The sequence below is a fragment of the Cricetulus griseus genome, chromosome 2, assembly GCF_003668045.3.
Source record: "Cricetulus griseus strain 17A/GY chromosome 2, alternate assembly CriGri-PICRH-1.0, whole genome shotgun sequence".
Classification (NCBI taxonomy): domain Eukaryota; kingdom Metazoa; phylum Chordata; class Mammalia; order Rodentia; family Cricetidae; genus Cricetulus; species Cricetulus griseus.
This window is the reverse complement of record NC_048595.1, coordinates 105159660-105231748: the sequence shown is the minus strand read 5'-3', so window position 1 is coordinate 105231748 and position 72089 is coordinate 105159660. Positions and strand designations below refer to the sequence as shown.

At 36.6% G+C, this 72089-nt stretch overlaps 2 pseudogenes; both read left to right on the top strand.

Annotated features, from left to right (window-relative positions):
* The first annotated feature begins 12501 nt into the window (after positions 1 to 12501).
* Positions 12502 to 13519, top strand: LOC100761864 (annotated as a pseudogene).
* Positions 13520 to 52139: 38620 nt separating this feature from the next.
* Positions 52140 to 53098, top strand: LOC100761286 (annotated as a pseudogene).
* The last annotated feature ends 18991 nt before the right edge of the window (positions 53099 to 72089 follow it).

Here is a 72089-nt window from a genome sequence, read left to right as displayed (position 1 = left end):
ATAGATGAGGTATCTATTATTTATAATATTTCTGACATCTACTGTCAGTCACTTCCTCCTGTATTAGGACAAAATTGGCTGCTAGCCACTGTCAAATGTTTGCCAAGATAACAAATTGCTCCATTTTATGGGAATTATTTTCAATTTTATCTTCATTCACAATTTCACATTTTCCCTAAGAAATATAGCCAACATTGCAAGCTTTTAAATCCTGGAATCCTAGGATACCAGGAAGTTTGATTATCTACCTGTTAATTAGGTTCAGGTGCTTTGAGAAATGTGTCCCACTGGAATGATTGAGTATGGATTTAAAATATATAATTTCATTGTTTATGGCCAAGATAATGAACTTGACAGTGAATAGTATTGATGATTCTCCTTTCCAGAGGACTCCGAAGCACAGGCAACTTACAGCAGAGTTCATAGTTCATGAGTGAGTGACCTCAGACTCCTGAGAGATTATACAACACCCTCACCCTAAGGAAAATATTGTTAGTTTCATCCTAGGATTGTGGTTCACAAACCATAACCTGTGAGCATTGAAAGAGCAAGCCTTTGCCTTCTCTCTCATGAAGTTTCTGCTTAAAAGAGAAATTGTAAGGCCTTTAAATATTTAAAAAGTTTTCTAGAGAATGAAATAGAGACACAAATCACAACTACAAAGCCCTTAGGCTGATTAAGTCACAACTGAGGAAGCATTTTATTTCCTCTCTGGAGTTCTAATATTTTTTCTATTAATTCTGTTTTCTTAGGCTTTTATGCCTTGGGGTTCAGATTGCATAAGTCCTGATTTACTAATCTTATGTCTCATTTTTCTGAAAGCCTTTCCTTCTCTGTCACCTTTAATAATCTCTGTCCCCTATCTAAGTCTCAGATGGTTGTTTATCTCCTCTCCTATACTAACTAGTTAGTATAGGAGAGGAGATAAGTATTATTACACTAGCAAACAAACTGATAGATGGCCCAAGCATGGCTGAATATTCCACAACCAGACTATGGGAACAAGTTAGTCTATGTTTATAAACCTCATAGGAAAGCCAGGGAATGAAGGCAGAATGCAGAGTCTGGAAGGAAGCCTCTAACTTCTGCACAATTCCATTGTTTTCTATAAGGCACAGTGTCCTTGAACATGACTGCTACTAAGAAAAGAACAATAAATCTTCCTTGTGGAAAAAAAAAAGTATCTCAGAAAAAATGAGTTTGGAGTTGAGAATCAATCACTTGGTAATTGGCACAGAACATATACAGAGAAAGGCTATTGGGATAGCAATCATGGTGTAAGTATCATTCCATCTGCGTGGTGCTTAAGGTAGTGTTCGTGCTACAACCACCACTAACCTTTAATGGCATTGTTTTCTGGTATATTTGTACAATGTGTGAAGGTGTAATGCTGTGATTGGAATAATAAAAAGCTGAACAACTAATTGATGGGGAATGTCCTTCTCTATGCTTCGAATATATGTTTATCTAATTGGTTGATGAATAAAGATGTTTCAGCCAATAGGTGGGCTTAAATTAATTTACATTAATCTAGGTTCTATCACATGATTTATATCTCTCCCATATTGCATCTTCGGTTTCTTCTCCATGTCTCCTAGTGTCTTTAGCCAGGCGGGAAATACAAACAGGGATAAAGAAAGGTAGTAGGTCTGATTTAGGGAGATGCTATGGAAATAAGAAGCCTGGGCATCACCGGTAAGCCAAGACTACATAGAGATACACAGATGAATAGAAATGGATTAATAATTAATAGAGAACTAGCCAATAAGAACCCTTAGCCATCAGACAAACAGTTTAAATTTAATATAAGCCTCTGTGTGTTTATTTTGGAATAAATGGCTGTGAGACCTGGAGGCATAGAAATTTCCATCTACACCCAAGAGCTAGGCAGAAGGTATAGGCAGGACTTCAGGGCAGAGAGAGGAAATAGGTCAAGGAATCTAGGTGAATAAGGAAGACACTAGGAGACATGGAGAAGAAACCAAAGATGCAATATGGGAGAGATATAAACCATGTGATAGAACCTAGATTAATGTAAGTTAATTTAAGTTATAAGACCTATTTTGGGACAAGCCTAAGCTATAGACTAAGCTTTCAAAATTAATAAGAATTCTCCATGTCATTATTTGTGAACTGGTGACCCAAAGAAAAATTTGACTACATCAATGTTTTGTGGATATTTGCATACATTTTATAGTATACAGAGTTCTAACAAGGCATCTAACTTATCTTGTTCTTGAATTTGTCATATTTAAAATGGAGCTAGAAACATCTACAAAATAATAGAAAGCCCTCCTCATGTTTTAATAAAACAGAGACTAAAAGTTAAAAACAGCATGACAGAGAGTTTTAAGGGATATGGGGATTGTGGGTCATTTAAGGAGCTATCAGGTTTCCAAAACACTTGAAGTCCACTTTTCTGAAAAGGAAGACAGCCAGTATTCTCCAGAGTAACAGAACCAATGGTATGCATTTTATTGACTATGTTTCTTTACAGATTTATATTTGAAGCACATGCAGGGGCATTCATAAATCTATAAACTGGAGACATGGGAAAGAGGTTGGTAAAACTCTAGTCCACATCTCAAGCCCTACAACTGGATATGCCAATGACATAGCCCAGCATCAAGGCAGAAGATCTACAGTTGAGCCTAAATAGCACGCAGAGTGAATCTATCCTTGTTTCACATGCTTAATTTATTCAAGCCTTTAGAGGATAGATGGTGTCATTTCCATGTCTGGGAAATGATCTGATTCATGAATTTTATTCAAATATGAGTCTCATCTGCATGCCCCTTGAAGAGACATCACAAGTAACATACAGCTTGAACAATTAAATATCACAAAGCTGAGTGTGATGGCATGTAGCTATAGTCTCAGCATGTAGCAGGCAGAGGCAAGAAGATTAGAATTCCAAGGTTATCCTTAGCTACAGGATAAGTTGTAGGCTACCCTGGTCTACATGAAACACTGCCTCCCAAAACTAAAACCAATGTAAAATAAAACATGAAAAAACAAACAACATCTACTTGTAAAGAAATATACTGTATAAACTGTAAGTGGCATCTAAACTATCACACTGGGGTGATTATATATAAGTCAAGGCAAATTTGAAAGCAAGCTTCAAATGTTTATTATTTTTCTTCCTTTGATAATTCAGAAAAGACTATAAAATTAAATATCCTCTACTGACTGGAAAATACATTTTCAAATTACAAAGGACCTAAAAATATTTGAGTTTAACTTTTGATTTGTAAATAGGAAAATATTGATGCTAGAAATATTAATGTTTCTGCTAATTAATTCCAAAGGCAGAACTGGAAGCTCCTCACCCTGACATAAGTTCATGTTCTTTCTGGAAGCCACCTGGGGATGGTAACAAAGCTGCAAAGACTGTGAGCAGAAGCTGCGGCTCCGCTCTACTTCCTTTCCACTCATTCAGTCCCTTCTGAAGGCCCTGCAGCTGAGACTTATTGCAGACTAGTAGCCGCTGGCAGTGAGAGAGGAAGCTGAACCTACCATATTGTGATGAAAAATGAAAAGTGTGATAAGATGTAATGAACTGAGATAAAATCCTTGTTCACTGTCCAAACAAACTGCCAGTGTTTGGGTTTTGCAGCATGTCGGGTGTGCTTAGATTCTAGCATAAGAAACAGCACAGTACAGAGGAAAGCTGATGGCCAGAATTGCATAAGCCTGAGTTAATGAATGGGTGGCAGCATGGGTGGATCTCAAGATGTTTAGTATTGTTAATAATCCTGTTTAAAGCAAACATTTGAGCTCATTAATGTACTCAGAGATAACACTTAACTAAATTCTTATTGAAAATGGAGTATGGGCCATTTGGAGGAGTTAGGCAGATAAAAGTCTTTCTAACTTAGAATCAGAACCCCTGAGCCTCTCCTAACTTCTGACTTGTACCAGAGCTGAAATCGTTTTGACATCTCCCATTACCTGAGGAATATAAAATCTGGCCCATCTGCAGCTTCATGGCAGTGATAAAGTGCAAACTAATGGTGTTCATTCGCTGCCCTAACCCTGATGTACCTGGCCTTTTCAAAACAGGGAGGCTAATGTCTAACGAGTCATGTAAAAGTCAGAGTGAGTGAACCTTAAACAAATGCAACATAGCATCCTTTTCATTTCAGTATTTCTTGAAATATCACCACTTTAAGTCCAGCATTGATGCCAAAAGGCAAAGATTGTAAGTTTTGAAATGCATGTTAGTGTAATAATAAAACAACTCAGTAAACAGAAAGCTGAATTCTGGGCTGATGTGACAGTCTCAAAACTCTGACTTTCCTCTTGTAACCAAAGCACCAATTTTAGATTCAAGACACTTGCCCTGAAATTAGAGTTAAGTAATGTATGATAAAAGCTAAAATAGCAATCTATTAAAACATATTTTTCTTTAATTATAAAAGCCTCCAGAAATTGGAGATTTATTTAATGATTGCTTACCATGCACTTGCAATTTAACACTCAATAGATGTAAAAACACAAGTGTGCAAGGTTAATTTATTATATTTTTCTCAGCCTATCCTTTCACCAGCGAAAACAAGAGATGTGCAGATGAAGAATGGCCCTACCACAGGAATGAATCCAGTAAATCAGAAAATACAGTCTAATATTTGTTCTTGGCATTCTTCTTGTTACAATTTCACAAGACAACTCTTTGTGGACTGAAAAAGATATTCTATTAATCACCATGCTTATATATCAGGGCAATGAAAATTCACAATGGATATGTTTGGTGTTATACTGTGTCTGTCTGTTTTTTGTTTACTATGTGATAAGGTCTCACCATGTAGTTCAAGATGGCCTCTGACTCACTGTGTGACACACAAAGGCAAATCAACAGGCAAGCCTTCTAGCTCTGCTTTTGGGTTTACAGGTGTACACTGTCACACACAGTAAGTGTTGGCTCTTCTGGACATGAGAGGGCTGTTTCCAGACAGGCTGGCATGCTGGGATCAACTTCAGCTTGGATAATTTCATAGATATGATCTTTCTGGAGATGTACCACACATTTTCTCTAAGGGAACCAGAGCTGTGGTGGGGCTGGCATTGCTTTCTAAGGCACTCTTTCCTTGAGCACTATCCTGAACCCCAAACCCATGCATGCTGAACAACCCTCTATATATGTGTGTAACAACATTCTTTTGTTAGCTCAGGTCTTAATCTTCCAAATCCTAGACCCACCATACAAGACAGGAGGTGTCTCTCATAATTCCATTATGTTTACTTTCAGTTCATTCATAGTCTTGCAATTTATCTCCATATTTTTAAACAATGCTTCATTTCAGCCTTTTTAGAACAATGTATAAATATAGTATCTATATACTTTGTCATGCTGCTTTTATGTCATATAATGTATTATAAATACATTAATGCTTTTATATCTATATTAGATTGATCTATTTATGATGACTTTTAAATACTGATGCTATTGGAGATTTGAGTTGTTTCCAGCATTTGATAAATATGAATGGCTGCATTGTAAACATTCTTGTATCAACAACAAATGTGTTTCCACTGGGGTGAAACAAGGTGCTGTGATTCAACCTCAGGATCTTGGCATATTAGGTAACAACTCCATTACTGGGAACGTTGTCCTCGGCCCTCACAAATGAGGATTTCTATGGACTGTGCTTTGGAGTTAAACCTTCTGAAGAAAATAGAAGGAACACACTGTAATTATTCCCAGAATATGATATAGAGCTTGCTGAACATACTGTCCCAATTACAGCCCCTCCAACTAAACAGGAGATTCTTGTAGCTCTATTTCTTCATTAGCTAACTTTATCGACCAGCATTTTGCTGAGGACTCAAGCTTAGGCTTCCTCTACATTCAATAATACTTTGGTTTCCTCATGTGTGAAATGCTTGTTTTAAGTCACTCATCTGTTTTTATTGGGTTTTCTGTGCTTTTGAGCTGGTTTCTTCATCTAAGGTGTGGATAACAGTTGTTCCCTAGTCATACATATCACACATATTTTGTAGTCTATGAATTGTGACTTTATTAAATAGTGTTTTTGAAGAAGACAAAATTACAGCCATAATTTTAACACCACTGAATTTATTAATCTTTTTCTTTCTCGTTACTGCTCTTTGGGTTGTGTTTAAGAAATCTGTTACCACTAAGGACACTAATATATTCTTACCCATTATCTTCTAAAAGCTTTATGGCTTTGCTTTTCACATTTAGGTTTTTAATCTACCTGGAATTGATTTTTTATATGGCATGAATGCTTTTGCTATTATGCCATAATTTTTTAAAAATCGAACATCCACAAGGTCACTATTATCATTTAGTTTATGCCTCTACAATTGAGAGGGTGGTAGCCTGACACAGAGGCAGAGTGATGCTGGATAAGAAATGAGAACCACCTCCCTATTTTTTAAGAAAATGTAATTAAGTCCCCCCTGTGTGGCAGGGTGTTTTACTTTCCTAACCTCAAAAAGCTCATATGATGCTCAAAGCAACCAAGAATGGATTGCTTAGAAGATTTAGCAAAGGTCCACCGGTAGTATAAATTTGAGCAAACATTTTTTTTTTCTTTTACGTTTTTAACTTTTAAAAGCATCTGCCCCCTTTGTCACTCAAGATTAGGGATTTTATGAACCTGTTCATTCATCATTTTATTGCGTTTAATTTAATATGAAACTTGCATTTGCCTAGAGTTTTCAACTATGACATTTTTCCAATTTTATTTCCTTGAAAATAGACTTTTTGGGGGGAGTTGAGACAGCGTTTCTCTGTGTAGCTTTGGAGCCTATCCTGGCACTTGCTCTGGAAACCAGGCTGGCCTTGAACTCACAGCGAACCTCCTGCCTCTACCTCCCGAGTGCTGGGATTAAAGTGTGCGCCACCAACACCAGGCGAAAATAGATTTTTCATGCAATATATTTATTAAAGGTTCACTTCCCCAACTCCTCTGAGATACTCCCTTCCTCCCCTTCCATCCAAATCCACCCACCTTTTGTTTCTCTTTAGAACAAGCAGACATCTAAATAATAACAATAAAATAAAACTAAAAAAAAGAGGCAAACCAGAATAGGACAAGAAAAATAGTAGAAAAGGAGCCAAAGAAAACAAAAATAAAAGAAAAAGCACAAGAAACTTGATTAGACAGAGAGCCACACATGTTCGTAGCTACTATTATATTTTACTTACTCAATTTCACCCCAGTTTCTTTACATGTGAAGGGCTGAGCCTCCCCTTCTACACAAGCTTAATATTTACATATTATATTACAATGTTTTATTCAGGGTGCATACAGTTGACAGTTTCTTAGAGTATCAAGTCTTACTGAACATGTGCAGGCCCATAACCAGCATCAGAGATGTTGACCACGTCCAGTGGACCTGGTGGGGCTCTTCTGGGTTCTCACTGAATCCACACTATGGCTGGAATAAACAGCTACTATCTTTGCTTCCCCAATTCACAGCAAACAACCTTCTAACACCATCTCCAACCAAAGAGAATCCAATCCATCTGATGTGCTATTGTAGCTGACCAGCTGAAGTTGATGGTGGAAGGAATTTTAACAATTAAACATATCTGATACTGATTCATCAAGAATAAAGAACCAGCAAAAATGAGTAATTTTTGGATGCAATGTGCATTTTTAATTATGCAAAAGTAAGCTACTAAAAATAAACTTCAATGCATCAAAAGAAAACTTTAAAGTTTATAATTCTAGAATGTGTCCAAATAGAAAATCTAATACAAAATATTACTTTTATTTGTATAGTAGGAACAATTGTATGATGAAATATTGAAAGCTGTTTTCATGTTTTTAAGAGGATCATTAGGAATAAGAATACAAATATTTAGTAATGTTGGGATTTGTTTCTTTTTTTATTTTTTATTTTTTATTTTTGAGATAGAGATTCTCTTTATAGCCCTGGCTGGCCTGGAACTTGCTTTTTAGACCAGGCTTTTTTTCAAAACCCTTATACTAAAAAAAAACTACAAATCACTGTTTAATGAGAAAGGAAACACAGGGAAATACAGTACTCTCAAGTGTTCAGTGCTGCTCGCACGTGCATTTCCAGTGAATTTTTTTCAATGCTTTCTGCTAAGTTCCTCCCCTGGAATTCCTCTTGCTAATCAATCTTCCTCTGTTAATTCTTTGCACATTTTTGAGTATACAATCAAGGCAAAGTTTATTTATTTATTTATTTATTTATTTATTTATTTATTTTAGTTTTTCGAGACAGGGCTTCTCTGTGGCTTTGCAGGCTGTCCTGGAACTAGCTCTTGTAGATCAGGCTGGTCTCAAACTCACAGAGATCTGCCTGTCTCTGCCTCCCAAGTGCTGGGATTTATAGGCGTGTGCCACCACCCTCGGCATAGGCAAGGTTTTTATAAAGACAAGTATATACCCATCTTTTAACAGGGCTGAAGTACTTGAGTAAGATTTTTTTCTCATATTGATGCTGGGAGATGGATGATCAATTTGCGTTGGGGGCAGCTATTTGTGCTGCATAAACATTATTCAGATTCACTCCCAACTATTTCCATAGCACTAGTGGCTAAATTGTGTCTAGTGATTGCCAAACTCCCTCAGGAGGCAAAAATTTCCCCAATTCAGAGCCATTAGCCTAATATGTCATTTCCTGAAACAGGCATTGCATTATTCAAGTGGTCATTTTCCCTTAGCCTTTTCATTTACTGATTTCAAACATTGTCTTTTACTGTAATCTTTACCAATGCTTTATAATAGATTGACTCATTTATAATTTATAGGAACTATCATGTCCATTTGAGTTATTCATTTATTTCCTAATGATTATAGAATAAATCTCAAATTTCTCAACATGACACTTAAATATCAACCTTGCTCTCCAGCCATGACTGTTGTCACAGTGATATAATCTTGCTTTACACTGGTATCTATTTGTCTATCTATCTATCTATCTATCTATCTATCTATCTATCTATCTATCTATCTATCTATCTATCTATCTCAGCATCTCAGTCTGCAAATCTTGCTTCAAATACAGGCATTTGACATTTACTTATTATCAGTTCTTTACTTTGCATTCCTTCTGAATTTAATTTTTCCTATATTTCACTTCGGCCTTCAGCTTTTTCCTCTATGGTATCAGTACTTACTTTCTCTATGTACTTGTGTTAATACTGGTAAATTTAAGTTATAGATGCACATTTTTTTTTTGGTTTTTTGAGACAGAGTTTCCCTGTGGCTTTGGAGGCTGTCCTGGAACTAGCTCTTGTAGACCAGGCTGGTCACAGAGATCTGCCTGCCTCTGCCTCTCCAGTGCTTGATTAAAGGCGTGAGCCTCCAATGCCCGGCTTAGATGCACAATTTTTAAAATAAAGTATTTGGGTGTCCCTAATTTGATGGTGCCTAATTATTCTTGTTATCTGTCTTTCTCAAACAAGACCTTCTTTCTGAGAACTGCTGGAGGACATCACCAAGCATCTGTCTGTTATTATGTCTGGTTGTATTTGCTGCAAAAAATTGTTATCTAGTGTGTTTATCTCTAACCCAGTCACACATACTTTTTCTTTGAAATTGTAGTTATTTATTTAGAATACAAATTTGAATTTTTCACATATCTGTTTACAGTGGTCCAGTTGGTCATTAAAAGACAGAAATGATTTCTGAATCATTGAGCATGGTGTTTGAGGCCTTTTGTAGTGCATGTCTACACATTTTGCTATCTGACACATGCACCATATATTCAGTTTTGTTATATTTTTTCATTTTCTTATACAGACAAGGAGGCTGAACAAGAGGTGTATTCTTCACCCTAGATCTTTCAGTTTTCACACATTCTCTCTCACTGTACCCACAAAAGACTATTACTTTTAAAAGTTGATATGCGGGCTGGAGAGATGTCTCAGAGGTTAAGAACACTGACTGCTCTTCCAGAAGTACAGAGTTCAATTCCCACACACACACACACACACACACACACACACACACACACACACATATATGTATATATAAAATCTTTAAAATGCTGACATAGTTACATAAGCAATCACCATTCAATTTAGTCCATATAGTAGCTACCACCTTCTCTCCCCTAGCTATTGTGGTATGTGTGTGTGTGTGTGTGTGTGTGTGTGTGTGTGTGTGTGTGTGTAGTGTGAAGATAAAAACTAATACTCTTAAGCAATTTTCAACACACACATACATACTACTATATTTATCAAGCTATATATCTACATGTTAGATTCCTCAGTTTACCTTACAAGTCTATTTGTGTTCCTTTTGGTTAACATATCTTTTTTTTCCTTCTCTTCATAACTTTTAGTGGCTATTATTTCATTTTTTACTTCTATAATTTGATATTTTTCACATACTCATTTAAATAGAATCATGAAAATTTGTATTTCAATGTCTGGAATATTTCAATTAGCATAATTTTGTTCAAAATGATTCATATTAGTATAAATGGTAGGATTTTCTTCTTTTATGAGGTTGAATAAAATTCCATTGTAAATTATTTTCAATTCATTAATCAAAAAATACTGTGTTATTGTAATGCCCTCGCTATTGTAAATAATGCTGAATAAAACAAACACATGCAGGTGTACTTTTATCATCTGTATTTTTTCACATACATATAGCTTAAAATTAACAAAATAGATAACTGCAAAAGCAATCAAAATCTGATTCTGAGATCTGGCAGCATTCAGAAGTAAACATCAGAAACCTTCATGTAACAGTTTTAGCTGTGACTGTTGGATGGTGGGGAAGTCATTCAGCTCTTCTGTCCTTCCTTAATTCTTTAGCAGGGTAAGATAGAAGGGGAACATAGATTTTTATTGTCAAGTAGTTCTCATTTGAATTTAGTATCCACTTTCAATAGAACTTAATAATAATTAGGCAATCATACTTACGAGTCCACATACATATATGCATATAACCACAATTAATGAAAAAAGGACCACAGATTTGAAAGAGAGCAAGGAGTGGTACATAGGAAGGTGTAGAGGGAAGAACGAAAGGAGAAGTGTTTAATTATATTACAGTTCTAAAAACAAAATAAGTAATCCAAAATCAAAAAATAGTAAAGAGACCCCAAACTTTAACAGACTTCATTATTTCTGAAGTTTTGAGTCTACTTTAACTATTTTTCTTAGACAAGTAACAATTCTGGCTATTACTATGACCTTTAAAGATGAGCAGCCAGTGGTGCCAAGGCTTAAATCACTTGGCCATATCAGCGAGGCCGTTAAGACTTTTTTTCTGAGTTTTTCTTGTGTTATACTAACAGATTCAAATCAGTGGGGTCCTGAGGCTGAGTCTTGGTTTTTGTAAACAATTGTAGAAGCATTCACCTAGAAATAATTTGCTTGTGGGAATGCCTAACATAGACTATTTTAAAACACAATGTTGGGACTTATATTTCTAGAGCCATAAAACCATGTTGGCTCTATCATTGAGATATGATTTATTATTCCATAGCAAGAGACACAAAACAGTTTGATAGAAAGACCAATTGAGCAAGAGCTCAATTCAACATTTATTCTTCTTCCTGCTTTTTGGGGCTACACCAATTCTTCCTACAGAAAACAGAATGCTACGTCTTCTTTACTTTCTTTTTTTAAAAAATCAATTCCTGATGGTGATTGTGACCCAGAAGAGGCACTTTCACTATGTAAGTTAAGTTTTTTAATGGATTCCGAAGGAGACACAATCAGGAGGGAAGTGTAAGACTGGAAACCAGGACAGAGAGCAAAGCAATGAGGATTCTCAGGTAAAACTCAAGACTGTGACACTGACTGCTTGAATAGCCCTTGGAAACCTGGGTCATGAAGACTAGGAAAGTTCTCAACTGTTGTTGAAGCAGAATGTGATTTCTTTGAGGAAGTGTTTATTCGTGGTTCATATTCATGCCCATAGTATTCTCTGTCAGTAAGCAGAACAATTACCTAATAAATATTTTGGGAAAACAGAGATATAGAATCCCAGCTCTGTTCCTTATTTATACAAAATTTGGTAAAATATCATTTTTCTCTAGCATAAATTTGATGAATTTTCACTTTATAGGATTATCTTAACATTCTCATGTACTTGTAGTTTATTGAGACATCAGTAAATGCTAATTTACCATCTGCAAATCTTGAATAAATCAATAAATATATGATCTTTAGACATTAGATTTTGAACCTAGCATGTTCTGGAAATGGCAAAATGTTTGAATTACAGTGCACAATATTTTTCAAAGGTGCTCTAATAGTAGATAAACTGTGGATAATGTTTTAGGGATAGAGTAATGTCATGTTAGAGATTATAAATTACATAGACAATGATTTTGATGTTTTGTTCTAACTGATAATTGTGGGCTCTTGTAGTGGACCATGCTCTATTTGATATTAAAGTTGGAAATATCCATTAAGTAGAAATAAGAAGGTTGACTTTGTTTTTATGAACTAAAAAATTAGCCTTTCTGCCCTGCACTGGGACAGGGGCATTGTTCTAGATCCCCCTTGTAACTTAAAGAGAAACTTACACAATGTCTGGAGCCCCTGATGTCCTGTAGATGAGGGAGGAGAATGTCCTCAATTACCTTGCTACAGGAACCCATTTAGGTGGTACCAACCTTGACTTTCAGATGCAACAGTGCATCAATAAGAAAAAAGTGATGGTATCTACATCGTTAAGTCTGAAGAAGACCTGGGAGAATCGGCTGCTTGCAGCTGGGGCTATTGCTGTCATTGAGAACCCGGCTGATGGCAGCCCCATCTCCTCCAGGAATACTGGGCAGTGACCCTTGCTTAAGTTTGCTACTTGCACTGGAGCCACTCCAATTGCTGGCTGTTTCACTCCTGGGACCTTCAATAACCAGATCCAAGCATCCTTCAGGGAGCCACAGTTTTCATTCTTTTTTTAAAATTAATTTTGATTTAAATTGAAAACAACCTTAGTTTACATATCAATCCCAGTTCCCTCTCCGTCCCTTTCTCCAATTGTCCCTCGTCATCCCCTATCCAATCCCACATCAACTCCTCAGGGAGGATTAGGTGCCAAGTTTTCTAGTGGTGACTGATGCCATGCCCTTCAGAGAGGCGTCTAATGTCAACCTGCCCAGTATCTCTGTAACACAGACTCTCCCTCTGCGCTGTGTGGACACCATCCCATGCAACAACAAGGGAGCACATTTGGTGGGTCTGATATGGTAGATGCTGGCCCTGGAAGTCTTCCACGTGAGCATGCATGACACTATGTCCTGTGCGCCCCTGTGGGAGGGTTTAACTGACCTTTAATTCTACAGAGACCCAGAGCAGATTGAGATGGATAAAAAGGCTGCTATGACCAAGGAGGAATTTCAGGGCGAATGGACTGCACCAGCGCCCGAGTTCACTGCTGCACAGCCAGAGGTGGCTGTCTGGTCTAAGAGTGTGCAGGTACCCTCCACACCCATCCAGCAGTTCCCTGCTGACTGGAATGCTCAGCCAGTCACGGAGGATCGGTCAGCATCTCTCACAGCACAGGCCACCAAGTGGGTTGGAGCCATCACTGAGTGTTCATGAGCTGCTCTGCCGACACCTGAGCAAAGGGGGAAAAGGTGGAAGGAAAATAAAGTTCCTACAAGCTGTCTAAAAAAGAATTAATAAATTAATTTAGGGTGTGTGTGTATCTGTATGGCTGCATTTTTGTATGTCTGTGCTTGTGTGCAACCACGAACACAGGAATATAGGTCCTGTGGAATCCAGAAGAGGGAAAAATTCACCAAAGATGGAGTTCTGGGCAGTTGTAATCTGCCCAATGTGAGTACTGGGCACTGAATTTAGGTTCTCTTCAAGAACATTACATGCTCTTAACCACTAAGCCATCTTTCCATCTCCCAGAAAGTTCCTTTTGAATGTGATGATGCTTCTAGAAGTCTAAACATCAAATTCAGTCTGGATCAGAGCTGCTACTGAAAATAGGATTTAATGTGCCTACAGATGTGTATTAAATACTGTCTTGATGAGACTTTCTGCTTGATTCAGTAGAGGAACGAAGGGCATCAAGTCAGATGAGGCATAAACCCAGAGCAGGTGGAAAATTTTATCCCAGCAAAGGAGGAACTGATGTGACCCCAGGGATGCAGAGTAGAGGCTACATCAATAAAGGGATTTTATATATGTAATAGACAACTTTATTTTTATGGTAGAAGACAAACAAAGGTCAATGTTTTGGGCTTAGACTAAAGTCCAAATACTATGTGTAAATTGTTAAGAAGAACCCACTAAATCAAAGAGTTGGAAACAGAAGAGTTCACATAAGAATTAAAGTGACTATAAATACCTTTTGGGGGAAATGATGCAGACTATTCTATTGAGAAAACATTCTATATGTGGCAATGTAACTTTAAGGAAACATCACTTTGGTAATACTAGGATTCTTCTGTTTTAGAAATTGATTAGTACTACCCATATTTCATTTAAGTAAATGGAAGAATTCGTTGTCTCTCGGCTAGGAAGAGAACATGCTCACCCAGATGAGAAAACAAAAACCGCTTCAGGAAAATCCTGAAGAGGGGACAGAAAGATTTTAAGAGCCAAAGAACCTGAGATTTTTCTGTGAGATTGTTTACTTATTACACATTTTAGGAAAGATTTTCCTTCATCCAATGGGTTAGCTTGTCACCAATTTCAAAAGTAGCTGATAATGTGTTTGAGAATGTGCTTGTGGATCTGCATATATCCCTTTCCTTATGCTAACACCATGATACTGTTATTATTATAGTTTTATAAGTTTTGAGCTCAGTGAACTTGAGAATTAGAATTTTGTTTTACCTATGTGATACTTTCTATTAAATTTCAGCAGTTAATAATTTTTTTTAAAAAATAGCAGAAACTGCATAGTATCCATCTGAAAACAGTTGATTCCACTGAGTGTAATCTATAGTATAATGTTAATAATAACAATAATTAAATTATCCTGTGTTAGATTGATAAATAAGTTACAAAGTGTCTTTCATGAATAATTATAGTTTTCATGAACAAATACCTGTATGTCCACAGCAAAATAAATCTGTTTAAGCTTGGGAGACAGTTGGGAGTTTTTCTTTGGAAAGCCTTTTGCCCTTAAGAACACGAGCCAAGCCTGAGATTATCTGTGACACTTGAGTGAGCTAAGCACGTCTGCTTTGGTGGACCCAAGAAATCAGCTCAGTCACCTGGGTACAACCCTACTTCTCTCAGTATTTTCTCTGTTAGTCAAGGACAAAGAAGATTCTGGGTAAACAGTGTAGAAAGAGTAAATAACAGGGAGACTGCTGTCTTCGGTTCCCACTAATGTGCCTTCTAGCACTTGCTTTTCTGGTCCTGAGAGTCCAATCCTTCCTTGTCCTGATAATGGCATTTTCACAGCTTCCTGTGGTAAATAGATTGTTCTAAAAATGCCATTTTAATAGAGTGGGCTTTCCTGAGAATCCATTCTAAATGTTCCCTCTCTATTTTCCCCTAGTCCATCTTCCTTGTAGGGTGATAATTATTGACCAGTTCTAACCTCTGCAGACTGATGCATTCTTCTGGGCTTTTATAGCTTCACATGTTTGCTTGATAGTACAATTCGTTTGTGTCCTCATAACCTTAGCTTGACACATCTGTATTCACACCACCTCATTCATCTTTATTTGGTTTCTTACAGCATTCAAAGTTCTTATCCTTGGCTAAGATCATTTAAAAATAAACTCCAAAAACATAGCTAGTTAAATTGCTCCTGATCCATGTTCTTAACTTTTCGGACAGATTTCTGTGAAAGATAACAAAAAGATTAACGTAACAAGTGAGATTTTACTTTGTTTGGTAAACAAAACTATGAGTGATTTAATTCCCTGTGGATGATAGGACATTTGTCCTATAGCTCATTTGACCTTCAAAGCTGCTCTTTTTCTAGACAGTGTAATATTCATTCCAAAGCCATGACCCGAGATTCTCCTCACTGGTTTCCATTAAAGGACAAAAAAAGAATGGAGGCTGAGGACCTGTTCTGTATCTTCCCCAGAGAACAAACTCCTCCCATCTAGGAAATACAGCAAAAGGTTCATAGCCTGAGCAGCCTGGATGGAGATAGGGGCATACACACACAGCATATGAGAAGCTTAAGCCTTGCATATCATCTTAGATGATTGTTGTGAAGGTTAAAGAGAACAGTGTTTAAGAGACAGTGTTTGAATACATGCCATGAATGCTTTTCAAATGAATTCATGACATGGTTTTTATTCTTCATATTCTTGTCAAGGGTCCAAATACAACATTTAGACACTAATTCCGATCCTGTAGATAAATGTTCCAACGGTGCTATTTCTTCTTATACCTCCTACTGTTAAAAATATAGCACATTCCAAATAGTATTTCTCAATAGTAAATGGTATTGACTTATTGCAAAATGTGGCTCACATTAATCATGATGATAGCTTCCCTAAAATAATTCTCCCTAGGAAAATTATCAATAATAAACAAAAATGAAGGCATCACACTGGACCTAGTGATCAGACTTCTGTATGGAGAACTTCCCCTTAACCCTCTCCCAGTGTCCTTTGCACAAATTCCAAATTCACCTGTTTGCATCATTGACATCATTAAGAATACCAGAATGATAAAAGTGTGTAACTTGAAATTGACATAATTTTCCAGAATCTTTCCCTTCAACCACATTGCCCCTTTGGTGACACACTCTCCTATTTATGAGTCATATCAATAAAGTTCTTCTAGCTGGTTTTAGCTTCTTCACTCACAAAAGGTTGCAAAAATAATAATCTCTCCTTTAAGTGCTAATTTAAAAGATTAAAAAAATAATGTTAATCAAGCACTTTATACAAAATATCACAGTTTGAAGTCTATTTTAACAATTTTATTATCATTACATGATAAGGTTTAAAAATTTAAAGTGAATATGCCTGTTATAAATGAACTAAGACAAATACTAAATAGGTTTAGAAGTAAACATAAAAAGAGCTTCCTGGACTTAAATGAAGCTGTGTCTAAAATGAAGTTTGAATTATATACAATTTTTGCAGAAACCATTCAGTGGTTTTTGAAATAATAGTTAAATGAGAGACTGACATGGAAGCTAAAGTTTGAATTTTTTTGGATAAACTTTCTGTGATAAACTGCAGGATAAAAATAGCCAAACTATTGTCCATCTTAAGATTTTAAACTTTATGTAGCCAACAGAGAAGAACAAAAATGATGAAAATGGAGACTAAGGGAACCTTGGGACCCAGGTTAGTATAGAGAATTCTAAGGAGATAAGCAGAGCAATGAAAATAAAACATTTTCTTGTTGTTGAAAGATACATAAGAAATTTTCAAACAAAAACTTCACATTTAAGGGGATCAGAAATGTTGGAATTTCTGTGTCATAAACTGAAGTTGTTTCTAGAGGTCTTGAAACTCAAAAAAACAAAACAAAACTGTATTCATATTTCCCTCCCAATCTGCCACAAATTATGTCCTAAAAATGATTACTGGCTAACATCATCACTGACAAATGTTGCAGTTTGGTCTCTGTGGGAAATCAGATGCTGAAAAGAACTTCATTTTCAGAAGGAGCCATTTGGTCATTAGTTGTGGAAGGGAGATGAAGGATGCATGGCTTGGGAGTGGGACAGATAAACATGATGACTCTGCTCATCCAGCAGTCTGAGCTGCCACCAGTTGGGTACCCTACTTAATATGGCCCTCACATGACAAGGCTGTCTCTTTATAATCTGGTTCAGTAACAACACAAGGAGGCAGACCTTGGGTCCCACAGTTCTCATACATAGACAATCCTTGAAACCATGAACAGATGAATGGTGTCTTTAAGGGCACAGGCACAGACAGCTTCGAGGAGATATTTGTTCTTCCATTAAAGTGATTTTGAATGGTGCCTCCCCATGTCCATCCTAGTGACTCATGGAAGTTCCCAAATTCCTGGGGTCTAGACCCACACAAGTGTGCATTCTGTCTCTTTCAGATGCAATGTATGGTAGAGAATGACTTCCACAACTGCATAAATATTATGTACCTAATCTTGTGGAAAAGAGATTTCCCAAAGGAATCCCTTAGTAAAGTCCTAAGTCACAAATCTATACTGAGTATTCTACATGTCTACATACTCAGTAGCAACTTCCAAACACTTTAAAACTTCACACTTCTCTTTCATTATCACCTGATTTGCAATAGTAATCTATAGCCTGTAGGTATTTTCCCTCCTACTTTTATTTTATGTTTTCTCTTTTGAGTTTACAAAATCTTACTACAAATTCAACCTTTTCTAAAAACAAAACAAATATAAAGGGCAAATCTTTCTACCCAAAGTTGTACTTTAAGTATTCTGCCTGACCTGCACCTGCTCCTCTAAGTACATGATCTGATTTTATTCAGAGTTTTTATTAGCTTTCTTAACTCTTTTGTTCATCACAAATACCAATTCTTTCTGTTATGACAATTCAAGAATTTAGTTTTCTTTAAACAAATAAACTGGATTCTGTGCCACAAATGTGAACAATGGGTAGCTCAACACAGTTGCAAAAATTCTTTACCCTGCCCTTCCTTGGGCCCAACTTCTGCCTGCCCACTCTGGGAAATCCCGCCCCGGATTCTGCAGGCAGACTGAATCTGTCCCTTAGGACCGAGGGACCCTGATTCTTCTGAGATCACTGGACCACTCCGCCCCTAGGCAGTACAGAGTGCAGAGAGTGCAGAGGTGAGCTGCTTTGGCCCCTGACTTGGGCACAACTTCTGCTTGTCCACTCTGGGAACTCCTGCCCAAGGGTCTGCATGCAGGTCAACTGGGCCCCTAAGGACCAAGCAACCCAGAGTGGGCTGACATCTCTGTGCTAGTCCTACATTCTCCCACCTGGAGATTGAGTGCCTCACCCACATTATAATCCATTAGAATATTGGAGCCAATTGCACCCACCTGAAGAGAACCCTGGACCCATACACACCAGGAAAGGAAGAGACACCACCTGCACCCACTGGAAGAAGAGATGGGAAGACGACAATATAAGGACACATCCAACAAACAGGAAAAACCAATAGGGACTCTACACCAGCAAGACCTGATCAATCTAACACAGATGAAGCAGAAGAGAGCAACCTTAAAAACAACTTTATGCAGATGATAGAGAACCTAAGAGAGGAAATGAGGAAATCCTTCAGAGAAATGGAAGACAAGACAAACCAAAAGATGCAAGAAATCAAGGAAAGCCAAGAAAATACAATTAAACACCTGAAGCAAACAGTTCAGGACCTGAAAACTGAAATAGAGACAATAAAGAAAACACAAACTGAGGAAATGCTAGAAGTGGAAAAACTGAGTAAACAATCAGGAACCACAGATGCAAGCATAACCAACAGAATACAAGAGATGGAAGAGAGAATCTCAGATGGTGAAGATAAACTAGAGGAAATAAACTCATCAAGCAAATAAAATCTTAAGTCCAACAAATCCTTAACACAAAATATACAAGAAATATGGAACACCGTGAAAAGACCAAACCTAAGGATAATTGGTATAGAAGAAGGTGAAGAAATCAAACTCAAAGGTGCAGAAAACATATTCAACAAAATTATAGAAGAAAACTTTCCCAACCTAAAGAAAGACATGCCAATGAAAGTATAAGAAGTCAACAGAACATATTGGAAAAATCATCCACCATGACCAATAGGCTTCATCCCCGGGATGCAGGGTTGGTCCAACATTCAAAAATCTATCAGTGTAATCCACCATATAAACAAAGTGAAGAAGAAAAACAACATGATCATCTCACTAGATGCTGAAAAAGCCTTTGACAAAATCCAACATACCTTTATGATAAAGGTCCTGAAGAGATCAGGAATAACAGGAACATACCTGAATATAATAAAAACAATATACAGTAAACCAACAGCCAACATCAAAATAAATGGAGAGAAACTCAAATCTATTACTCTAAAATCAGGAACAAGACAAGGCTTTCCACTCTCTCCACATCTCTTCAATATTGTCCTTGAAGTTCTGGCTAGAGCAATAAGAAAAGAAAAGGATACTAGGGTTATACAAATTGGAAAGGAATAAGTCAAGCTTTAATTGTTTGCAGATGATATTATAGTCTACATAAGTGAACCAAAAAACTCTACCAGGGAACTCCTACACTTGATAAATACCTTCAACAAAGTGGCAGGATACAAGATTAACTCAAAAAAAAAAATAGTATCCCTACCATATATGGATGATAAATGTGCTGAGAGAGAAATCAGAGAAACATCACCTTTTACAATTGCCACAAACAACATAAAATACCTAGGGGTAACACTAATCAAAACATGAAAAACCTGTATCACCAGAATTTTGAGTCTTTAAAGGAAGAGATTAAGGAAGATACTAGAAAATGGAAGGATTTCCCATGTTCTTGGATAGTAGGATCAACATAATAAAAATGGCAATCTTGCAAAAAGCAATCTACAGTTTCAATGAAATCCCCATCAAAATGGGGATTTTTGCACAATTCTTCACAATTCTTCATAGAACTTGAAAAGAAAATTCTCAACTTTATATGGAAAAAAAAAGACCCAGGATAGCCAAAACAACACTGTACAATAAAAGAATTTCCAGAGGCATCACCACCCCTGTTTTCAAGATCTATTATAGAGGTATAGTCCTGAAAACAGCTTGGCATTGGAACAAAAATAGACAGGTAGACCAATTGAATCTAGATGAAAACCCTGATATTAACCTGCACACCTATGAACACCTGATCTTTGACAAAGAAGCCAAAGCTATACAATGGAATAAAGAAAACATCTTCAACAAATGGTACTGGCATAACTGGATGCTGGCATGTAGAAGAATGTAGATAGATCCATATCTATTGCCATGCACAAAACTTAAGTCCAAATGGATCAGAGACATCAACATAAACCCAGCCAAACTAAACTTATTAGAAGAGAAAGTAGGAATTACCCTTGAACAACTTGGTACTGGAGACTGCTTCCTGCACATAACACCAGTAGCACAGAGACAGATCCACAATTAATAAATGGGATCTCCTGAAACTGAGAAGCTTCTGTAAGGCAAAGGACACAGTCAATAAGACAAAACGACAGCCAACAGATTGGTAAGATATTCACAATCATCCCCACATCCAACAGAGTGCTGATCTCCAAAATTTACAAAGAACTCAAGAATCTAGTCTCCAAAACATCAAATAATCCATTTAAAAAGTGAGGTACAGGACTAAATAGACAATTATCAATAGAGGAATCTAAAATTACTGAAAGACACATAAGAAAGTATTCAACATCCTTAGCCATCAGGGTATTGCAAATCAAAACAACTCTGAGATAACCATCTTACACCTGTCAGAATGGCTAAAATCAAAAACATCAATGACAGTTTATGCTGGAGAGGTTGTGGAGAAAGGGGAACACTTCTCCACTGCTGGTGGGAGTGCCAACTCATACAGCCACTTTGGAAATCTGTATGGCGATTCCTCAGGAAAATGGGAATCAGTCTATCAAAAGATCCAGCAATTCTACTCTTAGGCATATACCCAAAAGAAGCACATTCCTACAACAAGGACATCTGTTCAACTATGTTTATAGCAGCATTATGTGTAATAGCCAGAACCTGGAAACAACCTAGATGCTGCTCATCCAAAGAATGGATAGAGAAAATGTGATATATTTACACAATGGAGTACTACTCATTGGGAAAAAAAAGTAATGGAATCTTGAAATTTGCATGCAAATGGATGGAACTAGAAGAACCCATTCTAAGCGAGGTAACCCAGTCACAAAAAGACAGCCATTGTATGTACTCACTCATATGTGGATTTTAGACTTAGAGTAAAGAATTGCCAGCCTGCAGCCCATGCTGCAGAGAGGATGGTAAACAAGGAGGACCCTAAGAGAGACAGACATACATAGTCATGGTCACCTGGAGAAGGGGAAAGGGACAAGGTCTCCTGAGAAAATTGGGAGCATGGGGGGAGGGGAGAGTGAACTAGGAGAATGAGATCCGGAAAAGAGGAGAGGTGAGGAGGACATGACTGGACAGTGAGGTTAAGTTGGGGGAAAGAACAGAAGAGAGCAAGATAAGTGATAATATAATAGAGGGAGACATTGTAAGTTTAAAGAGAAATCAGGCACTAGGGAAATGTCTGGAGAGCTACAAAGATGACACCAACTAACAATCTAAGCAACAGAGGAGAGGCTACCTTATATGCCCTCTCCTGATAATGAGATTGATGACTAACTTATATGCCATCCTATAGCCTTCATCCAGCAGCTGGTGTAAGTAGAAGCAGACACCCACTGCTAAACCTTGAACTGAACTGAAATCCAGATGCAGAGGAGGACTGATGAGCAAAGTATGGTCCATACCAGGCTGGTGAAACCCACAGAAACAGCTGGCCTGAACAAGGGAAAACTCTTCGTCCCCAGAGTGACAGCCGAGAAACCAGCATGGGACTGATCCAGACTCTCTGAATGTGGGTGTCAATGAGGAGACCTTAGAAATCTATGGGGCCACTTGTAGTGGATCAGTACTTATTGCTATCATAGGAATGAACTTTAGGAGCCCATCCCACATAGAGGGATACTACCTGAGCCTAGACACAAGGGCATGGCCTAGGTCCTATCCCAAAGAATATGACAGACATTGAAGATCCCCTGTGGAAGACCTCACCCTCTCTGAGCAGCAGAAAGGGTATGGGATGGGTAGTGTTTTAGTTGAGGGGGCATGGGAGGAGGGGACCGGCGATTGACATGTAAAAATAATTGTTTTCTAATAAAATAGGAAAAAATAGTTTCTACAATAAAAATTTCTTTATCCTTTCACTCTGAATAGTCATTGAGAGAATTGTGTATAGACACTGACTTAAACAGAGAATGTGCTAATGCCAATTCTTTTCTTCTGTGCTGCTATATCCTCAGTCAGTTGCACAGGACTCTATCATTGCTTTTGGCCAAACTTCTCTTTTCTCCACAATCTCCACTCTTCTCAAGTCTTCTTTTATTTGCTGGTATTGTAACATATTCTACACTAATTGCAACATAGTGATTTCTTCATTAGCAGAGAAAGCATTTTTTTCCAAAATAAATTCTCCCATGGGTTTCTTTCCACAATTATATTTAACAGATTTGATTGAGGAAAGAAATCCGAGAAATAAGTCAGTGGAGGAAAGAATAAATCCAGCTCAACTCCAGAATGATGCCACAGCTCGGTGTCTGAGGGTCTGGAAGAATGCTTCCTGGAGATTCCTAGAGTCAGATTTATTAGTGGAGAGTAAGAAAGGGAGAATGTGGTTTCATCAGGCCTAGAATTGCTCTGTTTTAATTTATTTTAATTAACTAATTATTCCTTTATATAATACTGGGTGGGAGGTGAGTCATATTTCCTGTTTTTGAGACCTCCTAGTTCCATGCTCTTTGACTGGGATTGATTATTTTCTGCAATTCAGTGGACAACAGTTTTTCCTGAAGTGTTTTCTGGTTGCTTTATGACCATGGTTTGGGAGTGAGGGATTTTCTTTTTAAAAATCAGAATAATTATTAACACATTTTTAAATTCTTTTCCTTCTGTAAATAATTTTTTGCAAAAAAACCAAGTTAAAAAAAACAAAATATTTGATGTGATTCTTTTTTTTTTTTGCTTTTAACTCCACTTGCTTTTTTAAAAAAAATAGATACTATTCAATAATCCCTGATACCATGTGCTTAGAAAAGGTGTCCTAACTTACTTACTGTTGACATGGTTTAAAATGATGACTAGGAGCAAGTAGTGGAGGGAAAGATTTGTTTAGCATATATTTCCAGATCATAGTTTACCACAGAAACTCAAAGCATTGTGAACTTGGAGACAGGAACACAAAGAAAAGTCCCAGTGGAATGTTGCATATTGGCTTTTGCAGATTGACTACTTTTTTAAATTAATTTTTATTTAAATTAAAATTTATGTAAATTAAATTTACATACAAATTCCAGTTTCTTCTTTCTCCCTCCTATCCTCCCATTGCCTCCACTAATCCCCAATCTCACCCCCATCTACTCATCAGGAAGAGTGAAAGCTCCCATGGGGAATCATCTAAGTCCATCACATCATTTGGGGCAGGACCTAGGCCCTCCCCCAAGTATCTAGGTTGAGAGAGTATCCCTCCATGGGAAATGGGCTCCCAAATCCATTTGTGCACGAGGGATAAATACTGCACTAGGGATAAATTCCACTGCCAGAGGCCCCATACACTGTTTGATGCCCCCGCAATTGATTTATTATGTATCCCAGAAAGACCTGTTCAAGGATGGCACTAACCCCAGTTAGTTAGGCTCTCCCACATCAATTAGCAATCAAGAGACAGACATGAGTATAGGCAATCAGCTGGAGGCATTTTCTCAATGGAAATTGAAATTCTTTTTTCCAGATAATGCTAGCTAGTGTCAAATTAACAAAAACCCATTCAACACATAAGGGCATTAGATTCCTGATATTAAGCATATGCATTTGATTTTTTTCACTAGATTCTAAGATTATGTTAGAAATGCTGTTGTCTACTAGAAGTTGGGCTTCAGGTCAGTGGTAGAGCGAGTTCAAGACTCTTGGTTTGATCTCAAATCCAGAAAAGGAAGAAAATGAGAATGCAGAGGAGTATAGAGATGAGATGAAGGAGGTAGAGAAAAGGAAGAGTGAGCTTGGGTGGAAGGGCTTTGAAAAGACTATATACCACTAAAGATTCCTGTGGCCCTCTAAACTATAGCACTGTGTGGACTGTACTTCAATTACAGCATTCTGAGGATATAAAGTTTGGTATGAAAAATACATGGTGGTTTGTTTGTGGTTTGGAGATGGAGCTCATCCTTAATATTTTAGAAAGATGAGACCTGTGGAAACTCTGCTTCCTTGTCTAGTGACTTGAGAAAACTTCCTTTCCTGCCTTAATGTTCCTAATATCAATTTAATGTCAGACTCAACCTCATATTGTCCTCAGGCTTAGCTGCTGCGGATCCTTTGAAATATGCAGCATATATTTGGTTTACAGCATTTGGCATATCGTGTGTGTGTGTGTGTGTGTGTGTGTGTGTGTGTGTGTGTGTGTGTGTGTGTGTGTGTGTGTGTTCATAACCACATAATTCCCAATATATTAAAACTATGTTAAAACAGTCAATTCCAAAAAAACAGAGCTATGGCTCTGTTTAGCCCAGAACATTTAGCCCAGAAGATAATGCACAAACTGAATTATTTAAGACCAGAGAGAAGGCTGTAGCCTGTGTATTGTATAAATTCTTGTTCCAAAGATACTTCTGTGTGACATCTTACATTATAAGTAACTGTGTCAGACAAGGATGTAAGTCTTGTGAATGGCAAACTATTTTAAATCTTAAGTAACAGCAGACAATGTACTGATACTTTTTCCATCTTGGAGTCTTGGCTCTCCAGAGAAATTAACTCCAATGTTTCTCTCTTCTCCTCTTCCTGGCTCTGTCATTATAAGAAATTGGCTCAAGTGATTATGGAAGCTAAATCCTATAATCTTGAACTGGATTAAAGACTTAAATATAAGACTCGACATGATAAAACTCCTTAGAAGAAAACAGGAAAAAAAGCTTAACTCTATTGGACTTGGCAATGATTTTTTTGTGTCAGAAAAGGAACAGAATCAGGAGCAAAAATAAGCAAGTAGGATTATATCAAACTAAAAAGCTTCTGGTGCAGCAAAGGACATAAACAAAGACCAAAGGGAAACACAGGATAGGAAGTATTTGTAAGCCAGATATCTGGAAATGGGTGTCTCCAAAATATAGGCATCACATGTACCTCTATTGAACATGTGAACAAAGGACACCTGAGAAGTGCTAAAGAAAATTGGGTAAAGAAAAAAGAACTACCACAGGATCCACATTCTTGTCTTGCATGTAACTGCAGGAATTAAGATCAGTGTGTTAAAGGGAAAGCTGTACTGTTATGTTCTTTGAAGCATTATTCACAATAGGCAAACAAGCCATCTGTGAATATATGTGGTGTGCATGAATGTATGTATGTATTATTTATACACATATGCAATGGGATGGTTTTTGACCACTACAAAAAAAGAAATTCTGTGCCTCCCCACAGGAATGAGAGTAGGCTAATTCAAGTAATTCATATAGACAAAGGCAGGTGTTATCTTAGTTGCAAGTTGGCCCTAGAAGCATCAGACTCAGAAACAAAGCTGAATAGTGATTGTCAGTGGATAGATGGGCAAGCAGAAATATTAGACAAAATACACAAACTCAGTTCTAAGATTTAATATTATCTTATCCCTGGTAAATACTATTCTATTGATTGTTTGAAAGTTACCACAAGACTAGAGAGTCTTTACCTCCTCTGGCCAACAGAACTACTATGTACCTTGCTGGTAGTTCTGTTCATGTAGTAAGCATGTCATTATTATATAGGCTAATCAGAACACAAGACCCCCTGGCCAACTTATTTAATTTTTGCCAATTAACTATACTTTAATAAAACTGTATTTGATTTTGGAAAAACACAACAAACCCTGGTTAGTTTGCCAGAAAATGCTAATTCAAATATTTTTTTTAATTTAAAAGTGTTTAAAATGCTTTAGTAATGCATTAATTGTATATAATAGCATGTTTTTGTTATGACACTTGTATGCAGTATAGGGTGTGATTTATCATAGCCATATGCCACACTCTTTCACTCTCCAAGTCTTTCTCTTTCCAATGAGCTCCCCTTCAACTTTCATGTAGTTTCCCCCCTTGTTAATTCAATGTGTTTTTATAGAGCTGCTTACTTTTGTATAGATGAGGGACAATTTACAGGAACATGGGCATCTTAATAGTGACTGTATGACTGATGAAAATGCCTCTCACTCACCCAACAGCCATTAACTGCCTATGGATTCTCTAAGAGGTGTGTGATCTCATAAGCCCCTACCCTCTCCATGACTAGCTATAGCAGGACCCTATCATTTGCTGTTAATGACAACTGGTGTGAATTCAACATCACAATTAGGACCAAATCATTCCATAGCACTGTAGTCAATCTCTTAACTCTCACTTCCTTCTGTCTCTGGAATGGTAATCCTTTAGCCTTTGGTGGGAGTGGGGGTGGGGTGATGATTATATTGCATTTGGGGCTGGATACTCATGTCACTTTTCTCAGCATGTTGATCATTTGGGAGTTTAGGTAGTAACCGGCATGCTCTGCATTAAGAAAGGTCTCTGAGAAAAGCTGCCAGCAGCATTGCTTTGTGGGGATACGTGTAATTTGAGGGATATATTATGCCCATTTATCAAAACAACATCCCTACTAGAGACTACAACCTCCCAAGCCATAGGCTTTTGATCATGTAAATCAATCTAAGATATATACCTTTACCAGGGAACCTCAATCCAACTACAAAGTGACTGGTTACTACTAACTAGCAAATTTTAATGGGAAATTTTGCCGATTGCATAAATACATTGACAACTTAAAGATACACTTTGATAACCATAATCAAGCGATTATCTTCTTAAGATTTGCTTCTTTTATAGATGATTATGTTTGATAGCAATAATTAGTATCAAAGTTTCAAATCAAATGAATTAACTGTGTAGTAGCATTCAACTTCGTATTTAACTAAGAATTTCAAAATATAGTGTTAGTTGACTGATATTTGTTGTGGAATTCTTATGTGCTCTCATGTAATTCCTAAACATCAGTGTTGCTATGTGCATACTATTCTCATAATGGAGATATAGTAGTACCAGCATCCTGCTTCCAGGAATGTCTTTGGCCACATACATCCTCCATCTTTTTTTTCTACTTAACTCTTAGAATCAATTTCACTGCAACTACACTAACTTACAGAAACCTTGTTTGATTTCCCTCAGGAATTACTTAGTTTATTTTAAAGTTTATTTTATGTCCTTGAAAAGTCACTGGATGTAATTTTGTGTACACTTCTGTGATCATTCATTTATTTATTCATTCATTCATTCATTCATACATTCATTCATTCATTTTGGTTCTTTGGGACAGGATCTCAAGTATTTCAGACCATTATGAACTCTGAATTTCTGGTCCTCTTGCCTTTACCACCCAGTGGCTGAGATTATAAGATAGTACCTCTGTTCTTGGTTTACGTGGTGCTGGTGATCAAGCCCAAAACTTAGTTTGTGCTAGGTAGTTACTCCTCTAGTTGAATTATGCTCCAATCATTATTTATTTGATATCTACATCCCAGTGCCTACCCCAATGACTGTAAGCATCAAGTAAACTGGTCAATGAATGCCAGTGTCTATCTGCCTCTGGCAATTTACTGTCACTTGATTCATGTGGGAATGAGTGAAGTGTCCTTAAAATTTTCACTGTAAATGAATACCAATTCAATTCCTGAGTTAGGGATCTTAGTATAGATTAATGTTTTGATTCTTAGTGATAGCTCAGCTGAATACAGAAGAAATGTGACTGGTATGCTAAGCTTTCAGCAGTGAGTTATAATGCAGGAAATTAGACCTTCCCATTCCCAATGTTCAGTTGTAAATACTCCCTGTTGAATAAGTTTTAGTTGTGCTGATTTCTTGGCATTTGTTCATTGTCTCCAAGTCAAATTTGTTCAACATCTCCATGCCAGAAACTTGGCTTTTTTGGTTGAAGATTTTGTGAGTTATAAGGTAATATTTTCTCAAAACAAAATTGTACAATATAATAAATATAAAATTGGATGCAAAAGAGTTACTCTGTTAGGTGATAGAATATACTGGGGATAATATTAACATTAATAAGACCAGAAATAATATAAATAATTGCTATTCAAAGAAATAACCAAGCCTGGGATGATGATGGCTCAGTATGTAAAAATGTTTGCTCCCAAGCCCAAGGACTTGAGTTTGATAACTGGGACTCACATAGTAGAAGTAGAGAGATGAGTTGAGCAATTTGTCTTCTGGCACCCATACAGGGACCATGGTTTGTACTCACATACATGCACACACAACAAACAAATACTTTTAAAAGGAATATATGTAAATATGGATGATATTCAATGAATTAAAAAAAAACTATTGCTAGTCAATTTCTGTCTTGCTTTGTCCTAGTAATAACTCAGACTCTTGTAAAATTTCCTGGTTTGACAACAGAGTTCTTACTACCAATAACAAATTTGAATGGAAAAACATATGGTTCTCATGTAGGTCCCATTAAGCAACTATTCACATTTTTATGCGATATGACCAGTCTCCTGAAATTGCTCTCAGGATTGCAGAAGGAAACTGTTGAACTGAGGTACCTTTGCACTCCCATAGTTGTAACAACACTGTGTTAGTGTCCCTTGTGTAAATACTCTTGAAATTTTCCCTTCTTGACAAAATCCATTTGTCACCAATATTTGTTGTTTACCCTCCTTAATGGAATTTATCAAAAATGCCATGTTACTAACTCTTTCTTACTAGGTGGTGGTCTGTTTTCTTCAACCCCCTATTGATTTCTTTTGGTTTCCTCTCCTTTGAAACCCTGTTCATTTGTAGAGAGAAAAGAAAATGCTCTAAATTTTAGCACATAAAGTATTCCTTGGAGAGAGGCTAGAGACTCAGCATGCTGTTCAAGTACTTCTTTAGTATGCATGGGACTTCAAGTTCAAACCTCAGCAACAGAAATTAGCAAGTGCATGTCAAATGTGATCTGTGGGTCTTGGTAAATGGCTGAGATAGAAAAGGTACTTGCTGTCTGAGTTCCATCTCTGGGTCCCACATGGTGGAGAAAGAGAACTGAGGACAACATGATGTCTTCTAATCTTCACATGAGCTCCATGGAGGATGCACTCCTCCAGATTAAATAAGCAATAAATAATTACTGTAAATAGTTTTTAAAATTAGTAGCCTTTATTGGTTAGAGTGAAACAGTAGGTATTACAAATGCTCACATTCTACATATATGAAAATATGTAAATAAAACACATTCCCTACAGTCAAGATAAGTTTGAGAATAAATAACCATGTAAACATGTAAGCATGCTTGTCCTTTGGTTGGCAGCTGTCACTCTCATTTTCTTTTCTTTTTTAAAAATAAATTTGAATTTAAATTAGAAACAAAATTATTTTATATAGAAATCCCAGTTCCCTTGCCCTCCTGTCCTCCCATTTCCTCTACTGAGCCCCCCATCCCATCCCTCATCCAGTCCTCAGGGAGGGTGGGGACTTCGATGGGGGATCATTAAAGTCTGTCACATAATTTGGGCAAAGACCTAGGCCCTCCTACTTATATATAGGATGAGAGAGTAGATCTCCATAGGGAATGGGCTCCCAAAGTCCATTCGTGTACTAGGGATAAATACTGTTCCCCTGCCAGAAGCCTCATAGACTGCCCAGGTCTCCTATCTAATACCCACATTCAAAGAGCCTGATTCAGTCCTATGCTGGTTCCCCAGCTGTCAGTCTGCAGTCTTTGAGCTCTCCATTGCTCAGGTCAGCTGTTCCTTTGGGTTCCTCCAGCATGATCTTGACCCCTTTTCTCATCAATCCTCCCTCTCTGCAACTGAATTCCAGGAGTTTGGCTCAGTGCTTAGCTGTGGGAGTCTGCTTCTGCTTCCATCAGCTACTGGATGAAGGCTCTGAGATGGCATTTAAGGTAGTCATCAATCTCATTATAAAGGAAGGACATTTAAGGTAGACCCTCCACTATTGCTTATATTCTTAGCTGGGATCATCCTGTGGATCTCTGGACATTTCCTTGAGGCCAAATTTCTCTATAAACCTATAATGGCTCACTTAAGCTATCTATTTTCTTGCTCTCCTCTATTCTTCCTTGGACTTAATCTTCCTGTTCTCTCAAGTTCTCCTCCCCCTCCTCTTCTCCCCTTCTCTTTCACATATATGGTTATTAGACATAGAGCAAAGGGTCACCAGCCTATAATGCATACCTCCAGAGACGTTAGGAAACAAGGAGGACCCTAAGAGAGACATGATCCCCCAGAGAAGGGGAAAGGAACAAGAGCTCCTGAGCAAATTGGGAGCATGGGGTAGGGGAGGAAGGTAGGAGAAAAAGAAGGACACTTTCATTTTCTAATCATATTCTGTCTCCTCCCTACATAATTCCCCTTTCAATATTTCTCTAGTTTGATTTCTAGATTGATGGACAAATCTATTCTTGCAGGACTCCAATCACTTTCCACTTGCCTTTAACACCCACCTTTCCATATATTAATGGAATAGACAATGTAAAATTTGGAAAAAATACATTTCAAAGTAAATATTTGACTCACCAGTAATTAGCTATACAATTGAATTATTTTTGTCTGAGCATATACACCTTCATCTACAAATGAAGGAAATAATAAGTCTTGAGGAATTAAATGGTTAATGTACGACACAGTGGTAGAAATTTTGCACTAAGAAAGAACTCAAAGTGATGTGTTAATCTCATTTTATTTAGTTCAACCAGTTCATCATATTCCATTCCCATGTAAAAGGGAGGTATATTTGTGTACTCAGTCTTCTGACTGTGTTCTTAAACTCCATACTCAGAGCATCTGCATTCCTTCATCACTATATTATTTATCACCTCTAGCCCAAGTGTTTGACATATAGAAAACATTGAAAAAAATCTGTGTGAATCTGACATGATCTGGATTGGCTTGATACAAAATAAAACAAACAAAAATACCCCTTGAGCATGACAGTTCTGCAGATTTGCAAAACAAAGAAGAGTGAGGTTGTGGGAGGTGAAAGATAGAGACTTTTAGCAAAGAGAACAGTGTTGTCTCATGTACACAATCATGTGATTTTTCTATTTTCTGTCTTTGTCAGCTTCTTCGGAACTATTTCTAAATAAATAAATTAAATAAATAAATAAATAGAAAATATTCTATAGGATGTTGAAGGTGACTCATGTGCTCTTGAGGACTCACTTTGTTGCATATCATTGTAAAAGCTCTGATTAACCAAAGCAGGTAGATCCTCTGACTTTTCTGAAGCTTCCCTTGTATTTAGGCTGGGAAAGGCAAACCACTATGGCTATGAGGAATAACTTCCAAAGAGTCAACCAAAGCATTAAGGACTGTCTCTGCTACCTTTGTTAGGAGACCTCAAATAGACCAAACTTCACAACAGTCACATATCTTTAAAGAGCTTAGGTCAGTCCCTAGCATGCTTCCTGGTTATTGGTTCAGACTCTGTGATTTCCTATGAGTCAGATTAGTTGATTCTGTGGGTTTTCTTGTGCTGTCCTTGACACATTGGCTTGTATAATCCTTCCTGCCGTTCTTCAACAGTATTCTCCAAGCTCTGACTAATATTTGGTTGTGGGTAACTGTATCTGTTTCCATAAGTTACTGGATGAAGGCTCTCTGCTGACAATTGGAGTAGGCACCAATCTGATCAAAGGAGATGACAAGTACAGGTTACTATCCAGTATTTCTAGGAATCTTAGCTGGCCACATGGCTTCAAGGAAGAATTCTACCAGACTTTCAAAGAAGAGCTAATACCAGTACTCAACTTACTTCACAAAACAAAAACAGAAGGAACATAGTCAATTTTGCTTTATGAGGTCACAATTACCCTAATACAGAAACAGCAAAAAAGTCAACAAAGAAAAATAATTACAGAACAATTTCCCTCATGAACATTGATACAAAAATACTCAATAAAATACTGTCAAAGTGAATCAAAGAACATATCAAATAGATCTTTCATCATGATCAAGTGGTCTTCTTCCAAGAGATGCAGGGATGGTTCAACATATGACAATCTCTCAGTATAATCCACAATATAAGTAATTGCCAGAAAAAACATGATCATCTCATTAGATGCTGAAAAATCCTTTGACAAAACCCAATAGCCCTTCATGATAAAAGTCTTGGAGGGACCAGGGATATAAGAAAATACCTAAAAATAATAAAAGCAATATACAGCAAGCCAACAGCCAACATCAAATTAAATGGAGAGAAACTCAAAACAATTCCACTAAAATTAGGAACAAGACAAGGCTGTCCACTCTTTCCATATTTATTAAATATTGTACTAGAAGTTCTGGTTAAAGATTTAAGAAAAACAAATCAAGAGAATACAACTTTGAAAGGAAGAAGTCAGTGCATCACTATTTGTGGATGACATGATAGTATACATAAGCAATCCCCAAAATTCTACCAGGAATCTCCCACAACCAATACACACCATTAGTCAAGTGGCTGGATAAAAGTTTAGCTCACAATTGGTGGTCTTCTTTTATATTACTTTTCCTTTTACAGGAAGCTGTTGAAGAATCAAGCACTCTCCTGATGAAAATAACTATTCTATTAACTGAAAAATATTTTGGAACTTGTATTTCCTGATTATCATCTCACCATTAAACTTACTTTCTACTTCTGGGACATTAAAGATTTTACTCCAATCCTTCTAATATTAACAAAGTAAAACAATTCTAACTTTAATTTCATTAAGTATAAATGAAAAGCTTTGCTCATTCAAGCTTGCCTTTCAGAGACAGTACATAATTATTATTTTATTTATGAAACAAAACATATTTTCTATATTTACTATAATTCTGATTTTATAAACAGTTCCGTATTAAACATGCTGTTGTAATAAAAAGCCAATAATCTTTAAAAAATCACTGAGTATTAAAAACCTTTAAATGCAATATTCCTGGAAGACATTCAATATTTCTTTTAATTACTTTTTTATCAGCAAGAAAATTGTTTTACATGTCAAAACCAGGTCCTTCCTCCTCCCCTCCTCCCCTGCCACCCCCAACTAACACCCTACCCATCCCATACTCTTTCTACTCCCCAGGAAGGGTGAGGCCTTGCATAGGGTGTCTTTAAAGTCTGTCATATTCTTTGGGAAATGGCCTAGGCCAACCGGCTTGTGTCTATGGTCAGGGAGTATCCCTCCATGTGGGATAGGCTCCTAAAGTCCATTTCTATGGTAGCGTTAAGTAATGATCCACTACAAGAGGCCCCATAGATCTCCAAGGTCTCCTCATTGACACACACATTCAGGGGTCTGGACCCCTTTGCTCATCAGTCCTCCGAATATGGATTTCAGTTCAGTTCAAGGTTTAGCTGTGGGTGTCTCCTTCTACTTCCACCAGCTGCTAGATGAGAGCTATGTGATGACATATGGATTAGTCATCAATCTCATTATTAGGAGAGGGCATATAAGGTAGTCTCTCCTCTGTTGCTTAGATTGTTAGTTGGTGTCATCTTTGTAGTTCTCCAGACATTTCCCTAGTGCCTGATTTCTCTTTAAACTTATAATGTCTCCCTCTATTATATTATATCTTATCTTGCTCTCTTCTGTTCTTTAACCCAACTTAACCTCACTGTCCAGTCATGTCCTCCTCACCTCTCCTCTTTTCCGGTTCTCATTCTCCTAGTTCACTCTCCCCTCCCCCCAATGCTCCCAATTTTCTCAGGAGATCTTGTCCCTTTCCCCTTCTTCAGGGGAACATGTATGTCTCTCTTAGGGTCCTCCTTGTTTACCAGCCTCTCCAGCAGCCTGGGCTGCAGGCTGACAATCCTTTACTCTATGTCTAAAATTCACATATGAGTGAGTACATACAATGCCTGTCTTTTTGAGACTGGGTTACCTTGCTCAGAATGGTAACCTGAGAAATTAGAATTTTTCTAATTCCATCCATTTGGCTGTGAATTTCAAGATTCCATTGCCTTTTTTTCTGCTGAGTAGTATTCCATTTTGTAAATGTACCACATTTTTTTCTAGCCATTCTTTGGTTGAGGGGCATCTAGGTTGTTTCCAGGTTCTGGCTATTACAAATAATGCTGCTATGAATATAGTTGAACAAATGTTGTAGAAATGTGCTTCTTTTGGGTATATGCCTAAGAGTGGAATTGCTGGATCTTGTGATAGACTGATTCCCATTTTCCTGAGGAATCGACATACAGATTTCCAAAGTGACTGTATGAATTGGCACTCCCACCAGCAGTGGAGGAGTGTTCCCCTTTCTCCACAACCTCTCCAGCAGAAACTGTCATTGGTTTATGACTTTAGCCATTCTGACAGGTGTAAGATGGTATCTGAGTTGTTTTCATTTGCATTTCCGTGATAGCTAAGGATGTTTAACACTTTATGTGTCTTTCAGCCATTTTAGATTCCTCTATTGAGAACTGTCTATTTAGTTCTGTATCCCACTTTTAATAATTGGATTATTTGGTGTTTTGGACACTGGCTTCTTGAGTTCTTTGTAAATTTTGGAGATCAGCCCTCTGTTCGATGTGAGGCTGGTGAATATCTTTTCTCAATTAGTGGGCTGTCATTTTGTCTTGTTGACTGTGTCCTTTGACATCTTCAACAAATGGTGCTGTCATAACTGGATGCTGGCATGTAGAAGACTGCAGATAGATCCATGTCTATTGCCATGCATAAAACTTAAGTCCAAAATGCATCAATGATCTCAACATAAACCGAGGAGAAAGTAGGAAATACCCTTCAACGAATTTGTACAGCAGACTGATTTCTGAACATATCACTAGTAGCACAGACACTGAAATCCACAATTAATAATTGGGACCTCCTGAAACTGAGAAGCTTCTGTAAGACATTCAATATTTCCAAGTAGCTAAAAAATCAACAAGCCTCCTTGATTTATAAAGTTTCTGATGACTTAAGTTTTAACATAATTATCTGATTCTTATTTATGAATAATTGATCATATTTAGTTCTTTTATTCAAGAACATATAAATAATGGGCATCTTCTGTCCCTCTCATATTATTTCAACACTGAAATATATTTTTCTGAAAATCTATTTCATCTGTACTAATTGGAAACAATTTTACATTGATGCAAAATCACAGTATGTAATTATCTTCCCCTGTGGGTTTTAGAACCCTTTTTTTGTTGAGTAGATAATTTCAAACTCATTTGCTGTGTTTGTTAAGATTGTATTTTTGGGGGGCATCTGTCTTCTTTGTGATGCTGAGCTACAACAAAGCTTATTAAAACACATCTACCTTTTGTTCATCTACTCTTACAGAAGATAAATGCCATGGATATCTTGCTCATAATTTCACATCTGTGCCTTTTCTTCTTTTACTTTTTTTTTACAGGATTAGTTCTGCTCCATGTGATATTAAATATAGGCTCTTGATTTATGGTTGTTGTGATGAGGAAGTTTTCAGGGTTTTAGACTCTGAGTGCACACTTAAATATTAAAATAATAATATAGTTCTGCATTCTTCAACAAGCTCTATTTTTAGATAATGGAGTCCCATGTGTGGCATTCTGCTCCTACAGAATATGGTTAACCTTTCCTGAAGCAAGGTGCTTGGCTTGAAGGAGGCAGGATAATAGGAGCAGTCATATATTTAGCATTCCTGTTCATTTTGGTCTCCTTCCTCTGTCCATATTTTATTCTCTGCCAATATACAACTGTGCATGGTAGGAGAAAGGCTATTAAGCTTTCTTCTTTAGTAGCTGCATTAAGTGGGTGGCAGAATGATTCCAAAATTCTATCCTTAATTCTACTTATTATCCCATATTTAAACACCTGGTGTCTCTTAAACCAAGAGTACAGCTGGTGACTCTTAAACCAAGGATGTGAATTGTGAACCAGCTCCTGGTACAATTAGTGCAGCACTTTATTTTCTATTCCCAAGCCATTGTTAAAGGAGCGTAAACACTCCCATAATTCCCATTAGAGGGAACTCACAGACAGATCAAGAAGCTGTGGGTTTCTGCTATCTTCTCTCTGGGAAAGCAGACAGCTCTTTTTTTCCCACCTATTTCTGCATATAAACCTCAGAAAAATCACTGAAAATTTTGACTCCATGCAAGAGTACACTTTCTCTCTCTGTCTGTCTCTCTTCTCAAAATGTGGTTTTTATGATTATTTTTTCTCATTTTATGTGCATTGGTGAGTTTTCTGCATGTATTTCTGGGTAAGAGTGGCAGGTCCTCTAGAACTGGAGTTACAGACAGTTGTGATCTGCCATGTGGGTGCCGGGAATTGAACCAGGATAATCTGGAAAAGCAGTCAGTTCTCTTAACCATGGAGTCATCTCTCCAGGTCCTGGCATCCAGATTTTCAATAGCTGCTTCCTGAACTGCAAATTCTTGCCCTTCTCATGTGGATGGTGTAAGAGATTTACAAGGTGTAGTCTCATTTCTTGAGAATGGGAATTTTAAGTCAACTATGAGTGCAGTGAGTGTGATCTGCCATGATAATTTAGCAGTAGGAATCTGGCTGGAGTACTCTGATTTGCAAGGAAAGTTAAAGCAAGTCAGCAAGCAATACATTCTGTTTCCTTCGTCTGGTAATAAAGGAACGTGTTAGTCCCTGATGGCTCAGTCATTTCAGAGGCTCTAGGAGTTGTGAATGAAACTGACCTAAAAGAGTTTACCCAAAATATGAGAGATTTTACCAGAAAGAAGTTTTAGTCTTTCAGTTATGACCACAAAACAACAAAGGACATAAGTTGTCCTCTAGGACAAATATCACAGAGCCAGAAAATGAAGTGAAACTTATAGAGCCATCTTTAGGAAGACTGGGCTGGGAGGCATTCCAAGAATACATGTGAATTTCTAAAAACATTTACAAACAAACAAAAAAAACCCCAACAATAACAGCAAACAAAGATTCCATATCAAATGGAGGTATCAAAAAGGAAAGTCAGCCTTGGATAGTATCAGTGATGGTGGACATAAAGAACAACATTAAAAGTAACAATACTGATTTAGGAGAAAGAAAAGAAAAAAAAATACTTTACAAGGTCTTTGCAATTCACTTGCTTCCTTCAAGCCCTCTTCCCTGTGGTCATTCCTGTAGAAACCACAGGTAGAACAAAATAGAGGAGATTGGTAGGAAATTATGTGAATGGCAAGTAAAATCAGCATCATGATTCATTCTTTTTTTTTTCCAAACAGGTCTATAAAGTGCCACTCAGGCCTGAGAACAGAAAGAAAGGTACAGTGAGTAGAATTTGAGGAGGCAGGTAATCTAGGTACTACAGATTCCATTCATCAGCATTGGTGTGGATAAAGATCCGTGATTATAGCTTACCATCAGATTGCAATTCATAATCACAACATTCTTATTTTGGCAGAATTTTGTGTTATTTTCTTTTATCCATTCTATGCTATTTAGTAATATTACTTGTCTTTATTTTAAAAATATTTATTCCGTGCTTACCTTCATCCCTTGCTCTAAGAATGGGACCCGTAGCTTAAGCCAAAATAATAACAAAAATCGTCAGACTGTAGATATGTTAAATGAAAAAAAAAAAAAACTTCATGCCCCAGTCTTATATTCCTCAAATGGAGTTCAGCAATACATACCAAGGCAGCTGTGGCTATTAGTATCTGGATTAACTGCTTTCTGAATATGGTGGTCACTGCAATGGCTGCCCCATCTAGACTCTATCTGGGTCTTGTTCTATGTCCGCTTCTCTCCTACTTTTTGATCTGTGAAAGAAGTTATCAAGAGTCAAGAGGAGATATCATAATTAGAGGGAGATATTTTTGGTTTACAGAGAAATCAGGCACTAGGGAAAGGTCTGGAGATCTACAAAGATGACACTAGCTAACAATCTAAGCAGCAGAGGAGAGGCTACCTTAAATGCCCTCCCCTAATAATGAGACTGATGACTGACTTATATGCCACCCGATAGCCCTCCACAGCTGGTGGAAGTAGAAGCACACACCCACAACTAATCACTGAACTGAACTGGAATCCAGATGCTGAGGAGGAGTGAAGAGAAAAGGGGTCCAGACCAGGCTGGTGAAACCCACAGGAACAGCTGACCTGAACATCCAGGAACTCTTGTTTCCCAGACTGATAGCTGGAATACCAGCATGGGACTGATCCAGACCCCAGGAACATGGGTTTCAGTGAGAAGACCTGTTCAGTACTTATCCCTAGCATAGGTGTGGACTTTTCGAGCCCATTCCATATAGAGGAATACTCCCTGAGCCAAGACACATGGGGGTGGGCCTAGGACCTATCCCAAAGGTTACAATAGACACTGATGACACCCTATGGAAGGCCTCACCATCCAGGGGGAGCAGAAAGGATATGTGATAGATAGGGTTTTAGTTGGGGGGGGTAGGGGAGGATGGGTAGGAGAAGGAAACTGGGATTGTCATGTAAAACAATCCTGTTTCTCATTCAAATAAAAAAAATTGGAAAAAATTTGAAAATCTAAAGGAAATGGACAGTTTTCTGGATAGATATCACTTACCAAAATTAAACCAAGAACAGATAAACAGCTTAAATCGACCTATAATTCCTAATGAAATAGAAGCAGTCATCAAAAGCCTCCCAACCAAAATAAGCCCAGGACCAGATGGCTTCACTGCAGAATTCTACCAGAAATTCAAACAAGAGCTAATACCAGTACTCCTCAAACTGTTCTGCACAATAGAAGCAGAAGGGACATTGCCATTCTCTTTTTATGAGGCTACAATGACTTTGATACCAAAGCCACACAAAGATACAACTAAGAAAGAGAACTACAGACCAATATCCCTCATGAACATTGATGCAAGCATACTCAATAAAATATTGGCAAATCGAATCCAAGAACACATCAGAAAAATCATCAACCATGACCAAGTAAGCTTCATCCCAGGGATGCAAGGATAGTTTAACGTATGAAAATCCATCAATGTAATCCACCATATAAACAATCTGAAAAAGAAAAACCACATGATCATCTCACTAGATGCTGAAAAGGCCTTTGACAGGATCCTTGTTTTCTAAGCAGACAAACATTAGACATGGTAACTTTCTTCCATAGCTATATACAATCCAGACACCAGGAAAAATCAAGTTCATTTGTTTTAATTAGTTTGAAAATGAAGGTGTTCTTATTTTACGCCAAAAGCTTTATTATATACTATTTATGTAAGTATTTTGAATGGAATAAATAAAATATGTTGAATATATATGCCTAAATATACATAAAAGATGAAGTTGTACTTTTACTAACTTTTCTGCACTTCCTTTTTACCCACGGTTGCTTTTGTTAACTTTCCTGTCCTGCACTCAGAAGGACATCCTGTAGCCTTGGAAGCATTTGCATTTCAGCAAGAGAATCTAGCAGTATTTGGTCAGTTTAAAACGTTTGTCACCCCTCAGTCATCATTTTTTTTATTGGAAATTTTTCCTGTAATTTGGTAAGAAGAGTTGCTAAAACCATAGAAGGCCTTTATGATAACCTCTTTCCCCCACCACCATCCCCACAAAAAGTAAAAAATCTATACTGGACGCCATTGAAGAGAACTCACACATGATAGGGATGCTGAAGTGTAGCTTTTCACAGTTGATGGCTACTGGCTGGGGTGGGGATGGGGAAGGACTCAGTTTTCTTTATGTGGCTGGGCACTGGGAGTTTGAGCATGCGCCACTGAGTATATGGGCATCACAAACTAGACTTGGTGTATTTTTTTTTCTTCTCCTTTGGGGGTGTTCACAAAAGTTGGGGGCTGGACCTGGGAGGACTGTGAAGACTGGGTGGTCAGGTTGCATTATGTCAAATTCTCAAATACACAATAGAAAATTACATTTAAAAAGATACTTCTACTATTTACTGCTACATGGGAATAAGAATGCAGAACAAAATTTCAGCCTTCTACTTGAACTGTTTTAGCTCTGCAATTAATACATTGTTTTAATTTCTTTTGCAAACACATTTCATAGGTAGTTTTTCTAGATCCCTATATTACTATGAAAGATCTTATGATTAAATTAAAAAGGAATGTTATATTTTTGTAAAATAGAAGGTAAGATAGCCATCCTAAAAATAGCTATTTTTCAATACTATCATTACTATTGATCATCTCACAGGAAGACAAATGACAAATATTTTTCCTTTCCTTATACTTTGTTTTCTCTTTTTATGATACTGGAAAAAAATGCACTAAATTAGTTTGAGGAGAGATTTCTCTTGATTTTACATCTTGGTATCCCCTGAAATTTTAATGTTTAATTTCTTTGAAGGATATTGTATTCGTGGGTGTGTGATTTATTTAAGTAGATAGAAAAATATACAGACAGATAAGAAATGGGGCTTAGGAAATGGCTTAGTGGGTTAAGAGTTTGCTGTACAAACTTGAAGAGCTGAGTTCAGATCATTGGCACACATGTAAGAAAGCCAGGATTGACAGAACCTATCTGAAATCCTAGCATGAAAAGACAGAGAAAACAATTCTGAAAATGTACTGTTCATAGATTCTAACCATTTGCTCAGCTCCAGGTTCAGTGAGAGACCCTGTCCCAAAAAGTAAGGTAGAAAGAGTGAGATGTGGGAAGACACTCAATGATGACCTTTGACCTCCACATGTCCATGCATAGGCTGACTCACAAAAAGATGGACATCTGAGTAATGTGAGAACATTGTAAAGAAATAGAGATCAAATGTTTTCGACTCTGTAGTCTACAATTCAAAACAAATATTTAAAAGTTATCAGCTTCTAGTACTGTGAAATTATATGAAAATCTTAAAATACATTTTGTAAACTTGTGTTTCTGACATTAAACTATAAAGATTTATTTTTAGGTAATATTTACATTTAACTCAGTTTGGTCCCACAAAATTAACACAATATATCCTGTGGTCTGGTCACTAGTAACCTTCTGATGAGGGAGGACTGGAAGTGAATTTCTTTCCTATCTGATGTAAAGAAAGCAGTATATTGCCCTTGAAATTGTAGTTGTAAGGAAGGGCAATTTTAGGTGAAGTTAACATTATTAAAGCCAAAGCTAAGTGATGGAGAAATGTTATGTCTTTGACATTGTGTTGCCCTTCAGTGAAGTCAAAATCAGAGGCTGGACATCTTTCTGCTTATCTACATCACTGAATGCTATTATTATTTTAAAATCATTGATCCATCTCTAAGTGAATATAATTGTGTATATATTCGGTGATGTTCTGATATGTATAATTTAGTCAGACTAATAAATTTAGCTATCACCTCAAAAATTTATCTTTTTTGTAGCTGATTTTTTTTAAAGTGGGCTTTCTGTTGCTTATAAAAGAATATCACTCAACACAAAGGCAGAATGGTACCATATGCTTCTGTCATGGGTGCTGAACATTTTCATGGACTTTTAATAAAATATAAGTGCTATAAAGCCTGAGGCTATGTAAGTTCATCTATTAAAATATCAAACAAATAAATAACTTCTAGGTATGAAAATGGCCTCAGCAGGATTAGTATACAATTCCCCTAAGAGTATCATGAGGAATAAATATTAATGCTTTTTCATTGCTTTAGAGTTTACAAACCTGAAATACAGCATCCAGTCCAATTTTGAAGTTGAGAGCAGATAAATATTACTCAATAGAATAAATTCACATCTACATCTATCCCAATGTACTTTTTAAAAATTACATCTGTGTCCTACTTACTTTCTTAGGAAATTAATCTTTTATTTGGGAACAGAGTATTATGGGAAAGTTTGTCGTATTTTAATTCACTGAAAAAACTTGATCATGTGTAACTTTTAGAACATAGTTTTAAGAGCCAATACATATAGACCATCTATGTCACTGTCAAGAAGTTTTCTATTTCACCAGACAGTGGTGGCACACACCTTTAATCCCAGCACTTGGGAGGCAGAGGCAGGTGGATCTCTGGGAGTTCATGACCTGGTCTACAAGAGCTAGTTCCAGGACAGCCTCCAAAGCCACTGAGAAACACTGTTTCAAAGAACCACAAAAAAGTTCTCTGTTTCTAGGCATTTATATCTGTCTATGCTTTTGAAAAGAAAATATGTTTGTCACTAATATAGTCTATAAGGGGCTTCTTGGGAAAAGTTGGTGTTTATCAATGTCATTACAGGCTTGCTCTACTCCAACACTTGACTAATTTTCATTCTTTTCTTGGAAATTTTGGTAGTATCTGTTTTATGATAGCATACTAGTAAGTGGTAGCAGCCATCTATGAGAAACTTCTCATTTACTTTTCCTTATATCTCTTAAAGTTCTTGATACTTGTATATGATTTTGCCCTTGTGGTGGTCTAGGGATGGTGTGACTAGTACCATTCCTATTTTCACCTCTTTATTCCTGGACCTATGAAACCTGACTATAGAAGAAAGAGTATCATACACTGGGTGCTTGTTTATCGTGTGCACTACCTTCTTAAGTACATTGTCCCAGGCCTGAAAGCTATTGGCAACTACTTGTTATTGTAATGGCATGTCAAAGTCAGTTCTGCATTCTATCAAACCAGATACTTCAGTGATGGGAAACATGTTAAGAGGAGTGAGTTCCATAAACCTGTATCCACTACTGTACTTTCTTGGCTTTGTGAAGAGTTTTTTAAACAAAGCCAGTGTTGACTAGAATATGATTTGCAGCTGAGAAATTTGTTTTTAAAGTCTATAGACCATTGTTTGAGCAGAAGCACTGCATGTAGGAAAGGAAAATTCATGACCAAAATGAGTATCTGTTACAATAAGGGCAAAATGTTCTTTCTGTTCAAAGTAGATATGGTCCAGTGTAATCATCCTGCTACTTGGTCACTCTGAAAAATGAGGCAGCATCAGAAGTTCAGTATTTGTCTCTATTACTTGCAGATTTGGTACTCAGTAGCATCTATAGCTGTTTTATTACTGGGAGTCAAAGGCCATATTGTTGAGTCTGTGAGGAACCTCTATCAGTCTATCTCTACCAAGGAGCCACTTAGTTAATGTTCTCATTGGACAGTGACAAGTACAGCTAGTGTATTACTTACATTTTTCATTGCTGTGATGAAATACCTGGCAAGCAACATATTAAGGGAGAAATGACTTATTTTGGTTTACAGTTTTTGAAGCAAGATCCGTTTTACTGAGGAAAGCATGGCAGTAGAAGTGTGAGGCAGCTGATCATTGTATTCACAGTCATGAAGCAGAAAGCTCAGAGGAATTTGGGGCAGGTTATAACATTTCAAGGCCTATTCTGAGTGAAGTACTTCTTCTGATGGAGTGTCGTATCCTAACAGATCCACAATTTTCCAAAACTACACCACCAGCTGTGAAATAAGATTTTAAACACAAAAGTGGATGAAGGGTATCTTACGTTATAGCCACAACAGCTTTGGAAAGACATTGACAAGTACTGAAAAAATGGGCAGTTCTATGAAAACAGTCATTGCAGTCCTCTGCTGAGGTGGCTTTGTTAGTGGGGTTTTTACAGAACATAAATATTTTCATTTATTTTACCCACTGAGAGATGTCTACCCCTACACCTATTCTCCAAATGTGCTTCTAATCAGTTTTCCAATAATGCTTTTTTCCTGGTTAAAACTTGACTTTTTAGAACTTTTTTATGCTCTGTATTCTTACTCTAAACATAATCAAATGCAGTGAACAATAACAATGCTATACACTGAAATTTATACTGTCTTTACCAACAACTTAGTCTGTTACCTTGAATTCAGCCCCACTCAACATTTTAGCACAACTGATGAAAGTAGCTAAAAAGTTCTGCTAAGTATAAATTGAACTGTCTCTAGCCCTAAACTTCACACCGTCTTGTTTTTCTTCTGAAATCATAGTAGCCTAGCTTTTCTCTTTTTATTTTTACAGGAATCCTAGTTTTGGTAATTCCCAACATAATTATCTCTTATGGCATTCTGGGGTTTCCCTGGATACCAAAGTTTTCCACATCTTTGCCAAAATATTCTAAAGACTCACATGGTCAGATTTATTATAGTAACACTTACTTCTTGATGCAATTTTTTTCTGTTAACTTTATTAAAATATCTGGGAAATGCAACCTAAGTAAAACATAGTTTTATATTGTCTCAAAGTTTGAGAAAGATGCAGTTCATGATTGTGTGGCAGGCATAGCCACAGAAACATGAGGTGGCTAGTCACATTGCATCACAGTCACGAGACAAATTCCAGTGTCTGCTACACTATCCTTTGAATTCAGTTTATGCCCTCCCTCAGACAATGGAATATGACCACTCACACTAAGGGTGGAATTTCTTCCTCACTGTAACATCTCTGGAAGTTCTGCCATCACACACCCAGATGTGTGTATCTATCAGGTATTCTAAGTCCTGTCAAGTTTATAATGGAGGCCATCCAGTGTTTCTCAACACTTCTTATGAGCATTTTGAGTCCTTTCAGGATTTCTTCATTTCATCTACTCTGCCTTTATCCTTTAACATTTTCAAGTACTGACAATGATTTCACTTATTAAGGCCCATTACTGACCAACTTACAAAAACCTGTAGTCATTCTATACACAACAGCAATCATTCTGAAAAATAGATCATGGACATATTTTCACTACCAGTGGTCTTAGAGAAAATGAAATATTAGAAATAAACCTAATATATGAACTAATGAAATAAAAATGTTATGCAACCTGAATGCTAAATCTCTGAAGAAGGGGTTGAAGAAGAAATTAGAACATGTAAAAACCTCCTGTGCCTATGGGAACTAATGCAAAATTGACCATGCTACCAAAAGGAATTCATAAAATTAGTGCAGTCCAAATGAAAATTTACTTGGAAACTTTGAAGAAATAGAAAAAAAATCATAAAATCCACATGAAATAACAAAAGACACCAAACTGCCAAAACAATACCCCTGCAAATAAAAAGCACAATGCTTGGAGTGTTACCAATACAGATTTCAAGCTATATTCCAGAACTCAATACCCCCTAATAATTGTTCACAAGTTAAGTTTAGAAGGCTAGGATGGGGCTGAGAAATATCTCAATTGTTAAAAATGCTTGCTGCAGAAGGTTAATCACCAGAGTTTGATTCTGGAATTTTGTTGTGAAAGGAGAAAAACAACTCCAGAAAATCATCCCCAGATCATTTTCACTCCCACTTTTGCCATAGTTTGTGTGTACCCAGGCCCACATACTCACACAGCAATTTTTTAAAATTTTTAATTTAAATTTAAAAAATTTAAATTTTTTAATTTAAAATTTAAATTTTAAAAAAATTTAAAATTTTTTTTAAAAAAACATTCTAGGATGATGTGTAGAAGGAAAATAAGAATATGAAATGTCCTATATATGTACTTTCTTTTGAGAAAATAATATTGTCAAATATCTATAGCCTTACGGGCTAAGTCTCCTAGTCACAAAGGAGACTATGCTAAACCTTTCTCTGGTGAATAAGCACACATTGGATATTTAAGCATTCTTGATTCAGGCATCTGACAGGCAGTATGGTACTTCTGGTAAATATGGTCAAGGTCCATTGTGGTGGAGGCAACTGAAATATGAACTAAGTTTCAATACATTGTTTAGAGAAGTGATTTGGTGGTGTAGAATTTGATGGGGAATGTCCTTTTGCATGCTGTGAATATATGTTTTTCTCATTGGTTGATGAATAAAGTGATTGCATCCAATAGACAGGCAGAATTTAGCCAGGCAGTATATCCAAACAGGGATAGAGAAAGGTAGTAGGTGGAGCTAGGGAGATGCCATGTAGTTGCTGAGAAAGCAAGAGGCTCAGGCATACCCAGTAATCCAAGACCACCTGGAGATACACAGATTAATAGAAATGGGTTAATAATTAAGAGGAACTAGCCAATAAAAAGCCTGAGCCATGGGCCAAACAATTTATAATTAACATAAACTTCTGTGTGTTTATTTGGGACTAAATGGCTACAGTACTGGGGAGGACAGAAGCTTCTGCCCACAAAAATTCATCTACTACTATTGATTATTCTTTTCTATTTTTTAAATGCATAAAATATCCTTTAGGTATCCTGCAGATGGTAAAATGGATAACAGCACACTTAGCTAATTTATATAGAATATCTAATATGTGTTATGCCCTGACCCATTTTTATAACATCTAACCTTTCAATAATCCTATGAAATAGATTATAGACTAGTTTTTTCTATGGGTAATAAGGATGAAAGCTGCTCATAACTCTAATGAAGAAGCTATCTATAATTGACACCCACTTGCAAAGGAAAACACAGTTTTCTCTAATGGAGAACCATTAGATATGTTAACCACATTTTAGGTGGACCCCATGCCCAACAGTGCATGGCCAGCACACTCAATGGAATTTTTCTGGACTTTTTGTCTCAAATTGTTTTGTTTGAGCAATTCATGTATTATTGGTCTTTTGTTTGTAAGTAATGATTTCTGATTTCCTGTTTTTATCAATAATGCTTTTTACATGTCTGTTTCTTGTGTGTTTTTTTTTTTTTTTTGCTGTTTGCTTGCTTTCTAAAGAAAGAGAGAAAGAATGGGTGGGGAGTTGGGTGGGTAGGGTGGTGGGAAGGTTCTGTGAGGAGTTAGGGGATGGGAAACCAAGATGAGAATATATTATATGAAAAAGATTAATGAACAAAGAATGACTGCTGTGCAGGACCTTGACTAATACAGGCTAATTTGTGGCTGATCTGGAATTGGAAAGATGTTTTGACTACCTTACAGGTCTACATTTTTGAAGTGGCTGGTATTCAGTGTTTTCTAGAACTACTACTGTGCTACTAACATATTTTTATTGCAATGAGGTAGTGAATCTTGAAATTCAGGTTTACATAACTTTCAGTTTTCAACATGTGGCCCATGACCTGTCAGGGTCATCTATCAAATATCTTACACATCAGATACTGACATTGTGATTTAAAACACTCACAAAATTACAGTTACAAAATAGCAAGGAAATAATTTTATGGTTAGGGGTCACCACAAAATTTGGAAGGTTAAGAAACCCTCGCTTAATGGGTACACAATGAAGCGTAGAGTTTAAAACAATAAAAATACCTTTAACATCTCAGTAAGATGTTTTCTTAATTTATCTGGGAATATTATTTCATTGAGTAATAGAGATCAGAGATTAGATTCTTCTTTTCCTGAAGACAGAATTCTGTACCTATTCATTAATAATCAAAAACAGTTTTTCCAAGTTCTTACCCTGTACACTAGATATTGGAGTGAGCATTGGGATGTGGTAAATACAAGTGAATTGACAGTCTCCAGAAAGGTGCCTTCTTTATCAGGTAAAATCTTAAAAGCTTTGAAGTGGTTAATTGATTGATTAGTAGTTTCAAACAGCAATGATTGAGGTGATAAATGCTCCATGACCCAGCTATAGAAAAAGCAGAAAATGATTTAAAAACCAATTAACATATGCTTCAGAATCTGATGAAATTCTGTCTCCTTTGCTTTTTGTTTCTGTGTCTATTTCTTATCTTTGTTTATGTCCCCACATATTTTCCTCTTCTACTTCTCTTAAAAAATGAATAAAAAATGCAGATAATTTTTCCCATTAGAAAAAAAGATCTGATATAAAGAAATCACATTTGTATGTTTTATTGCCCCCTCCCTGGCAGTCAAACACATAAGCCTTTCCTACTGAAAGAAAGAGTACATTTCAGCAAGGAACACTGGCAAATAAATATTCTGCATGTCATGGCGATATAATAAAAAGGAGCTGGGTTATGGGGGATGTCCTGAAGGAATGAACCAATTAGACTGAACTTTCAATATACTTCACTCTGTAGAGACCAGAGGACAATTTCCCACATTCCCAATTAGAGACAAAAAGTTATTTTTCTCCATTTTTATTTAAATTAGAAACATTGTTTTACATGTCAATCTCAGTTCCCTCTCCTTCCCATCCTCCCTTGCACACACCCCCCAACTAACATCCTACCAATCCTGTATCCTTTCTGCTCCCCAGGGAGTGTGAGTCTTTTGATAGGGGATCTTCAGGGTCTGTCATATCCTTTGGGATAGGGCCTAGGCCCACCCCTGTGTGTCTAGGCTCAGAGAATATACCTCTATATGGAATGGGCTCACAAAGTCCACTCCTGTGCTAGTTATAAGTACTGATGTACTACAAGAGGCCCCATAGATTTCCAAGGCCTCTTCACTGACACACACATTCATGAGGTCTGGATCAGTCCCATGCTATCACTCTGGGGGCCAAGAGCTCCCCCTTGTTCATGTCAGCTCTTTCTGTGGGTTTCATCAACCTGATCTTGACTAATTTGCTCATCAGTCTTCCTTCTCTGCAACTGGATTCCAGTTCAGTTCAGTGTTTAGCTGTAGGTGTCTGCTTCTACTTCCATCAGCTGCTGGATGAAGGCTCTAGGATGGCATAAAAGTTAGTCATCAATCTCATTATGAGGGGAGGGCATTTAAGGTAGCCTCTCCTTTGTTGCTTAGATTGTTAGTTGGCGTCATCCTCCAGAATTTTCCCTATTGCCTGATTTCTCTATAAACCTATAACTGCTCCCTCTATTATGGTATCTGTTATCTTGCTCTCTTTTATTCTTTCCCCAACTCAACCTTCCTGTACCCTCATATCCTCTCTACCTCTCCTCCTCTCCCCTTCTCATTCTCCTAGCTCCCTCTCTCATACCCCAATGATCCCAATTTTCTCAGGAGATCTTGTCACTTTTCCCTGCTCAGGTGGACTATGTGTATCTCTCTTAGGGTCCTTGTTTATTAGCTTCTCTATTGGCTGGCAATCCCATCCTCCATGTCTAAAATCCATATATAAGTGAGTACATACCATTTTTGTCTTTTTGCAAGTCGGTTACCTCACTCAGAATGGTTCTTCTAGTTCCATCTATTTGCCTGCAAATTTCAAGATTCCATTGTTGTTGTTTTTTCCCTCTGAGTAGTACTCCATTGTGTAAGTGTACCACATTAACTCCATCCATTCCTAAGTTGAGGGGCATCTAGGTTGCTTCCAGGTTTGGCTATTACAAATAATGCTGCTATGAACATTATTGAATAGATGTCCTTGTTGTATGAATGTGCTTCTTTTGGGTATATGCCTAAGATTGGAATTACTAGATTTTGTGTTAAACTGATTCCCATTTCCCTGAAGAATCACCATACTTATTTCCAAAGTGGCTGTAGTTGTTGGCACTCCCAGGAGCAGTAGAGGAGTGTTCCCCTTTCTCCACTTGCTCTCCACTTGCATAAACTGTGATTGGTGTTTTTTTTTTCTTTTTGATTTTAGCTATTCTGACAGGAGTAAGATGGTATCTAAGAGTTGTTTTGATTTGTGTTTCCCTGATGTCGAAGGATGTTGAGCAGTTTCTTATGTGTGTTTCAGCCATTTTAGGTTCCTGTATTGAGAATTCTCTATTTAGTTCTGTGTCCCACCTTTTAATTGGATTATTTGATGTTTTTGAAACTAGCTTCTTGAGTTCTTTGTAAATTTTGGAGATCAGCTCTCTGTCATAGGTGAATTACTTTTCCCATTCTGTGGGCTGCCATTTTGTCTTGCTGACTTTGTCCTTGCTGAAATAGCCTTTGAGAAATCCAACATCCTTTCATGATAAAGGTCTTGGAAAGATTAGGGATAACACGAAATTACATAAACATAATAAAAGCAACATACAGCAAGTAAACAGCAAACATCAAAATAAATGGAGAGAATCTCAACTTGATTTCCCTAAAATCAGGAACAAGACAAGACTGTCCACTCTCCTTATGTCTTCAATATTGTTCTTGAAGTTCTAGCTAGAGCAATAAGATAACAAAAGAAGATCAAAGGGATACAAATTGGAAAGGAAAATGTCAAACTTTCACTATTTACAGGTGACATGATAGTCTACATAAGTGACCCAAAAAACTCTACCAGGGAACTCCTACTGCTGATAAATACCTTCAGCAAAGTAGCAGGATATAAGATTATCTCAATAAAATCCGTAGCCCCACTATATACAGATGATAAATTCACTGAGAAAAAAATCAGAGAAACATTACACTTTATATTTTCCATAGACAACATAAAATACCTTGGGGTAATACTAAGCATAAAAAGAGTGAAAGACCTGTATCACAAGAATTTTGAGTCTTTAAAGAAAAAAACTAAAGTAGATACCAGAAAATGGAGGAATCTTCCATGTTGTTGGATAGGTAGGATCCACATAGTAAAAATGACAATCTTGCCAAGGCAATCTACAGATTCAATGCAATCCCCATCAAAATCCCAGCACAATTATTAACAAACATTGAAAGAACAATTCTCAACTTTATATGGAGTAACAAAATACCCAGGATAGGGAAAACATCCCTGTACAATAAAGAACTTTCTGGAGGCATCACCGTCCATGACTTCAAGTCTTATTACAGAGCTATAGTCCTGAAAACAGCTTGGTATTGGCACAAAAATAGACAGGTAGACCAATGGAATTGAATTGAAAACCCTGATATTAACCCACATACCTAAGAACACCTGATTTTTGACAAAGAAGCTAAAGTTATACAATGGAATAAAGAAAGCATCTTCAACAAATGGTGCTGGCATAACTGGACACTTGCATGTAGAAGACTCCAGATAGATCCATGTCTATCACTATGCATAAAACTTAAGTTCAAATGGATCAAAGACCTCAACAAAAATCCAGCCTCACTGAACCTATTAGAAGATAAAGTAGGAAGTTCCCATAAATGAATTGGTACTAGAGACCGATTCCTGAACATTGCAGCAGCAGCACAGACACTGAGATCAATAATTAATAAATGGGACCTCCTAAAACTGAGAAGCTTCTGTAAGACCAAAAGTTCCTAATGTTTATTTTCTCCTTTTCTTTTCCCTGCATATTTTATGAAAACACAGATTATCCACTGTCTTTAGCATTAAAATTCAACACTAGAGCCTGACATGATGCCTGCTGTATAGAAAACATTTTTCATGACTAAATTGGTAGAGAACTGTTTTTGAGTTTTTTCATTTCAAGGTACCCCGAAATATTTTACCTGCTTAATAGTCATCAGAAATTCTTGTGGCATGTGTAAGTCTTCATTCTAATATAGAGGATTAGTACAGTTTGTTTTTTTAGATTAGGTTATTCCTCTTATCCATGATCACAGGAATCTTAAAAGTCAAACTATAGAGTGCTCATCCATTACTTTATGAAGAAAGTTTTACTTACAAAACTTCCATTTATTTGCAAAAGTTTGTAATTGTAAATCCTTTCCTTGTCCCATTATGATATCCTAGAATTTAGGTACTAAATGTCACCTAAAGAACACTGTGTTCAACCTTGCTCTAAGGGCATTTAAAAGGAGCTGATGTAGTGATAGCAGGTGGAACTAATACAAGCTGATGTAGACATATAAGATGGAACAAATGGGAAGTCCCTTGGTTTCTGGACATGACCATGGATTCTTGCATCAGAGGACCCCAACTTCTTCCTTAAAATATTTTAAAGTTACTGGAGCCTGTGTCTGTGTTCTCAATACCAGACCATTTGACTATTTACCCACTGCTGTTTATTGTGCACTAGTACTCCCACAAAGTTCAAAGTCCAACATGGCAACCATCAAGGACCAGCTGATAGTGAATCTACTTAAGGAAGAACAGGTCCCCCAGTACAATATTACAGTTGTTGGGGTTGATGCTGCTGGCATGGCTTTTGCCATCAGTATCCTAATGAACGACTTAGCAGATAAACTTGCCCTTGTTGATGTCATGGAAGAAAAGATGAAGGGAGAGATGATGGATCTCCAGCATGGCAGCCTTGTCTTCAGAACACCAAAAATTGTCTCTGCAAAGACTATAGTGTGACTGCAAACTCCAAGCCGGTCATTATCACAACGGGGCCCGACAGCAAGAGGGAGAGAGCTGACTCATTCTGCTCCAGAGAAATGTGAACATCTTCAAGTTCATCATTCCCAAAGTTGTGAAGTATAGTCCAAACTGCAAGCTGCTTATTGTTTGAAACCCAGTGGATATCTTGACCTATGTGGCTTGGAAAATAAGTGGCTTTCCGGTTTGGTTACCTTATGGGAGAAAGTTTGGGTGTTCACCGGCTAAGCTCTCATGGATAGGTCTTATGGGAGCATGGAGACTCCAGTGTGCCTGTGTGGAGTAGTGTTAATGTCGCTGGTGTCTCCCTGAAGAATATGAATCCAGAAGTGGGCACTGATGCTGACAAGGAGCAGTGTAAGGAGGTTCACAAGCAGGTTGTTGACAGTGCCTATGAGGTGATCAAACTGAAAGGTTATACATCCGGGGCCATTGGTCTGTCAGTGGCCAACTTGGCCAAGAGCATAGTGAAGAATCCTAGGCGGGTGCATCCCATTTCTGCCATGATTAAGGGTCTCTATGGATTCAAGAATGATGTCATCCTCAGCATCCCTTGTGTCCTGGGACAAAATGGAATCTCAGATATTGTGAAGGTGATCCTAAATTCTGAAGAGGAGGCCTGCTTCAAGAAGAGTCCAGATACACTCTGGGGGATCCAGAAAAAGCTGCAGTTCTAAAGTTCTCAGATACCCCAGTGCTTCACTGTCCAGGCTGCAGCAGCGTTTCTATGGAAACCACACTCTACTCATCTGAGCTGTGGTTAGTGTGGTTGTGCTGAGGTAGTCTGGAGAAAACCTCAGTTCCCACAATTCTACTCTGATGCTAAATGGTACTTATATAGTGGTAACCTTGTTGGTGTGACAGTCCCACTGTCTCCAAAACACACTGCCAATTATGTGCAGGCTTCAATCATCATGAGCCTGTGTCTGTGCTATACACCTTCACCAAAAATGTCTAGGCCAATGAGTTCTCAATTAGTCACAACCTGCCTCTAATGTGTAAGTCTATTATGCATATTGTGTGCATAACGGTTCTATTATTATTTTGTGTATTATGTATCTGTGATGTACATTGAAATATTCTATAAGATCTGCATATGGATGATGCAACAAACTACTCAATGTCATTCCAATGAAAACACCAAAATAACCTTGAACCGTTAAAAAAATTGAAAAATTATCTGCATTTTTTGGTTTATCTTTTTAAAGGAAGTAAAAGAGGAAAATATGTGGGCACCAAGACAAAGATAAGAAATGTATGCATGAATATGACTTTCAATTCTTTATCTCCTTGGACTGTCTACATAATGATACTTGTGGTCATTTATTTTGTTCATCAAAGTCATGGTTCTGTTTGAATATGTCAAAACTTCTAAGGCTATGAGTAGCAAGTTTTTCTTTATAAACCATCTCAAGTATTTTCTTACAGTAACAAAAGCCTGACTAATACAATAGGTAAATGTTTTTAAATGACTTTTGCTAGTTTTACAACACAAGTCAGTCTTTTTTCAATCATGGAGATGCTATAGTATTGAAATAAAAAAATGAAATATATCCTAAAATAAATGTCCTTTCTTCCAGTTGGGAGAAGGAAGCTGGCTTCAGTGGCAATTTTACTATAAGCTGTGACAGTCTTTCTTGTTCTGAAAGAAGAAGGAGGTTGATTTCTCCTTTGTGAAAGGTCAATTTGCAAACACCAGTGTCCTATAACTCCCTCTGTCCCAGCTCTAGAAAAACCTTCCATCACTTGGTGGAGGTGACTTCATGCTGAAGTCTGGCTTACTCTTTTATTGCAAGAGACTTAATCAGATTGTCTTTCCTGCTGTATCTTCTCAGTGAGATTTTCATTTTGACAGCCCCTTATCATCCTGCATTGCACTGGAAATTCTGGTACTTTAATTTCTTGTCACAACTTGGTCTGCACACTTTTTTTTATCATGGTGGATGTGAAATTAAATTTCCTTATAATTGTAATTATCTCACTGATAGATTGACCAGTCCATCTTTTAATTTTCTTTTCTTGATGAATTGGTCTTCGTGCTTTCATCTTCTGTGACAGACTTGATTAAGATTTTCCCCATTTTAATTTTTTTACTGCTAATTTTGTTATTTTTTCTATTCAAAATTGTGTATTAAAAACACTTTTACTGGGTATGGACATTTGTTGCTGATGAAAGTATGAATCCTGAGAAGACTCCCATTTCTTGCAGTCAATTCTATTTTTATTACATAGAGGTTTTGCCTTTGATATTATTTGAAAAAACTCTCATTCCATTACATTCACAGTGTTTGCATGCATTTTTGAACTTTAAATTTGTGGATAAGTTCAAAATTCATGTGACAAAGAAAGATACAAAGTACATATCTAATATCATATCATCCATGCTGTTATATAGTTTTCCTGGCACCACTTCACTTGATTGTAATACAAATTTAATTTAAAAGTAAATTCCTAAAAATTGAAGGCAAATGTTACACAAATGTTGATTTTGTTCTTGTCACATTGATTTAACTTCTAATACTCTATATATTTTAAATCAAAGTAATTAAACTGCATACTTTAAATATAAAGTACACAGGAAATGTTTTAAGCTGCTATCATTGATTATTACACTTGTCTTTAATTTAAAAAGTTATTGTTTGTTTTCTTGAGACAAATATCACTGTGTAGCTCAGAACTTCCTCAAAGGCAATATCTTCCTTGCCCTAGCATCATACTTTTAAATTCATAGTGCTATCATATCTCTGGGATGATAAATTACACTGCTACACTTGATTCTTGTGGTTATTTTGATACAAGAGTATCTATCCATTTAATCTATCCATCTATCATTTATCAACTGTCTATCTAATATCTATCTGTGCATGCATGTGTTATTGTATACATATGCAGTTATTATGCTTAAATAAATTCAATAATCATGTTAATAATATGTACTGGTGAAATTTATGTGGGATGTAAGGTTACTTAACTGACTTAATTTGGAGAATTTAAGAGTATATAAATTAATGGTAATACACTGACTGTCTAAGAAATCTAATTCAGTAAAACATTAGAAAGCTATTTTAAATAACAGATTAAACATTTAAACATGGAGAAGACACTTGACTTAATTATCAATTTTAAAGTGAGATGATAAAAAACTAATTAGGATTTTTAAAGCAGTGCTTAGCTTTAGAAGTATGTCCTGAGGTATTTATAGATGAAATGATGTGATACCTGGTATGTGCTCCCAAGGAAGTAAAAAGATAAAAGAAAATGAGCTGGGTGTAGAGATGACACTCTATAGCCAGAAGTTGATTGTTGAAGTTTGGCAATGTATACAGAACTTCATTATATTATTATATTTTTTGTGTTATTTGTTCTACCCATGTGCAAAGATTTTATTAAAAATTATAGGAGAACAAATACATGATAGAATTGTAAGGGATATCCAAAGCAAAATTAATAAGCTTCCCTGGAATCATAAAGATGAATTTTAATCAGTACTATGGAAGATAAACTCATGATATTTTCACAGGAGACAAACTATAAAAGAAAAACAAATAAAAATAACTTAATCCCTTAATGATTCATCATGTTTGCAATAAAATTATTCTTTTTAATGACTCTAAATGTGATCAGAGAGTTGGATAGTTTGAGATGGACTTTACTGGCTTTCCATCAAAGTCCAGGTCTGCTGGCATGTGTCCAATATGCTAGGATATGACAGAATTGGTTAAATTAGCAATATATAACAGTAAACTGAGACCCACAAGGCATTTCACATCTCTGGCTTTGTCACCCAAACTTATTACAGATTGTCCAAAACTAGCCACATAGTAGATCAGTGTCAATCATGGACTTGTACTCCATGGATAGAGCAACAAATTCCAGTGAAAATATGAATGGACCGAAAACAATTAGCCAACCCTGTTCTCTATACTGTTGGTAGGTAGCTTGATTATGTCTAAGAGCTGCACTTGTCAAAGTTAATTAGTGCTTTTGGATTCAAAATACTATAAAAATCATTTTTTCCCTCTGGGATCTGGGTAATTTTCACAGTCTAATTTCTACTTGTGTATTGGAAATCCACCAAGATTTTTTTTATAGAGCAAATGGTCTCTTTGTCTCATTTATTCCATGCTGACATATTTGTTTTCCAAAATATAATCCAAATCTTTCTAACAAACACCAGTTTCTATTATACCAGTTGGTGAGGCAAGACACAACTTAGTGTTCTGTGGATCTGTACCTTTAGTTCTTTTGGAATCTTTTTGGTGGAGTGGATTTATTATTTGTTCATTGTTGTAATTCCCTCAGAGTTCTAACAAAAAGTATTTAGATCTAAGCCCTTCATTTTCACTTCCAAACCCTGTATCCATAGCATGAAAATCATGGTCTCTTTCCTGAAGCTACTTTGCTGAGTAGTAGTTTTTTTTCCTTCCATTTCTACACTCTCTGGCCTGAAATGCATTCCCTTCCACATCTGTTTGCTAATTGGAAAGTTACTTGTTTTCAGTTCCTACCAAATGCATCGAGTATGATGAGTTCATGCTTTTACGTTATCCTCAAAATGACCTGCCTCTACTCTAAAGATAGTCACATGGTCCCCTTTCAATATTATAGCTATTAGCTATAGCTAAACATTTTCTAATTTCACCACAGAGCTCACCATTTTTGCAGTGGCTTTGATATCTGTCCGGCGCCTAATCCTTGTTTCCCAAGTCAAAATATGAGAATTTTAGGTTTCAATTATAGCAAGCTTAAATTTTAGTTATTAACTTCTGATTAAGTAAAATATTAATACCAACATTTGACAAATAACTTTTGTCATCTCAATGTAATCATGCTTCTCCAAATTCAATAGCAAAAGACCATTACTAGTTGCTGCCATATATGAAAGTTTGTAATCCTGTACTTGAGAAACTGGTATAGGAAGCCATCATGAGCTATCCATAATTGAAAATACTAAAGTAATCCAGAAAAACCATAGCCCAAAGAAAAACAAACCAAATCAATCAACTAAAATACAAAAGCAAAAGAAAACGAAGCATCACTAATACATCCCTGTTTGTGAATCTGCGAGGCATTTGTACTTAGAAGATTCAGGAACTTTTTCTAGCTGAATTTTAATGGGCTTAGTCCCATGGGCTACCCATGCTCTTTTCATGGATGTAGAAAGCAAAGTATGCAGTCATACCAAATGTTTGAATGGGTGACTTCTGATAATCATTTTTGATCCAGTGGCTGAGTTCAAAGTCATGGGTCAGGGATAGACACTCCATCTCTAGAAAAGTGAAGTTACAAGGCCAGGCTCTGTATATAGAGAAGAATGAAAGACTGAGAAATAAACAATGCAGTCTCTCCCCAAAAGGAATTGATATAGAATTCAATTAATGTGAAACAATCCTAGCATTTATAAGTGGCTTTGAGTAATCAGAACATCTGAAACTGAAGTCTACATCAATGTCATATCTGAAGAAATAACAGAATTGAATAAGTAAAAGGACACAATTGTGCATTTTTGAATTGTTACTACACAGTGCACCTGAACAAACATTCAAATTCAGTGAAAATACAACACAATATACTTCCCAGAAGAAAAGTCTAAAAATACAATAAAGATAAAATACAATAAAGATAAAAATAGTTTATTCTTCTGGAAACTAAGAAGAGATAATAAATTATAAACATGGCCCTAGTTTGCTTTCCATTACTTTAATAAACGCCATGACGTAATGCAACTTGGGAAGGAAAGGGTTTGTTTCACCTTTCATTTTCAGGTAACAGTCTATCACAGAGAGAAAAGCAGAAACATTAAGAAAGGTGAAGGTGGATTTTTCTTTTGTGACCACCATCTCACATATAATGACACAGCTATATCTTATTAATGAAGAAAGCTAGGCCTTTAGCTTAGGCTTGTCTCGACTAGCTATTGTAACTTAAATTAACCCATTTCAATTAATTTACATTCTCCCATGAGGCTTATTACCTTATCTATTTATTGCTCATCCTGTTTCCTCTGTGTCTGGCTAGTGCTTTTGCTTTTCTTCTTAACAGTGTTTTTGCTCTTTTTGGAACTTCCACCTATACCTGCTGCCCAGCGACAGGCTATTCAATTTTTTTTTTTACAGTAACCACAATAATACATCATTACACAGGGTACAAATATCCCATAACATTTCCTCATTTTGTGTAAATAAATAGGAAAGGTTTTAACTCTAATAGAGAAAAATTATATATAATAAGGACAATTATAAAGTAAGTCTTGCAATTGAAGTGTCCAGTCCATTTGTATTAGACAAATTTGGAGAAATTCTCTTATTACATATTCTATCTTAATGAATCTAGAGTTTTCTACCTGATTTACTTTCTATCAAAACTATGGAAAATTGTAACTATATCTATCCAATCTTCAACCCTATTAGAGACCCCAAAAGGAAATAATATTACCTGAATAAACAGGAAATACAGAGCAAGGAGCTTCCAATCCTAAGAAACTACAGAGACATCTAATGCCTGGACAGGTTCCTTTGCAGCATTGGTGCATCTATCCTTGGCCTCCAGGTCTAGAATATCTGACAGACTTTTCTGTGAAGCAGAAATTTGAGGACTGTCCTACCTTGTCTTGAAAAATTTGTCAGTTGCTTTCTTTTGTGTTCTGCTTCTCCAAGTTTGACAGCATACTGTTTGCAACCAAGGGACAGGCAGTTTCTTTACTCAGTGGCTAACTTGGCACTTGCTAGAAATGAAAGAACCTGATGGAGGTTCTTCAAGGCCTATCATCTTCCTGTGAAATAAATTGGTACAGATGTGTCTCACTGTGAAATGCCTTACATTATCAAAACATTATAAATAATATATTTTGTAGATTCTGGAGTGTTTGAAGATCATCTATATATTTAAAATATACCTTTGTTTGACCTTGAAAACATAACTAACATGACTATAAGTTTGATAGTAAGATTACTAACTAATAATATGTATTTCCTTTTTTTTTCTTTTATGGCTTTTCAAGAAAGGTTTCTCTGTATAATAGCCCTCCCTAGCTGTTCTGGAATTAACTCTGTAGACCAAACTGACCTTGAACCTACAGAGATCCACCTGCCTCTGCTGGAATTCAAGACCTATGCCACCATCTCCTTTTTTCTATTTAATCCTAACTAGCTTTTGAGGACAAGAACTTCATTTTACATTTTAAATGATCTTCCTAGATATAATTCCTTAAACAAAAGAAACATATAATACATTATAAGAAAATAACCTTAACTTTGTATCAATCTACAAAGATCCATACCAATATAAAACATGTAAGACTAGTATTTGCTTTTTCATTTGTTTAAAAATAGCTTCAATAATTTACCTTCTTATCATTTGTATATCCCCCTCTTTTATGAAATAGTTTCCTTAATCCAACCTACATTGCTTAGTTTTTATCCTGGACAATGAGGAGTAACAACTTGTAACTAACTCCCCCCCCCACCATATGGATATGGTGAAAAATATCCATAACCTGCCTAATGACCAAAAACCCTCCCACATCTTGGAAATGTGGACATCATATTCTTTAGAGTGCTTCCTGTTGTCTGGGGACAGTGGCATCTTTTGAAAACCCTGAGAAAATGGGGATAATGGTTAAGTCCTGGAAGAGCTATATGTATTATTATTTGTTTATTCTCTGTCTGATAGGAAAGTATAGATCTTATCTGAAGTCTTGAATGGAGTAGTCTGTGAGGCTAGAGACCATCTCAGCTACCAGCTTTGAAGTTGTCCTAGATGTGGAATTTTAAAGAAAACTACAACAGGCATTTTAAGAGACTAGATCACCTGGGCTACTTCTATTCCTTGGCTTCTGGTCTTTGTTTTTTTCTGAAAACACAAAAATTTTTAAAGGTAACATATGTATCTACATTAAGACAAGTATGTAATATACAGTGTGTACAAATCAGCTTAAGATGATTTATTTTAGTTCAGTGTTTGAACAGGTAAAAGGCATTTGTCAATTTTATAAGTCCATTTGAACTGCATAAGTAAACTGTAATATAGTTCAGAGTATGTTAGAGTTTAAACCCTTCCTTTATATTCAGACAAAAAGGGGGAAAATTGTGGGAGAATTGTTCACACTGCCAATCCTATGTGCCAAAAAAGCCACCTTGAAACAAGGATGGAGTCAGCAATTTGATGGCCTGGACTCACCATAGAGATATTGGAGGACCGAAGAATTTTAATAGAGTGGGACAAGAAGAGAAGAGGGGGAAAGGGAGACTACTGGGGCATTTGGGGTCAGGAAAGGTAGAGGGTAGGGTCGTCCAATCACCCCTCTGCTGTTTCTTGGATTTATCAGAATTTATCTCAATTTCTGAGTTCTGAGTTTTTATTAATACTAGTACAGTTTAGGTAAAAGCAGAATCTCCAACAGAAACCATGAAGGGTGCTGCTTCCCATGAACTTGTCAGCCTGCTTTCTCATACAGCCCAGGACTACCTGCCCAGGGGTGGCAGCACCTACAGCCAGGTGAGCCCTCCCACATCAGTTTTTAATCAGGAAAACGCTCCACAGGCTTATCTAGAGCCAATCATATAGAGACATTTTTTCAATTGAGGTTCCCTCTTCACAGGCAACACTGCTTGTCAAGAACTAATTAGCATAGGTATGTACTTGATCGTTTTATAAAACCAATATAAAAATCAAACAGGTATAAAATGAGAAAACATGAATGTAAAAATTAGAAATAAAAAGAGATTCAGGTATGATAGGCACATTTTGACGTCTGTTTCATTGTGTTTTGAGATAGGGTTTCCCATTGTGTATTCCAGAATGGCCCAGAACACAGGTTTTTCCTTCATCAGTCTCTCCAATGCTGGGATTATTGTTGCATGTAATAACACGAAGCTTTAAACATTTCTGACTTTAGGAAATTATGATCTGAATAATATAATTGCAATGATGTAAAAATATGTTATATTTTAAAACTTATGCTTCATTAAACTAGCAAATTAATATTCATAAATAATCATTACCCATCTGAAATTAGGAATGAGTGTGAAACAGCGTAAAAATTTTGTTTTGCCCAAAATTCATCTTCAAGTATAACCATAGAAAAATGGCCATAGTTCAAAGATCATTGATTAGTTAACTTTATTTATGTTGAATATTTTGTATTTTGGTCTCTTTCCTTAAGCTGCTTTGATGAGAAATAGTTTTTGGTGTTTTTTTTTTTAAGAAAAACATATAAAAGACATATAAAATTCATATAAAAGACATATAAAAGACATATAAAATTCAAAGTATTTATTTATATGTATGTCTGCACACCATGTGAATGCAGAGGCCAGAAGAAACTGTCAGTTACTCTGGAAGAGGAGTTAGAGGCAGTTGTAAGCTGCCAGTGTGGGTGTGAGGAACCAAGTCAGGTTGTGTAAGAGCAGCAAAGCAAGCACCATTTACAACTTAGCCATTGCTCCAGTTCCTAAAATACAATTTATATTGTTGCTTAAATTTTCTATATACTCATTGTGTTGTCTTTAGTGAGAATTGTTCCCCCTAGTCTTACATATTTGAACACTTGATCCCCAAATAGAAGGGTGTTTGGAAACGTTATAGAATGTGGAGAGTTGTTAGAGGCAGAGCATCACTGGAGCGAGCTTTGAATCATCATAGTCTGCCTCCACGCTGTGTTCATTTTCTCTGCTTTTTTGACTTCCATTCCTGCCTACCACTCCTGTTTCCATGTCTTCTCTGCCATGCTGGTCTGTATATCTTCTGGAACTACAAGGAGAAATAAACCCTAATCTCTTCCAGGTTGCATTTGGTCATAGTAGATTTTTACAGCAACAGAAAAATAACTGGTATATCATTGAGTCTGGAACACTAGCTTTATGAAAACACACATTGGAATAGAAACATAGGTAGTGTTGACTTGTCAACTGCTGCATGGGTTATTTGCTGGTAAGAAGGATGGAGTAGTTCTGCTCAGAATACTGTAACTATGCAGGCAGGTCTCCTTCACTGATAGCTAAAGTTGTGGGGTTACCTCTTCTTCCTTCAATATTTTCCCAGTCACAGAATTATGCAATAGGCTTGTCACTCATGCTGGCAACAGATTTGCTTATTTTAACCCTGGCTCTGGAGAGAAAATTACGTCTAAGTTCTCCTAATGATCTATCATCTTTTAAATTTGATTTAGAGTTTTCTTTTATTTCTATGTATGCATATGGTGAAAACAGTTGGGGGTAGAAAAGGCAGACAAATGTTCAGTCTTCCTCTACAAACCAGATGCTGCCTGACTGGGAGTAAGAAATAGATAAATTGTTATGCTAATTCTTGCCAACTGCCTAATGTCCACTGGTGAAGAGTAAAACTGGGAGTTTTGCATGTACTTTCTGCTTCTCATCTTACGTCTTATTCACCAACATTAGGGATTTGCATTTTTTTTTCAAGAGAAAAATCACCTCAGGTAAGCCTGAGCAGTTTCCCAACTGTTAAGTAAGAAGTGAATGGTAATTCATAACCCATCAGCCTGTGCAATTGAGGTCTCAGAGACTTCTCGATGACAAAGGATCACATAAAATAAAGTATCTTTTTTCTTAACATTGATCCATGTTAAATATAAGCTATTCCCAATCTTGAGGGTGTTTGCCCTTAATCAAGTTACAATGAGTACAGCAGGAGAAGAGAGGAGAGAATTAATAGTGACTAACCAAATGTCACATTCTTACGAGAGAGAGAGAGAGAGAGAGAGAGAGAGAGAGAGAGAGAGAGAGAGAGAGAGAGATTAAATTTGTCTTGTCATTCAACCCTCACAGCTGTCTTGTGGAAAGAACAGTCAGTATTGGCTTCCAGTTAGAGTAATGGAAGCTGAGTGGTTGAGGAGTTCCAAGTTTGTAGTTTCAGGATTCTGATCCAATAAACTCAAAGTTGGAAATATGGTTCTCCTTAGCTACAATTACCACTATAAAGATTCTACTGCACTCATTGTCTTCTTACTTTTGCTTCAGTGATCCAGGTAGCAAACATTGTATCAGGCAGTGAGTGAATTGTTATTATGTAGTGTTGCATTAATTGTAATTTTAATTTAATATTTCAATATAATATGAACTAAAACTTTTTTTATTATTTCCTTTTTAATTATTGCAAATTTATTGAAAATATATTTTTTCATACAAAAATTATGGTTTCCCTCCCCTAACTCTTCCAACATCCTTACTAACTCCTGATACACCCTAATCCACATTCTTTTTTTCTCAGTTTCATTAGAAAACAAACAAACATATTTTTAAAATGCAATGAGAAAATGAATTACATAAAATAAAAACAAATAAGCATAAACATGACAAAACAAACAAACAAAAAGAGTCAAAGAAAAAACACAAGGGACACATAAAGACAGAGACACACATTGGCAAATATAGAAATCACATAAACTCAAAATTGGTAACCATAAAACATAAGTAAAAGACTGTAGGGGAGTGAATAAAACAAACAAATGAACAAACAAACAAACAAACAATACCCCCCCACAACAACAAAAAACAACTGACAAAAAATCATTGTGAGACAAAGAACCTCAAAGAATACCATTGAGTTGATTTTGTGTTGGCTATCTGTTGCAGGGCATGGGGCCTGCTCTTAAGAGTGGTTTGCATGCACATTAAGACTGTTGGAGAATACTACTTTTTCATTTGTGAACAGTCACCAGGTGGGTTGGTATGTAGGCTTGTGTCTCTTTCCCTCTCAGCACTGGGACCCCATCTGGCACAGACCTGTGCACGCTGCCACAGTATCTGTGAGTTCATAAGGGCACCATTGGTTCTGTCCTGTTTCTTTGGTGGCTTCCATTCCCTCTGGCATTTATACTCTATCTGCCTCTTCTTCCAGAGGGTTTCCAGAGCTTAATATTTTGTGTCTGGATTTTTTTTGCCAAGTTATCTGTTTCTTCTGTCTTGGCTTCAATGCCTGAGTTCTTGCCATCCATTTCATTCTGTTTGTGAGGTTTGCCTGTGATATTCTTATTAGAGTCCTTAACGTTTTTTATTTCCAGTTTTCCCTCAATTTAGGTTTTATTTAGTGATTCCATTTATACTTTCATGTATTAACCAGTTTTTAATTAGTTCTATTATTTTTATAGATTTCATTAATCTATTTGTATTCTCTTAAATTTCTCTCATCTTATTCATTTGTGAACAGTTATGGCTATTTTGATGCTCTTGTCTTATGATTCAGATAAATTCATTTCTCAGTACCTACTGCAGTTAAGGTTGCTGGATTGTATTGGAGACATTGTCCTGGCTGTTATAAATTGTTTTTATGCCGGTGTCTATGCATCTTGGTTTGGGATTATTGTAATTGTGGATATTGATATCTTGTTTTGTGTTAGGTGGCTAGGCTTTCTCTTCCTTGACTTCCGCTGCACCCTCTATCTTGAGAGTCTGTGGCTCTGGATTGCCTAGTAGGGAAATTTTTTAGTCCTTGCCAACTGTGACCACTGAGGATCCCAGACAGAACTTGTTTCTAGTACTAGGAGCTGACATGCTGGGATATGTAGTGGTTAGAAGGGCAGGGAGCTGAGAGGGTTCTCAGGTGGGAGAAAATCTGGGTCTGCCATGAGGGTCTGATTCACTGGCCCATGGGTTTCTGGGGGACAATAACTTATGTACTGAGGCTAGAACAAAGTGATGAGGTAATGGGTGGAGGCTGTAGGAGAAAATCCATTTAGTTCCTTTGGGAGGGGGATAGAACAGGAGGGGAGGCCATAACAGATGGTACAACAAGGCTCATTATGAGACTGGGGTATTGGAATTGCAGGGTTGGAAGGAAAGTGAAAATTGCTTATCTGATTCCCTGGTCAGCATGGACAGTTTCCAGGCAGAGACTACCTGGAGTGATGAAAGGTGAGACTTTGAGATGAAGCTTGAAAGGAAGGTTGTAGGAGACTATTGGCCTGAAGTGAAACTCGGAAATTGCAAATAAATTTTTATTTGGGCTAAATATTTTTCTCAAGAAATTTCTGTAGTGTTAAGATACAGCATTGTAATATTTTTCTCAATCCCTTTCAACTTATTTTAAGTATTACATTATATTTCTTACTGTTTTATTTTTCAGATTAGAATATAATCATAACATTTCTCCATTCCCTTTCTTCCCTCCATACCTTTCTATATATCCTTTACCTCTTCTTCATATTCATGGCTTCTTTTTTAACTAATTGTTGTTGCATTCATAAATGTATATTCACATATATTCCTCAATGTAAGTTGTCTAGTATATATAATGTTACATGTACATAAGTTTTCATAGCTGTTTTATACTGGACAACCAGTTGGTGTGCTTTACCTTGGGGAAGATCACCTCTCCTGCTCTCAACTTGCCTCAGTTGTCTATAGTTCTTTGTATAGAGTTGAGGCCTCCTAGTCATTAGCCTATCCACTTTGGCATGTCCATTAATGTCATCATTCTTTAGCTTATGGTTTGGGAGTCATGTAGGTGAGACTTTATGGCATATTTTCTGTTGTTAGTAAAAGGCACATTGAATGTCACAGGAAACTCTTAGATCCTCTGTTTCTTACAATCATTCAATCCCCTCTTCTGCAATATTCTCTGAGCTTTACTTTCAATATGTTTTGAAGATGTATCCATTGCAGCAGTGCAAAGGATTAACGACTGGGTCATGCTGTTCCTTCTGAGTGCTCATGCTTCTAGAAGCCATTTTTAATCAAAAGACAGTTCTATAAGTATGTGACTTGCCAAATTTGGCCTAAAGGTTCATGCCAAGCTGTATGGCTCCCAACAATACATGTCTGCATTATTTCATTAAATTCTCTTCTTTTAACCATCTGCAGATGAAGTGAATTTTTGATACTTTAGGACAGAGGTGATCTTCTGCTTTCACTACTAGAACTCCATCACTTGCTGTTGTCACCAAATGTTAAAACTACCAAAGAGGCCCCAGTCTTTTTTTCTTTTGTTTTAAGATTACATGTGGTTGATTCCATTTATTCTGCAATATAATCTCTTCTGATGTTGCTGTTGATTGAGAGGCAGAATGCATTCCTGTGTTGGGAATCTAAGATGATTATTTCTTTTTTTTATTAGTTTCTTGCCAACTATAACACCTGAGCAGCCAGGTGCTAGGGACTGCATGCATCTTTTTAAAAATTTTTAATTTTATTTTTTTATTTTTTTATATATTTGAATTACAAACAAGATTGAATTACATGACAATCCCAGTTCCCTTCTCCCTCCCTCCCTCCTCTACCACCCCCCAACTAAAATCCTACGTATCATATGTCCTTTCTTCTAATCTACATCTGACTCAAAATTTCTGCTTCGTCATGACCTCTGCATCCTTCCTATTCTTCCCTTCTCACTCTCATAGCTTCCTCCCCCCCTCTTCTCATGTTCTCAATTTGCTCAGGGGATGGTGACCATTTCCCCTTCTCCAGGGGACAAAGTTTGTCTCTTTTAGGGTCTTCCTCGTTTACTAGTATCTCTGGCAGTGTGGATAACTCGAAGAAACCATTCTGATAGAGGTAACCCAACCACAAAAAGACAAACATGATATGTACTCACTCTTTGTGGATTTTAGACATAGAGTAAGGGATTACAATCCTAAAATCCACATTGCCAAAGATTATTATTTCTTAAGTCTATGTTTTGATCTTTTTATTTCTTCTCAGCATAATTCATTTGAATGGTATATGTACTTTAAATCTAGTGTACCACAAAGCTAGAGAAATAACATATGCATTGCATATCAAAATATGGCTTCCAATATATCCAGGTAATTAAAATTTAAAAATGGAAATTAGCATTTCTGGATGTGAGAGACCAAACTGGGACATTCAACTTTCACAAGTCAATGAAATTTTTGATCAAGATGAAAAGATCTCTCAGGAACTGTTTGAGTCAGCTTGGACTAATTTTTCTCAATAAAATATAATGGTCAGTGATTTCTCAGACAAGTTTAGCTTATTGTAATTGATAAAGAAAATTCAAGATAATTTAACATTTTATCTAGAATGAGACATTTTTTGGTTATGGCACAATTTATGTGTTATGTTTGTAATTTAATTTGATTACTACTTTATTAACATTTCTTATGCTAAAATGTTTTTATATATTCATTTGTGAATAACATGACTTTACTTTTAACAGTTTGTTTTTTTCATGAACACATTTGAAAGTCATTCCCTTAGTGATACTGAAATAAACAGTACCCAATTATTAGCTACATTAAACATCATGTATGAAATATCTAAAGAAATGAATTTGTTTTACCTACATGAAGTTTGTTTGGTGATTTCCTTCTTTATGATAAGCCTTATTTCCCTATGCCCAGTTTCTGCAGGTCCCACTCTTTCAGATTTCAGTGTGTAAGTAAGAACACAAGCTATGCATTCTTTATTTTTTTTGTTTTTTTTTGCATGTAGAATGCATGCTACAAATCAACCCATGTTATTTCAAGTGATAGAATATCTTAGGTTATTTACATCTATGTTGAATTTTATTGTTATAAACCACCACGTGTGATTTATTAAATTTTCCACTGATGGAGACTTAGTTGATTCTGTAATTGTCTATTGTGAATAGTGCTGCAATCAATATGGAAGGGTGGATACCTCTTTACACATTGATTTCAGATATCCAAGGAGCCACCCTGAGGTTTGCTGGGTCATATAGTAGCTTTATTTTCAGGTTTTGGAAGAAACTCCACACTCCCTTTTGTAACTTTGTAGGCATTTGCACCTGTTTGCCACCAACATTTTTCAAGGGGTCTCTTCTCCTCACATCCTTGCCATCACTGATCAGCTTTCTATCTCATCCATTCTAACAAGTATGAAGTGGCAATTTTGCTGTTGTTTTATTTGTATATACAAAATATCTAGTAAGTTTGAGCTTTAGATTCATCTGAAAATATTTTTTAAACCCTTCAGATTTTTCATCTGTTTCTGTATGATTGTTTTCTTTCTGCATATTTTTATATAGTTTGGATAACTTATTATCAGTTTTATGGTTTGAAAATATTTTCCAATCCATACACCCTCTCTTTAATCTGTTTTTTCTTTTGTTGTACAGAAATATTTTATTTGCTATATTTTCTACTTTGATCTGACATTTGGGGGTTATATCTAAAGAATGTTGACCAAGATAAATTTATGTTGTTTTCCCCCTCTACTTTTTAATTTTTAGATATTTCATAGTTGCAGGAGTTATGCCTAATCCTTTAATCCATATTGGTTGATATCTTTGTATTATTTAACACTGGTATCACCACTCTAGAAGCATTGGGAACTAGGAAAATGGAGTCAAGAAAAAAAATAAAGAGGACTAAAGTCTCTTTTAATAGTCATCTTTATTTAGAGACTCAGACAATTTATGTTCTGAGCATTAAGAAACATCACATGAGTAAAGTTCTTAAGTTCAAGTTGTATACAGTCACAAGGACAAGCTGTATATGGCAAAAACATGTCTTTCCATAGAGGCATATAAAGGCTAGTTTAAACATTTAACTGAATAAAAACACCAAGCAAGAGTAAGTGATCTGAAGTAACCTCAGTCCTATCTGCTACACATGGGTGGAGCATAAATACACATACCAAAGACAATTTTTGTGCTTTTGGAGAAAATGAAGTGCCAAGCCCCTTGTCCTATTTTCTTGGAGTTTTCTCACAACAATCAAAATTCTCCTCACATGAATCCATTCCTTGCCCACATTCCAACAGACTGAATCCAACTTTATTTCTTTCCATATGAATATTGATTTTTCCATATTCTTGGAAATTTAGTCAAACTACAATTGATGCATATGCATTGATTCTTTCCTTGGCTGTCATTCTTTGTGCGTGTGTGTGTGTGTGTGTGTGTGTGTGTGTGTGTGTGTGTGTGTGTGTGGGTGTGTGTGCACCTGCATGTGTGAATGTACTTGCTTACATGGGTATGCATCAGGACACATATGGAGTTCAGAAGGTAACTTGCAAGAATCATCTCTTTCCTTCCACTATGTAGGTCTGAGAATTGAACTTCGGTTACCAGGAGACATTTTTACTGGCCCATCTGTCAGTTCTTTTCCAGCGTGTCCACTTTTTAGTGGTATCATGTTCTTTTAATGTTATTACTTTATATTTTAGCTTGTAATAAGGTTATAAAAAGTTTCTAGGCAAGGAGTCAATAGAAATCAAACTGGAACCTTATAGAAGATACTCATTAGTTTGTACATCAGAAGAATGCTAAGTATATATCATGGTAGTAATGAGGGAAAGACATTAATCTAGTACTATGGGACAATATTGCAGAACATGGGAGAAAAGGTGATATATAAATATATATATGTAAATATATAAATATAAATATATATATAATGTGTATATACATATAAAATATAATCAGAAATTGTGGGAGACAGCCATCCTGTTGTGGATTCAACCAATGTATCACTGCAGAAGTAAAGCATTCAATAATTTAAAACAGAACATTTAGAACTTAAAGTGGCATTAATATTATTAAACAGTGCAAATTATCACCCTGGATCTCTATGCTTAAGAAATGAACATGCTGAGTTTTATTGTTACTCCCAAACACAACCTCATCACATCAGTCCTTTTACCTGTACAGCATTTAGCTTATTAAAGACATATATACCCACCAGATATTTAACTAAATTTGATCAACAGTTTATGTACACCCTAATATGAGCCAAGTGATGAGCTGGGAATCATCCACTGTTGCTGAAATGTATGCAGTCTTCAGCCCTGCAGTATATGACTAATGCAGAGAGTAGTAAAGAACTGCATAGAGAAATTAGTTGAAAGGATTGAATAATTTTAGAAGACTTCTCGGAGCTTGGTGGAGAAAGGAGGAAAATAATTCATGCAACTAGACAACATGGTAGAAAAGTATTTATAAGAAACACAGAATAAAGAAGTAGTAAGAACACGGCTGCTGACACATCTGAGCATCTGAGCAGGTGGAGGCTCTCACTATACAGGACTGAAAACTTGTATTTGATCCTCCCAGGAGTCGCACAAGGCAGATAGACAGGACCAATTCTACAAAATTGCCCTCTGACCTTCACACACATTTTGTGGCATGCATGTCTAACTACACATTATACAGAGAGAGAGAGAGAGAGAGAGAGAGAGAGAGAGAGAGATGAGATGGGTGTATAAGAACATATTGAAGGGGACATAGAAGTAAGACAAATGATGAATTAGAAGAACATGTTGCATTATCTCCAAAAATGAGAAAAAGAAAGAGAAGCAGAGACAGCAAACTTGGACATTTCCAATTATTCGTTGAAGTGTCTTGAATTCCACAGACTTTAAGTCACAAAATCACAGAATTTGTTAGGATGAATTCAGCATTAATGCAACATGCTGATTATCAAAGAGTTAGAACATCAGCAGAAAAGACCAAAGAGTTACAGTATTCTTTTAGTGATTTATGAAATTAAGAACTACCAGTCTTCATTTCCCATTATCGTCATGTGCTTCTGTCAGTAAATATCAATATCATCATGAATTCCAATGCCAACTCACAATAGATGTTGCGTTTATTTCACTTGTCTTAGTATGAATTTACAAGCAGAAAATTTAGTAATAAACAAAAAGTTATTGGAAGGATGAGGTGATGAAAAAGAGAATGATGAAAACCATGTAACTTTCCTACACTATGTTGTATTTTATTTTTTCTAATTTTTACTGTCAATCTCATACTCTCTGTACTTTATAAGTTAAACTGCTATAGTAAGGTCCAGGCCAGGAGAGAAAGTACCATCCATAGGTATGTGCTCTTGGGCTATATAAGAAAGTTAGTTGAGCCAGCCAGATAGTGAATGAGTAATCAATATTGCTCTATAGCTCCCACCTACAGGTTCCTGCCTTGAACTCTTGCCCTGATTTCCCTCAATGATGGAGTATGATTTGGAACCATAAAATGACATAAACCTTTCGTCCCTGAGTTATTTTTTTCCAACAGAAAGAGTAAAACTAGAGCAGTAGGCCTTCATATGAGAAAAAGTTATCTAAGCAGTACAGTGCTATTTATAGTGTTCATAATGCACTGGTGTCCTATGGGTAAGCAGCACTGTAAAACCTGGATTTATGTATGAAAAGAACAGAACTGAATGAATGTTAATTCCTTAGCTGCTGAGGCCCCTAAAATATTCATTCTTAAATCATTCTGGGATTTCTCTCTCATGAATCTTCAGTTTTGCTCCTGGTTTTCCTTGGCAAAAGTTCTGTGCTCCAGCATCTTCAAATAAACTGAAATTCCCATAGATCTTTAGGCTTCATTTCTTTAGCCCTCTGTATCTGGGGCTTCCTGCATCAACTTCAACCTTTTCACACCCTTCTGCTTTCCTAGGCTTCCCTTTGAATTCTAGGTGGAATCTCACTTTAGCAAGATGATTAAAAATTAGCAACAATTGATGATAAAGCATTTCTTGAATTTTAAAGAAGGTAGGGATATATGGCAGTGTGTAGAGGAGGAAGGAATTGACAAAATTATATAATTGCGTTATAGTATCAGAAAATAAAATAAATAATTAAAATACAATTTGTAGAAGTGGGAAAATGTTCTTTTTCAATTAAAATACAACTTGCTGAAAATATGTTTGCAATAGGTGGAGACCATTATGAAAAACCATAACTGGTCATAATGCAAAAAACAAATGCTCCAATGTCATCTAGC